Raw genomic sequence first — 72,089 nt, forward strand, 5'->3', positions numbered from 1 at the left:
CTGCTATATTAAAACTTCATGTATCTGGCCACGTATACATATGGGGGAGTAGAAGAAATGCATTGCATGATTGTCATCCTTGAATGCACCACCCAATATCTCACTCACATTTGTAGTTATTTTGTTCACCTAAAACACACAAAAAAAGATATCATAAAGACCTCATTTTCCTTTTTGACTTTTTACAAATTTGCCCTTGTTGATTGTTAAAATTGTTGCCATTACCAGGACAGCTAGAGGCTCTAAAGTTGTTGTTGCATTGGTTCTGTCACTGTCATATACGTCTCGAATTTTGTTGTTATTACATACGTAGATAATCACACCCTTGTGCTTCCTTTGGGAAAAAGACCAACAGTGCATCAGAATTTCATTGTCTTTTACCCAAATTCTATAAAATATTACCTATCATATTTCAGAAGTGCAAATGAGGCACGGTCATATAAAGTATCCTTAATTGTTATAAGAAAGAAAGATGTCAAAAAATCTTGCGTGGATGCAACCAAAAATCTCCACATTCTTTGGTGTGCATAGATTGTTTTGAGCCTACATGATTGGAAAACAAATGATATGTGATATCGTAATTTATAACTAATGTAATCGATTGAAAGTGCATTTGAAGTTATTAATTGACATGATTACCCCTATAAGCATAAGAGCCTCAGTTCGAGCCTCTTTTGTTTGTGGAATATGCATATTCATCTCATCACCATCAAAATGTAACGACCCGTGTCCGGTATGGTAATTCCTTGGTATTTATTTTGTAGTTTTGCAAGAGGGACTCGGCGAGTTCATAGCCTGACTCGCCGAGTAGGGTCGCGACTTCGAGCACGTGTGAGCCGGGGACTCGGCGAGTCCATATCCCTGACTCGGCGAGTCCATCCGACTGGGTGAAACCCTAAATCCCCGGGTTGCCCACTATTTAAGTCACCTTATAGCCCCATTCTCGCCTCCCTCACCCTGAGAACACAGTGAGAAAACCCTAATCCCCTTGAGAGCTTATAAGTGTTTTCGGTGCCATTTTGTGAAGGTGTGAAGAAGGAGAAGAAGAAAGAAGCAAGGAGAAGAGTGGTAGTGCGAAGATCCAAGGGCAAATCTGAGTTATTTGAGGTATTTTCGGAGTTCCCCTCTTGTTATATGCTTTAAACTTCCATTAGGGCTCTCCTAAGAGCTAGTTGATGCTTGTTCCAAGCCTTATGTTTGCATGAATGCCTTAATAAGTCGAAATATCTTTAGATCTGAATGATGGGGCGTTGTAGAGCCCAGATCTACTGCCTTTTTGGAGTTACTTTGCATAATAACCATAGATCTACCCATTTTGTGCATCTTTTAGCCTTATTTCCCTTATTCATGAGGTTGTACACGTAAAGTTGGAAACTTTACGTGGTAAATCAGCTTATTGGACTCAGATCTATCAATTATATGTGATGGATTCAAACAAAATCGAGTAAAAATCAGTTGCATGGCGGCAACTCGGCGAGTCGGGAAGAACGACTCGGCGAGTTGGGTCGCGAGTTCCCGATTCCATCATTTTTATCAGTGTCGAGTGGATCCAGTGAGTTAGAGAGTGGACTCAGCGAGTTGAGAGTAGACTCAGTGATGGAGGGACTCGGCGAGTTGTTCATACAACTCGGCGAGTCCAAGGCAATCTTCTTAAGCTCAAGAACAACTCGTCGAGTTGTTCATAGGGACTCGGCGAGTCGAATGAAGATTGTCTGAGTTCTTGGATCGGGAGAGTACTCGTCGAGTCGATGCCATACTCGACGAGTAGCAACGAGTTGAGTCGAGAAGTGAGGATAGGGACTCGGCGAGTTGGCGGCCCAACTCGGCGAGTCAGGTCAACTATGGGTTGACTTTGACCGAGAGTTGACTTTGACCTGGGGTAAAAGAGTCATTTTACCCAGTGCAATGTTTAGTATTTGATTGAGTATGTTTATGACCTTGTAGCCGGGGAGATACCGGAGCAGCAGCAGTTAGCCCTCAGAGCTATTCACTCAGCAGCCAATTCACGAAGTGAGTTCCTTTCCAATAGGAGTGGGTCTAAGGCCACAATGCCGGCCCGTTTAGCTAGCAGTAGTATTCAGATCTTTATCCGACGCAGTAGTTAGCATGTTTGAAGCCTTCGTGGCTCAGACAGGATTATGTGTGTTCATGATAAGTGATACGTTATGTTATGATCAGTTAGCTTCGGACTCCGGTTCGATGTCAGCTTCGGACTCAGGTTCGATGTAGGGGACGAGGTCCCGGTCAGCTTCGGACTCCGGTTCGATGTCAGCTTCGGACTCAGGTTCGATGTAGGGGACAAGGTCCCGGTCAGCTTCGGACTCCGGTTCGATGTCAGCTTCGGACTCGGTCTGATGTGAGCTTCGGATTGCGGTCCGATGTAGGGGACAAGGTCCCGGTCAGTCAGCTTCGGACTTCGGTCCGATGGAGGGGGGGCAAGGCCCCAGTATGTACTTGATATATATAATATTGTATGGTATGTGGTAATTTGGGGGAGCTCACTAAGCTTCGTGCTTACAGTTTCAGTTTTGGTTTCAGGTACTTCCGCTAGCAGAGGGAGGAGCTCGGGTTGATGGCATTGCACACACCACAGTTTCAGCTTTCATCCTGGGAGTTGATTTAGTTCCTGATTTTTATATGTCATGGATATAATACAGTTTTCCGTACCGTGGTTTATTATATTTTGAGATGCATTATGTATGGTTTCATGATATGACACTCAAGTTATGGTTTTTGGTTATGTTGAAAAACGAAAATTTTGGGTCGTTTCAAAATGGTATCAGAGCCAGGGCACGGGTCGATGTGTTCGATGGGGACGTCGAACCCTATAATGGGGGGTGAAAATGGGTTAGATCTGATCCCACATCGGCTGGGAAGGAGAACTAATCATTCCTTATAAAGGGTGTGGATACCTTCCCTATCATAACGCGTTTTAAAGCCGTGAGGGCAGCAGATCCCATAAGAACTCTGCAGTTAAGCGTGCTCGGGCGGGAGTAGTACCAGGATGGGTAACCCCCTGGGAAGTCCTCGTGCCGAGTGGCCCAAAGCGGACAATATTGTGATACGTGCCAGAGGGGGATGTTACAAATGGTATCAGAGCCCTGGTTTGAGGGATTCGGACACACTTTCGGGTGTATCTGAACTCAAACTAAGGGGGAAATAAAAAGATTTTTTTTTTAAAAAAGGAAAATGTTTTCTAAAAGAATTTGGAAAGCACATAGGAAGAAAGAGATTTTTAAACAAGATAAGGGTGTGGTGCATGCGATCAGCCGAGCTCAAGTAAGTACTCCCAAATTACCCATACAAGTTACTTGTTCAGTTTCAGTTCAATAGAACAACATGCTAGTACAGGACTAAGGATCTAGGAGGATGCCTTATGTGCCTGCTTTATGTGTTGCATCTTTATGAGTATTGCATGCTAGTAATGAGTAGACAGCAGTAGGATAGCCTATTTAGGTGATGCCTGATAGTACGAGCTTAGCACTGTATGCTAGATCAGTTTCTCGTTTTGAGAATAGTTTTGCCTGAGTATGTTTCCTTATTCCGAATGCTGCTTGCTTCGTGCTTTGTGGGAGTTATGAGTGATGGAAGTTAGCCATTAGGTGAACACGTTACACCACATGTGATCAGGGTTGAATAATCCCAGAGTGCTGGAACTGGCCCTATTGCGCAGCTCTTGTTTGAGTCCAACCGTTATAGGGACGGGTCTTTTACTTGAAGAATTATCTGATCTTCGTCACATGTGATGGTGTTCAGGAGATGGTTAATTAGCATTATAAGGAGACCTGCAGCAGCTGAGGACTAGTTGAGTTGAGTTTGAGATTTCCCTGGGGCAAGCCTAGGATGAGAGTAGCAGAGATCAGTAGTAGTAGAAGTGACTTGGTGGAGTCGGGGCAGTTCTTGAAAAAGTACGGATAGATGTGGAAGGTAGTATGGGCCCGTACTACTGGAAGCAGAGGATCCGTACTCGAATCAAGAAAGGCTGAGACAAGACCAGGAAGCTAGTTGTAGTATCGATGATCCCTCGAGATATTTCTGTTTTCTGATGTAGTTGTGATGTGTTTCAGAATGGTGGTTCTGCGCTCGAGACCAGCAGCCGGCAGCGGAGGTGCCGGGGAGGGATCAGGTTCAGGTTCGGGGGATGAGCGCATGGATGAGCAGACCCGAGAGTTTCTTTCTTCGGAGATTACGCGCATCATTATAGAGCAGACTCCTGTGATCTTCGGTTCGATCAAGGAGGGGATTCTAGAGCTGATGGATGAGAGATTGGGCACCTTCCGTGCCGAGGTGGCGGCCATGATGGGGTCGCGCACCCTTACTTTCAGGGAGTTCAGGGCATGTGGAGCTCCGGACTACCATGGGGCGCGGGACCCCATAGCGAGCAGCAGATGGTTGGCGGATGTGGCCAACGCTTTCCGCACTAGCAGATGTCCCGAGGGGGACAAGGTCAGATTGGCGTCCTGTCTTTTGAAGGACAGGGCACGAGATTGGTGGGAGGAGGTCGGGCATGCCATTGGGGATGATGCAGCATTGGACGCCATGACCTGGGCTGATTTCTCTACCAGGTTCAGGGCGGAGTTCGCACCGGTCATTGAGGTGCAACAGCTAGCTAGGGAGTTTCAGGACCTCACCCAGACTACAGAGACAGTGGCGGAGATCACCGCCAAGTTCAGGGAGAGGGCTCTTCTTGTTCCTCAGTATGTAGCTGATGAGGAAATGAAGAAGGCCCGTTACCATGAGATGTTGCGGAGCGATATCCGCCAGTTTGTGAGCCGGTCCAGCTGTAAAACGCTGGAAGATATGATTGCTAGAGCTCGGGAGAGGGAGATTGATCTTGAGATGGAGAAGAAGAGGAAACCGGAGGCGGTTTCGGGTTCAGGCGGTTCGGGCAAAAAGCCCAGGGTTTCAGATCACAGGTCCAGGGGACAGCCGAGCCACGGTCGATGTGGTAGGTGTGGGAAGATGCACGAGGGAGCGTGCAAGGCAGGGAGTTCCGGCTGCTTCAAGTGCGGTCGGATTGGACATTTGAGTAGGGATTGTACGGCTCCTGCTACTGCCGTTGCAGCATCAGATCTGATTTGCTTCCAGTGTAATCAGAGGGGACATAAAAGGTCCCAGTGTCCGGGTTTAGCTGCAGCAGGGAAGGTGGCTGCACCTGCCCCTGCTACTTTGAGGATTACCGATGGCCGGCCGGGCCGAGCTGATGCGCCAGTGGCGAAGAGTAGGGCGTTTCAGATGACAGCAGAGGAGGCGCGAGCGACTCCTGATGTGGTGACGGGTATGTATCTTCCCTTTATCTCTTTATTATTATTATTGATTAAATGTTGCTTATGATTGTATGATTTCTTCAGGGTCGTTCTCTGTGAACGGCATTCCTGCTTTGGTATTATTCGATTCGGGGGCTACCCGATCATTTGTATCGCTTGCGCTTAGCAAGAGATTCAGTAGAGCTCCAGGGGAGCTGGATTGTCCATTAGAGGTTGAGATAGCAGATGATAGAACCGTGAGGGTCGGCAGAGTGCATAGAGGGTGTTCTCTTCAGTTATTTGATGAGCAGTTTTCAGTGGATCTGGTACCTATTCCCCTGCGAGGGAATAAGGTTATTGTGGGTATGGATTGGCTAAGTCCCAATGGGGCGGTGATTGATTGTGAGCTTCAGCTAGTGAGGGTTCGCACTCCCAGTGGGGGAGAGTTGGTGATTCAGGGCGAGAGGCCACAACGAGGACCGACCTTTTGTTCCGCCGCAAGGGCGAGGCGCTATGTTCAGCAGGGTTGCGCCGGTTTTGTAGCTTACGTTTTGGATGCCCGAGAGAAGGGCAAGTCGACAGTTGATGATGTTCCTATTGTTCGAGACTACCCGGATGTGTTTCCTGAGGATTTGCCGGGGGTACCTCCTGAGAGACAGGTTGAGTTCAGGATCGACCTCATCCCTGGTGTGGCTCCGATAGCCAAGGCACCGTATCGACTAGCTCCCCCTGAGATGCAGGAGTTGTCTACACAGCTGCAGGAGCTGTTAGACAAGGGTTTCATTCGGCCGAGCAGTTCGCCTTGGGGAGCGCCGATCCTGTTTGTGAGGAAGAAGGATGGGTCGCATCGTATGTGTATTGATTATCGGGAGTTGAATAAGGTAACGGTGAAGAACCGTTACCCACTCTCGAGGATAGATGATTTGTTTGATCAGCTTCAGGGAGCGTCTTGGTTCTCCAAGATCGATCTACGCTCTGGATATCATCAGATGCGGGTTAGAGATGAGGATGTACCGAAGACTGCTTTCAGGACCAGGTATGGTCACTACGAGTTTGTGGTGATGCCATTTGGGCTCACCAATGCTCCAGCCGCGTTCATGGATCTCATGAACCGCGTGTGTAGGCCGATGCTGGATCGGTCAGTGATAGTGTTCATAGATGACATCTTGGTATATTCCAAGACGCAGGAGCAGCACGAGGAGCACCTGCGGGAGGTGCTGGAGGTTTTGAGGAGGGAGAGACTTTTCGCAAAGTTCTCCAAATGTGAGTTTTGGTTGCGCGAGGTGCAGTTCCTTGGTCACCTCGTCAACCAGAAGGGTATTCTGGTAGATCCGGCCAAGATAGAGGCCGTGATGCAGTGGGAGGTCCCGAAGTCTCCATCTGAGATTCGGAGCTTCCTAGGGTTGGCAGGGTATTATCGGAGATTTATTCAGGATTTCTCCAAGATAGCAGTGCCGCTCACCCGACTGACCAAGAAGTCAGTGGTATTTCGTTGGGGTCCGGAGCAGCAGTCAGCGTTCGAGACCCTCAGGCAGAGATTGTGCGAGGCTCCGATCCTTACCTTGCCAGAGGGAGTAGAGGACTTTGTAGTCTATTATGATGCCTCGATCACAGGTTTGGGAGCAGTTCTGATGCAGCGAGGCCATGTGATAGCTTATGCCTCGAGACAGTTGAAGCCTCACGAGGCTAATTATCCTACCCATGATTTGGAGCTGGGGGCAGTTGTGTTTGCCCTCAAGATTTGGAGGCATTACCTTTATGGGGTCCGTTGTACTATTTACACGGATCACAAGAGTTTGAGATATCTTATGGATCAGCCGAGTTTGAACATGAGGCAGAGGAGGTGGTTGGATGTGCTAAAGGATTACGACTGTGAGATCCTATACCATCCAGGGAAGGCCAATGTGGTGGCTGATGCCCTGAGCCGCAAGGCGTCGGCGGCCCCTATCAGGGATCTATGTTTGAGGATGACGGTGATCACTCCGTTGTTGGAGCGGATCAAGGAGGCTCAGGTAGAGGGTCTCAAGGAGGAGAGACAGAAGTGTGAGAGGATCGTGGGCCGAGTAGCCTCGTTTGATTATGATAGTCGTGGTTTGCTGACGCTTCACGGGAGAGTGTGGGTACCGTACTGGGGTGGAGTACGGCAAGTGTTGATGGATGAGGCTCATAAGTCTCGGTTTTCTATCCACCCAGGGGCGACGAAGATGTACCGAGATCTTCGACCCGATTATTGGTGGCCCTGCATGAAGCGGGACGTCGCCTGGTACGTCGAGAGATGCCTGACCTGCCGGAAGGTCAAGGCGGAGCACCAGAGACCTCACGGCAGGATGCAGCCATTAGACATTCCCGTGTGGAAGTGGGAGGACATTACCATGGATTTTGTCACCAAGCTTCCCCGGACCGCACGTGGAGTGGACTCGATATGGGTAGTAGTGGATCGGTTGACGAAGAGTGCCCATTTTATCCCGATCCAGGAGAGTATATCGGCTGAGAAGTTAGCCGATATCTATGTGCGTGAGATCGTGACACGTCATGGAGTGCCGGTATCAGTGGTGTCTGACCGAGATGTCCGTTTCACATCCAGATTTTGGAAGCGGTTCCACGACGAGATGGGTACTCGTCTCCATTTCAGCACCGCTTTCCACCCTCAGACAGACGGGCAGAGCGAGAGGACGATTCAGACTCTCGAGGACATGCTTAGGGCATGTGTCCTAGATTTCGGTGGCAGTTGGGATACGTACCTTCCGTTAGCGGAATTCTCGTATAACAACAGTTATCATGCGAGCATTGATCGACCTCCCTTTGAGATGCTGTATGGGAGGAAGTGTAGGACCCCGATTTCTTGGGGCGAGGTCGGTCAGCGAGTCATTGGGAGCACAGAGGTGGTGCTCAAGACGACTGAGTTGATCCAGCAGGTCCGTAGTAGACTGCAGACTGCTCAGAGTCGGCAGAAGAGCTACGCTGATAGGAGGCGTTCGGACTTGGAGTTCCAGGTGGGGGATATGGTCCTTCTGAAAGTCTCACCTTGGAAGGGTGTCATCAGGTTCCGAAAGAGGGGCAAGCTGGGCCCCAGATTTATTGGTCCTTTCAGGGTTTTGGCCCGGGTGGGTCGGGTTGCTTATCGGTTAGATCTTCCTGAGGAGCTTAGCCAGATCCACAACACTTTCCATGTGTCTCAGTTGAGAAAGTGTCTGGTGGATGAGTCAGCAGTCGTTCCCCTAGAGGATATTCAGGTTGATAGCAGCCTGAATTATATTGAGAGACCGGTCGCAATTCTGGACCGGAAGACCAAGACCTTGAGGAACAAGGAAATTCAGTTGGTAAAGGTGCAGTGGCAGCACCGGAAGGGGTCTGAGTGGACGTGGGAGGCTGAGGAGGAGATGAGGGAGCACTACCCAGAGTTATTTGCAGATTCAGCCGTAGCAGACTTCGAGGACGAAGTCTGAGATAAGTGGGGGAGAATTGTAACGACCCGTGTCCGGTATGGTAATTCCTTGGTATTTATTTTGTAGTTTTGCAAGAGGGACTCGGCGAGTTCATAGCCTGACTCGCCGAGTAGGGTCGCGACTTCGAGCACGTGTGAGCCGGGGACTCGGCGAGTCCATATCCCTGACTCGGCGAGTCCATCCGACTGGGTGAAACCCTAAATCCCCGGGTTGCCCACTATTTAAGTCACCTTATAGCCCCATTCTCGCCTCCCTCACCCTGAGAACACAGTGAGAAAACCCTAATCCCCTTGAGAGCTTATAAGTGTTTTTGGTGCCATTTTGTGAAGGTGTGAAGAAGGAGAAGAAGAAAGAAGCAAGGAGAAGAGTGGTAGTGCGAAGATCCAAGGGCAAATCTGAGTTATTTGAGGTATTTTCGGAGTTCCCCTCTTGTTATATGCTTTAAACTTCCATTAGGGCTCTCCTAAGAGCTAGTTGATGCTTGTTCCAAGCCTTATGTTTGCATGAATGCCTTAATAAGTCGAAATATCTTTAGATCTGAATGATGGGGCGTTGTAGAGCCCAGATCTACTGCCTTTTTGGAGTTACTTTGCATAATAACCATAGATCTACCCATTTTGTGCATCTTTTAGCCTTATTTCCCTTATTCATGAGGTTGTACACGTAAAGTTGGAAACTTTACGTGGTAAATCAGCTTATTGGACTCAGATCTATCAATTGTATGTGTTGGATTCAAACAAAATCGAGTAAAAATCAGTTGCATGGCGGCAACTCGGCGAGTCGGGAAGAACGACTCGGCGAGTTGGGTCGCGAGTTCCCGATTCCATCATTTTTATCAGTGTCGAGTGGATCCAGTGAGTTAGAGAGTGGACTCAGCGAGTTGAGAGTAGACTCAGTGATGGAGGGACTCGGCGAGTTGTTCATACAACTCGGCGAGTCCAAGGCAATCTTCTTAAGCTCAAGAACAACTCGTCGAGTTGTTCATAGGGACTCGGCGAGTCGAATGAAGATTGTCTGAGTTCTTGGATCGGGAGAGTACTCGTCGAGTCGATGCCATACTCGACGAGTAGCAACGAGTTGAGTCGAGAAGTGAGGATAGGGACTCGGCGAGTTGGCGGCCCAACTCGGCGACTCAGGTCAACTATGGGTTGACTTTGACCGAGAGTTGACTTTGACCTGGGGTAAAAGAGTCATTTTACCCAGTGCAATGTTTAGTATTTGATTGAGTATGTTTATGACCTTGTAGCCGGGGAGATACCGGAGCAACAGCAGTTAGCCCTCAGAGCTATTCACTCAGCAGCCAATTCACAAAGTGAGTTCCTTTCCAATAGGAGTGGGTCTAAGGCCACAATGCCGGCCCGTTTAGCTAGCAGTAGTATTCAGATCTTTATCCGACGCAGTAGTTAGCATGTTTGAAGCCTTCGTGGCTCAGACAGGATTATGTGTGTTCATGATAAGTGATACGTTATGTTATGATCAGTTAGCTTCGGACTCCGGTTCGATGTCAGCTTCGGACTCAGGTTCGATGTAGGGGACGAGGTCCCGGTCAGCTTCGGACTCCGGTTCGATGTCAGCTTCGGACTCAGGTTCGATGTAGGGGACAAGGTCCCGGTCAGCTTCGGACTCCGGTTCGATGTCAGCTTCGGACTCGGTCTGATGTGAGCTTCGGATTGCGGTCCGATGTAGGGGACAAGGTCCCGGTCAGTCAGCTTCGGACTTCGGTCCGATGGAGGGGGGGGGGGCAAGGCCCCAGTATGTACTTGATATATATAATATTGTATGGTATGTGGTAATTTGGGGGAGCTCACTAAGCTTCGTGCTTACAGTTTCAGTTTTGGTTTCAGGTACTTCCGCTAGCAGAGGGAGGAGCTCGGGTTGATGGCATTGCACACACCACAGTTTCAGCTTTCATCCTGGGAGTTGATTTAGTTCCTGATTTTTATATGTCATGGATATAATACAGTTTTCCGTACCGTGGTTTATTATATTTTGAGATGCATTATGTATGGTTTCATGATATGACACTCAAGTTATGGTTTTTGGTTATGTTGAAAAACGAAATTTTTGGGTCGTTTCAAAATGGTATCAGAGCCAGGGCACGGGTCGATGTGTTCGATGGGGACGTCGAACCCTATAATGGGGGGTGAAAGTGGGTTAGATCTGATCCCACATCGGCTGGGAACGAGAACTAATCATTCCTTATAAAGGGTGTGGATACCTTCCCTATCATAACGCGTTTTAAAGCCGTAAGGGCAGCAGATCCCATAAGAACTCTGCAGTTAAGCGTGCTCGGGCGGGAGTAGTACCAGGATGGGTAACCCCCTGGGAAGTCCTCGTGCCGAGTGGCCCAAAGCGGACAATATTGTGATACGTGCCAGAGGGGGATGTTACATAAAATCAACATCTTTTGCCTACAAAAAAATTAAAACAATTTTAAAACAAAAAATAGATTAGAGTTATGATCAAAGAAATGGAATTTCATATAAAATCATACCTATTGTCATGAATAAGGGTAAAACATGAAGGATAGTTTTACTTAGACATTTCACCAAACACCTAACATGCACATGCTCGATTTGTATCAGATCATGCGTGAAATTTGACAGTTATCCCATTGACAACACAATTTGTTTATAGCATCTTTTATAATTAGAATAAAAGGGTAAAATGGATTCAAATTGATGTTACTTGAATAAATATTTTCAGGATCATGCAAGCCATTTGTAATATTTATGAAGATTGAAGCTAATATCACATTATCACATACCCACAAAAGGAATCACATATTGTAAAACTTGGACATATATACAATCTTAAATTTATAATTTTCGATTACATCTTAGTTTTACCCTCAATTGAAAAGGGCCACCCACCTTTCCAAGCAATTGGATGATTGACATATGAGAATAAGGAACAATAACTTTAAGAATTGTGTTTGACGCACCAAAAATCGCCGCAAACCACCCTAACGCCTAAATTTGAAGAGTAAAACGCATATCAATATCCAATTGTATGTGTTTTCTGAATTTATTGATGGATACATAGAATATAATAACGTTTGACCTATGAAGGCACCGACCAAAACACCTCCCTTGCAAGCCCCAAAGACAACAACACCGACAGTCCCCATTGTTTCCTTCACCTTCACAATCATAGTCCATAACCATGACTAACCAAACCTCCACAAAACATCTCTGTCATTCTCTACACATCTCTCTCACTCATGCGTTGTCCAGTTGATGTATTGTGTTGAAGGCGGATACATTCAAACGTGATTTCTTACTTTAAAGCCCTATCAATGCCTGAGTCGGAGTTTGGTCGCCACCCCTTTTCTTCTCCATGTAGAAATCGTAGGCTGCAACGATTAATTCCATCTCTCTTATATGTAACAGAAATTCGATGATTAAATGACCAAAAAAGAATCTGAGTCGACTTGTTAACCGATTGACTGGAAGGCATATGAGAAGAAGCGAGGAGGCGGTCGGGTGGTTTTAGGGAATTTTGATCGGAAGAGAAAATAGATGTGTGCATTTCATATGGAATACCCGTAAAATAGTGTGGCCAAAGTATGAAGTCGAAGAAGTGTACTATTCCTAACTGTAATGGGAATTAATATATGTATATAATAGAGTCATGATCAAGATAATATTTACCGGTGGAGAATGATATCAATACATTGCCTTATGATTAATTAACTCAATATAAGATGGAGAAGATTAGACGATCAATTAGAATAATTATGGTGTTTGATTATGGAGAGTATGAAAAACCATATACGCTCCATACAAACCGGTCGTGTATTTAAAAAGTGCATCTTTCGGAGAAATCCATATTAGCCCCTTATGGCTTCGTTATTACCTTAATCACAACAATTTATATAATATAAGATATAACCATAGGATTTAATTAGTCATTTAGGCAACCCTTTTCATGTAAATAAAACTATACCCTAGGAACTTATTTCATCACATAAATGATCCAAGGACATATGTATTCGAAATACTTTTCCTACGCAATCCTCCAACAAGCAAACTATAAGCAAGAACACCAACATGAACAATAAGGGAATTATGAACAAAACAAAAGATCTTGATTAAAAAAAAGTTATGTATTAAGATTACCTTCAAACCGGCTAAATATGCCGAAAAAGTATGTTTTTGTAAGGAAAAAAAAAAACTTTTTGGTTTAAACCAATAAAGCCTCGACATATTTAAATCTTTAACATGATTAAAACTACATTATTATTTTTGAATCAACATTGTTTATATTAATCCAATATAACCTTACTATAAAGTTATCCTCAAAGTATTCGTTATATGTCTAGATTAATAGTTAATTTAATACACTTTAACCTATTTTAAGTACATGTTAAACGATATTATTATATAAATAGTTATAGATAAATTAATCAGTAAAATATCGATTTTGTCAACATTTAGTCATTGAATATCAAATTGTGCTAAATTATATCACAAAGTTACAAAATTTTCACCATTTAGCCATATATAGGTTCATTTGGTTTTTAGTTGCAACATATCATATTGGTCACATTGATCTGATGTGGCGGCCTAGGTGGTCTATAATACTAGTTTCTTTTGTGGAGGGTGATAATGTTAGTAATTTCTAATATCCAATTATTAATAATATATATATATTATATGTTAATAGTCTATTAAGCGGACATTATATACTTAATAAGTTACAAAATGATATTCAATGTCATAGATTAGAGCTTAATCGGGGCTTTAAAACTTTGTGCAATGGATGGTCCCCAAGATATAAAGACACACAAACCTTTTCTATACAATCTTGATCCCCCTTATCTAAAGTTGGTTGAAGAAATACTAAGAGTCTTTATTGAAGGAGATGATTACATATCGGTTCTATACCGTAATCAAAGTTCAACATCAAGAAGACGACACATCAATGGATTACGGTATGAACTTCACTAAAATCTTGGTGATTCAATAATATGGTTTCAATCTAATGTTTATAAAATATTATGCTAACAAAGGGTATAAGAGCCACCATGTATTGAATCATCATAATAGCAATAGTTTTATAAATATAGACTTAGTCATATACACTTGTGTAGACTGAGTCATATAAATGAGAGTATTGTATATTTCCAGTCAAATAGATATAGCGTAGATACATGAGAGAATATCTCTTCTACAGTTCTCAACTCTTGTATAAAAGTCGATGTACAGTTACATATGAATACAAGTGAAATTACTCCTACCTGTTTTGTCATGTGGTATCAGAGCTACACTAGTTCTTTTATCTTCTTTTTTAATGGCGTTAGGTTCACCAAATCTCCTCAACCTAGCTACCACCACCGTCTCAAAGCTAAATTTTCAAATACCTCCTGTTCCTGTTAAACTTGATCGATCTAACTATCCTCTGTGGCGCACAACAATCATCTCGGCACTTGAAGCCTTTGATTTGGATGATTACATTCTTAACCCTAGACCACCATCTGAAACCATTAACGTACCTGCTGTTGCCGCCGTCCCGGCTACGGCTACATCACCTGCTGTTGCAGTTGTTCCTGCCACCACCACTCCAAATCCAGAATATACAATCTGGAAGAAAAGAGATCGATTTGTACTTCTATGGTTAAAATCCACAATGTCAAATAATGCTCATGCCCTAATTGCTTGCACCAGCTCCTCACAGCAAGCATGGAAAATGATTGAAACTCTTTTTCAATCTCAAACCAGGGCAAATCAAATGCAACTCAAGACTCATTGCAGACTCTTCAAAAAGGAACTATGTCTATGATTGAGTATATTGAAAAGAAGAGATCGATTTCTGACTCTTTGGCCGAAAATCTTCGTCCCGTTGATGATGAAGATCTCATTAACTACATACTCGGTGGCCTTGACTCGTCCTATGGATCGCTTATTACCGCCTTCATGATGAAGACAGAAAATCTCACTGTTGATGATCTTGTAGGTTTTCTATTGCAGGAAGAATCAAGACTTGAACAGGAGCATCTACGTCTTGCTACCACCACCCAATCTGTAGCTGCCCTTACAGTTAACCGATCAAATCCACGCCAGCAGAACACAAACACCGGTTTTGGATCAAACTTCTCCAATGTCTCCCGCAATCAAGACCAAAGGAAGCGACGAATTGTATGTCAAGTGTGTACCAAGGCAGTTCTTGAGGCCATTGACTGCTGGCAAAGAGGGAACCAAACTGATTTTCCATCCAGAAAACCAAATCCCATAAATCATCAACGTCAAGCAAACTTGACTCACAACTCATCCACTGCTATTGATCCCTCCTGGTATTTTGACACTGGAGCAACAGATCATGTGTCTCCACATCACACCAAACTGAACAATGCTGCTCCATATGTGGGTGATGATAAGCTCCAAGTGGGAAATGGTAACCATTTGTTTAGTTCTCATGTTGGCTCATCTTTTTTGCCTAATCTCAAATTGCCTAATGTGCTTTTTGTTCCTGGACTAACCAAAAATCTTCTTAGTGTCTCTAAATTAACAGATGATAATAATGTTTTCATGGAATTTTGGCCTAAAACATGTTCTGTTAAGACATTGCAGGGGCAAACTCTTCTCCGCGGGGATAAACATGAAGGCTTATATCGACTGCCCTCATACAAATCACACCAGTCTCCTATGGTTCTTCAAAGCAGTCATATATCCTTACATGGATGGCACAAGAGATTAGCTCACCCACACAAGCCTATCCTTCGTCGTTTAGTGTCTACATTTAAATTACCTGTTTCTTCCAATAAATTTCCTAATATTTGTGACTCTTGTCAATTAGGAAAAAATCATAAATTCCATCTTCCAGTTTCTCATGTTACCTCTTCAAAACCTTTTGATTTAATATATTCTGATGTTTGGGGGGCATCACCTGTTTATTCTTTGAATGGTCATCGTTACTTCGTGTTATTTATTGATGATTGTACCAAGTTTGTATGGATTTATTTTCTATCCCAAAAGTCTCAAGTTTATCCCATTTTCTTGAACTTTAAAACCATTATAAAAACCCAATTTTCAAGTGATATCAAAAGTGTACAAACTGATTGGGGAGGAGAATATAGAAATGTATCCACTTTCCTTAACACTCATGGTATAATTCATCGAGTTTCATGCCCCCATACCCAAGAACAAAATAGGGCTGTAGAACGCCAAAATCGCATCATAATTGAAAAAGGACTCACTCTTTTGGCTCAATCCTCTCTTCCTCAAATTTTTTGGGAACATGCGTTCAAAACAACAACATACTTACACAACCATACCATTACACCCATTCTCAACTATGAGTCACCATATCAGAGGTTGTATCATAAAATTCCAGATTATAAATTCTTAAAAACTTTTGGCTGTTTGTGTTATCCATATCTTCGACCATACAACTCACACAAAATTGATTTTCATTCTAAACCATGTATTTTCTTAGGCTACAATGCGTCCCATATGGGTTATATTTGTTATCATCAAATCACATCCAAGATATACATCTCCCGTCACGTTGTATTTGATGAAGCTATATTTCCCTATCAACATGTACCCACAGTTGAAAAATCACATAGTTCTTCACAAACTGAAAATACACCATCAGTCCTAGCCAGCATTGATACCCAACAACCCATTTCCACTGAGCCCACTTCGTTTTCTACCCCATCAAACCATCCAATTTCGAGCCCACCTTCCTCGCCCACAAGCCCACCTACTCAAAACCTACATAACACAAATTACTCATCTCCAAGTCCATCGCTTCCGTCTCAAGAATCTACTGTTACTTAATATCCCACCTCTATTTTTCGTCCCTCGGATACATCACAACATCCGATGGTCACAAGGGCTCGTACTAACTCTCTCAAACCAAAATCTTTTCATACGGTTCTTTCTCAATCATCTAATACTGAACCACGTCTCTTCTCTCAAGCTATTAAGCACAAATGTTGGCAAGATGCGATGAAAGCAGAATATGATGCTTTCATGAAAAATAACACATGGTCCCTAGTTGTCTGTCCCACTAACACTAATATTGTTGGTTGTAAGTGGATTTACAGGGTGAAGAAACGAGCTGATGGCACAATTGAAAGGTACAAAGCTCGACTGGTAGCTCAAGGGTTCACTCAAGAAGAAGGAGTTGACTACTTTGATACGTTTAGTCCTGTAATCAAACCAGCCACAATTCGCTTGGTCCTCTCTATTGCTCTCTCAAAAGGTTGGTCTATCCGACAATTAGATATTAATAATGCGTTTCTTAATGGTGATTTGTCGGAGGTAGTTTATATGAAGCAACCAAAAGGGTTTGAAGACAAAACTCGACCTCATTATGTATGTCAACTGCATAAAGCACTGTATGGACTCAAACAGTCTACAAGAGCTTGGTTTACAAAGCTAAAAACATATCTTGTCTCAAATGGTTTTCGTGCTTGCCAATCTGACACTTCATTGTTTGTTCACATTACGTCTACGGTCACTATTTATGTTCTGGTATACGTTGATGATCTAATAGTGACAGGCCCCGATGTAGTTCATCTTCAAAAGTTCATTACTGCATTACATCAGAAATTCTCTCTCAAAGATCTGAGCAATTTAAATTTTTTCCTTGGTCTTCAAATCAAAAGATCTAACACCGGTCTCAAGTTATCACAACAAGCTTACATAACTAACATTCTCAATAGAAGCAATATGTCCCAAGCATCACCCATAACCACTCCAGCAGACCTATATACAAGACTTGTCAAAGATGGTGATCCATTTTCATATCCAAAGTTATATCGCCAAATCGTGGGATCTCTTTAATATGCCACGATTACAAGACCAGACATTGCCTATTCCGTGAACCAGGTGTGTCAATTCATGCACTCACCAACAACTCGTCATTGGCAAGCTGTCAAACGGATTCTGAGGTATCTCAAAGGAGCACTAAATCATGGTCTACACTTCAAACCTACCACAACTAAAGGCTTACATGCCTTTTCGGATTCGGGGTGGAATTCTGATCCTGATGATAGTCGTTCTCAGTATGGATTTGCTATCTTTCATGGATCTAATCTGATTAGCTGGACCTCCCGAAAACAAAAAGTTTTTGCCCGCTCGAGCACCGAAGCTGAGTATCGATCTTTAGCCTACACCACTGCAGAACTTCTGTGGCTTAAACAACTTATCAGCGATCTACAAGCTCCTATCACCGTTTCCCCAATTTTGTTATGTGATAATGTAGGAGCTATATTCATGACAAAAAAATCCGGTAATTAGTACACGTTCCAAGCACATCGCTTTGGATTTCCACTTCATTAGAGAGCAAGTAGAAGTCGGACAACTTCAAATCTGCCATATATCGTCCGTTGACCAAGTGGCCGATATATTCACAAAACCCTTGGGCAAAGATAGAGTTGTGTTTCTGCGTTCCAAGCTTCAAGTTCATCCCGTCCTTGAGCTTGCCGGGGGGGGGGGGGGTAATAGCAATAGTTTTATAAATATAGACTTAGTCTTATACACGTGTGTAGACTTAGTCATATAAATGAGAGTATTGTATATTTCCAGTCAAATAGATATAGCGTAGATACAGGAGAGAATATCTCTTCTACAGTTCTTAACTCTTGTATAAAAGTCAATGTACAGTCACATATGAATACAAGTGAAATTACTCCTACCTGTTTTGTTATACATCAAATTGAAAATTTCATAATTCTTTTACCATATAGCCAGTGGCAGACACGGTTTTATTTTTTTGTATGAAATAAACCCAGTAATCAGTAAATTGGCCCTGCTGTTTTAAGTTCACAACTATATATGTAATATAATTAACAAAATTTAGTGATTATCTAAGAATCTACATAAGAGCATGTTCAACGCATTTCTATTTTCCATTTTTTCTTCAATTTTTTCCCTCATTCCTTTTCAACCCTACCTCATTTATTCCTCCATTTTGAAGGGGATGAATAGTAAAACACCAAATATGGTGTTATACTATTCATTTCTTCCAAAATGAGGATGAACTTTGAATTGTCAGTTTTAGTCTCTCTTTTTATATATTTATATATAATTAGTTTATTTTATATACTAATTATAATTTAAATGTATTATTTAATACTTATAATATTGTATTATATATTAAATTATATAAATTAATTATAAATAATTCATATGAAATTTTATATACATATTGAAGTTTTAAAATACGATATTGTATTTTATAAAAACTTATAATCAGGTGGTATAAATATAATTTTATTTATTTAATAGTATTGTAATGAAAAAAATATAAATTATATATTTGTTAAAACTCATAGCTATGTGGATTCGAGGATATCATAATAGATTTTTTTTATACTACGTAAAGGTAGAAAACTTAAATCCTAAACTGGTTTTGATTTTATTCATAAATTTGGTTTAGTTGTACTATGCTGATCAAGAAGAGCAATGTTTGCTTGTGAAAATCAAGAACCTCAATAAGCCCCCTCCTTATGTTTGGTATTTTCTTTTTGGTGATTAATGCTCATATATATTTAACATTACATATGAATAAGAATATATATGTGCTTTAATTGGAAGGTTGTTTCACTATATTTCATCCTATTTAGTGGACGAATATTAATTTAAATGCCATTTTTTTTTCCGTATACATGCATTTAAGAAACCTAATTGCATGTATATCAGTATATGCTTATACTTATTGTCTGGAGTTATATTAACCGGATAAAAGTATGCATAAATTGTTTTTTCACTTTATAAAACTTATATTGTATGCATATAAATTAGAACTTTCCATTAGATTTGAAACTATTGTATTGGTATGCAGGGAAAAGTTATATAGTGAACAATAATTATTGGTTCTTCAAGAAACCAAATCTTTTTTTCAATTTCTAAAACTTATTCTTTATTGAAAAAAAATCTAAAAATATCTAAATTCATATATTAACGTTGTGAATGTGAAAAATATTTTTCGGATTCACCGTGTGAATCCGGATTCACGTTGTGAATTTTCAAAAATTCACATTGTGAATTTGACGTAAAAAAAATCGAATTTTATATCATTAGAAAAAGGATAAAAAGTTATGAATTTCTGTATTTTTAGTTTTTTTTATGATAAAAAATAAGGTCTAAAAGTTGAAAAAAGATTGGTTCCTATGTTAATTATGGTTCTTTATTGAACCTCACCCTTGGTATGTATATGAAAAGTTGGGTGGCGTATGAGGAATGATGCATGTGTTTATGGGTGCCTATCTAAGATTTAATTACTTTATTAATATTAGGTGTTTAAAGTGATCATTACGTTATTTCAATTTTGGTACGGAATTAAATTGATCATTGATAGTCTGTTTTATTTACTTATAGTTTATTTTAGTATTTTAAGTTTTTGTTATTATTATTGGATTGTACATTTTATTTTTTCTTTATTCTGGATCATATTGGATACTTTCTATTTTGAATAAAATGTTTTGTACGTTTTTGGAGTCTCGTTGTAGTTGTGGATTAACTTGTTGGTGGGCTTGCAAGGAGTTTCTGGGCTTTGTGGATCTATTTTGGAAGAATTGGGATTAATGCATTGAAGATTTGGATGGAGTGAGCTTATGAAGATGATTCATGGACTCTTGTTATTGGACTTGGACTATCCATTTTGAAGCTTGAAGATATTGGTCAAATTTGAATCATGTGAGGTGTGAAAGGGATCAAGAGAATCTTAAGTAGTGGGGTGGAGTAGTGGAGAAAAGAAGCCAATAATATTTCAACATTATTTGTGATGGTGGGATCTCACCCGCACAAGTTTGCACGACCACCCGCGCAACTGAACAATTAGGGGAATTTTTTGTCATTAAGTTCATCATTTTCCTTGGGAGTTAGGTTTGGCATCCAACACTTCGAATTTTCCACCATTGGAGCATATTGAAGGTGTTTTTGGAGATCTAGAGCTATCATCTTCTCATTCTTCTAGTAATTGCTAATTTCTTGATGTTAAAACATTATTATGATTATTGTCTTATTGTCATGAGTGGCTAGTTAGTTTATTTTGGTTGACTTGGGATAAAACCCTTGGATATTTGTGGGTTTGAAAGATTCACGTTTGATTGTCATTTATCTCATGCTATTGATACTTAGTTCATAAATTTTATGCTTGTTTAATACTTTGGTCGTGAACTTGGTATTTGAATGAGTAATTGTTGGTTTATTTCTTTGATTTAGTAATAAGTCACTAAATATACTTAAAACAAGGGCTTTATGATGGTAGAAATCATCTATAGCTTAAGGATCATGACTCTTTTATAGATGTGTAAGCATTGACATCCTCTAGAAATTGAGAATTTCTTCATTCTTATGGCTGATCAATTTTCTTAGGTTCAGTTACTTCAATTGATTCATTGAATTTGATTAAGAATGTGTGTTGTGGGCTTCCCCAACCTCCATACTACCTTTGAGGAATTTTAGCATATCTTGCTTCATGATTGCTATAACCAATTTGTGATGAATGATAAGCTTACACATTGAATCCTAATGATAAACACACAAATGTTCATTGTGATGAATTGCCTTAGTTGACCAACTCTCTCCAATATTTGAGCATCTTAACATCTTCCTTAATTGCAAATATTTTAGTTCTTTAAGTCTTTTAGTTTTCAAACAAACACCCCCCCTATACTTTAATTGTAGTTAGTTTTATCACACTTGTTCTATTGGATTGCATTCAACCATTTCCCCGTGGATCGATTCCATTTATTTGCCAGCAAAAAGGTGTGATTTTCTTGGTGGACTTGACATCCCACCAAGTTTTTGCATCGTTGCCAGGGAAATTGGTTTATTGTTATTTGATTGTTTATTCCTATGTCTACAAGAACAGGTGAACTACTCTGCAATCCCGAGATTGAAAAAGGAAAAAAAAGGTTGAAAAAGTTAGCCAAACAAGCGAAACAACGACTCATTCAAGCTTCTTCTTCTCAATGAGTCTGTAACACTCGTGTCCTAGACTGGTTTAGCTATATAATTATTAGTGACCAAATATGAAGTTTTGGAGGAAACTCTATGCCACAACGTGGTGCAAGGATGCCCACGACATGGCAATGATTTGTAGGATCGCGTGTTTATTTAGACCGCCATGGCATGGCCAAGGGTTGCCACGTCGTGACAACTATTCTAGCCTAAGCCCATGATTCTTTTAGGGTTCCCTTCGTATTTAAACCCCTCTAAGTCATTTCTAGGGTTCATAACCAGCCTCCAACACTCTTATACCTCATAGAAACCCTAGCCCCTCATTTCTCTTGGTGATTTGTGGCCTTTTGGAACAATTGTTAGCTTGGAGAAGAAGAGAAGAAGGAGAAGAAGGTGCTCTACTGGTGGATCTTGCAAGGAAACAACACCATCAACATCTCACATTGCTTTTGTACCTTTATAAGTGTCAAAGGATCAAACTTTATGGTTTGAAGTGGATAGATCTAAGATATTGTCCAATGTTCTTCATGATTAAGCAAGTTTGGAAGGAAGAAACTCATAAAGTTGGCAACTTTATGACTCTCCTGAGTCCCACGAGCAACATATATTATGGATCTAGACTTTGGTTTGAGTTCTTGTCAATTGCATGAGTCTTGGTCATTTTGGGTACTATTTCTAATAATAACAAGGTACTTTTGGGTTGCCCTCAAGACCCAAATTGAGTAGAATAAAGAAAGAAGAAATTTCTTTATTAATTATTATGGTTAATAATTAATTAGAAACTAATTGGAAATATATTTTGGGAATTAATTAAAGGGTTGAATATTCATTAATCGATAGTTGGTTAATCAGGAATATTCGAGAACCCTTATGAAATTAGGGTTGGACGAAAATCACTCCATCCTACATGGCAAATGGAGTGAATTTTGTGGTTAGGCTCCCATCTCACATGGGAAGGAGTACAAAACTTAGGAAGGGATCCAATGCTATAATTAGGTTCTGAGGGATTTCATTCTTCCTTGCACCTTGGCTTGAAGTTTCGCCAACCCTTCTTTCTCCCCCTCTTAGGGACGATTTCTAACCCTCTTATGGTTTGTGAAATTGAACATTCTCCTAGTTATTTTTATTCCACTCTTTGGTGTCATTGGGTGTGATACCATTAGAAGGATTACGGTTTGGGTCCTCTCATCCAAGCAACATCATGGAGGATCAAGATCTCAAGCATGAAGATCAATGTCTACATAAGAGGTATATTTTCTTCTTTGTGCTTTTGTTTTCTAGGGTAAATGTAATTAACATGAAACCATAGATCCATAGGTTACATGTACACTTAGGTATATCATTGTTTTGATTTTTCCGCTACATAGTTTAGAGTGTATTTGATGCGTAAAAAATTCAACAGTGGTATCAGATCTATTGGTTAATGATTACATGTTTTCTGAAAATACTTGTTTGAAATTGAATGAAAGAAGGAAGATTGATAAATTCATAATTGATAAAACCTGCAATCGCAGCTCACGGCATGAGAGCATGCAACTCACGACGTGAGCTAGGTAGATTAGGGTTTCCATAATTTTTTCATTTATCAAATTTGAAGTTTTATCAAATATGGATAAATACCAAATTTAAAATGTTTTAAATCTGGAAAATTGATAAATATTATTTAAATATGTTTATTTGTATTTGAATATTTAATTATTATTTAAATAGTGAATTTAAATATTTAATATTGTTTATAATAGAGATTTATAAATTTGAATACTAACCCCTCATGATTTATTAATTGTTACATTGTGTTGTCGTAGTTAATTAGAATTAATAATAGACAACTAAATTTAAAGAGTTTTAAATTTACCCCTTGTATTTATACATATTAGAATTATACCTGTTATATATATGAGAAAGTTACAACATGTGTCCTCACATGTTTAAATATTGACATTATCTGTCTTACCATGACTAGGCACACCCATCCTGATGTAGAGGTTTAAGTAGGTCTCTATGATTCCTAATGAGGTCGGTTTTTAATATACTTCATGCTTACCACCCTCACCTCCCTGTTGTATTTTGAGAATGGAGTTACTGAAAGGGTTTGATGGTGATAATGGTCAATCTAAAAGTATTCTACATACAAGTATAAAACAAAATCCATTTTATTCATAGAATGTGAGCCTTATGTTATCCATGAAAATTATACATTATCTTTATATTCTGTTGATGGAGCTCGTGTGGTTAACCGACACATCAATCTAGAGTATAGTTGAGAATGATATGGAACTAGTGAATCTCAAGTATAACTTGAGCCGGGGATCATGCAATTTTGTATGGTTAATTCACAATATATTTAATGTGAATCTTATGTTATCCATAAAAGTTGCACATTCTCTTTATAACTTGTTGATGGAGCTCGTGTGGTTAACTGACAAGCGAATCTCAAGCATAACTTAAGTCGGGGACCATGCGATTTTTTATGGTCGATTCACCATCTGTTTAGTGATCCGCGGCGACCCCTTCATTGAATTTGAGACGAAAATAATCCGAGATTAACATGTCATTGATAGTCAATAAATCTCAAAGACCTAGGAATTTTGTGGTGATCGAAATTGGAAAATGGCTTTGCCTACCTAAATAACTTTATGGTGTGTTTATGACATCCCTTCACACATCATGGAGCCAAATATGGATCATAACCTACTCGTTGAGTTGAGGGCTCCCAACTCGTCGAGTAGACTGCTTAAAACCCCGCGTCCAATCCCGTTTCTACTCGATGAGTTTGGGGTTTCCAACTCGTCGAGTAGCTCTACAAAAATGCATAAATTATAATTAAATGCATACCAGGAATCAGACATTACAACATTTGTTAGCTTGGAGAAGAAGTGAAGAATGAGATGAAGGTGCTCTACTAGTGGATATTGCAAGGAAAAAACACCATCAACATCTCACATTACTTATGTACCTTTATAAGTGTCAAACGCTTAAACTTTATGGTTTGAAGTGGCTAGATCTAAGATATTGTCCAATGTTCTTCATTCTTAAGAAAGTTTGGAAGGAAGAAACTCATAAAGTTGGAGACTTTATGACTCTCCTGAGTCCCAAGAGCAACATATATTATGGATTTAGACTTTGGTTGGAATTCTTTTCAATTGTATGAGTCTTGTTTTTTTTAGCTCATTTTGACCCAAAATGGATTCTAGACATGTTTTGGTCATGCATGTCTATAAAGCTTTCACCTTTATGATAGATTTGGAATTGGAAACCCTTATGGAATGGTTGGGTTAAGGACTTTTTCAGATTAAGGGCTCAATTGTTAATGCATTATGGTATTTGGCCTTATTTGGACAAGGGTTCAAGATCTTGATCTCTGTGGGAGTCTTAATGGATAAAGTTGTAGAATTTATCCATTTAGACCATAATATGGATCAAATATGAGCTTTGGAGCTCTTAGAATCAAAGAAAACGGCTTAATCCATTAATTTTTGGAAACCCAACACCCATAGCCTGACCATAGGTATCCACAACATGGTTTCGGATGGCAACGATGTGGAGGTTGACTAAAGTTAACGATTGGCCGTTGACTTTTGGCGTGGATTGACGTTTGGTCAAATTTCTATTTTTGGAAGGTAGACTTAGGTTTGCCATGTGTTGATTGTTAGGAGGTCTTTAGCACCCATCTTTTGGCGGTGAGTGCTATTGGTTGTGGTCGGTGCGACTTTGAGCGATGGTACGTTTTAGTCGGTGTTGTGATTTAGGTGAGTCTCCTCATTGTAATGTGGGTCAAAGGCACCAATGCCGACCCACTGGATTATGTTATGTAGGAAGACCAGATGGTGGCTGTAACACCCGTGTTTCTCGCTAAACATTAATAAGATGATGTAATAGTTACGGTCAACAACTGTAAACTATTTTGAAGTAATAAAGAATAATTATTCGAGTATTACGTGACTTATGTGTACTTATATGTAATACACATGCTTATTATAAATACAATAGAATAGAAATAAAATACGCATCTAAAATAGACTAATAATTAGGTCGTATATCCTTGACTAAAGTTGAAGTAGTCGTGAAAAGGATTTCGGAGATATAAAGAAAGCTTAAATTAGACTTATAACGAAGAAGTTACGATCTGTTGAAGTTTCGCGATTCAAACCAACACGACAACACGAATCGTAAAAAGAATTTTTTTGGTTAGATTACTGTTTAGCCTTAGTGATCTAAACGAAAGTCATAGTAGTTGTCAAACCTAGAGCGTGTATATAGAGAACATCTAAATCTGACTTCATTAAGGAAGTTATGATTTTTCTAAGATTCAGCATAGCAGTATACAACTCAGAAATCGAATTTAAGATTGGTTAATTTTAGCCGAAAAAATCTAAACAAAAATTAAAGATCTTGTTAATTGGAGTTTGTCGATATAAAGACAATCGAGAACGAACGTCAGACAAGAGAGTTATGAACTTTTAACGAACTTTAACAATCTAAGCTTGTAAAAAATACAACTTTAAAAATAAAGCCAAAATCAGCTGACAGAGTCTAAATGAAAGTTGTAGATCTCGTCGCTAGCTACGCATGAACGTCAAAAATGGAGCTCGTATGCAAAAGTTATGAATTTTTGAAGATTGAAGTTTTATTTGCGTCTTTGCTTGCTGCCTACACAAAGCCACAATGTGACAAGATGTGTCACGACGTGAAACACCATGTCTCATGACATGAGAGGCTCCTTAACAAGCTAAAAACAGACAATTTTCCCTCATTTCTTCATTACAAATCACTCATAAACATTTCTCTCTCTATAGATCCCATTTATGAAGTTTTTGGGGTTTTGGAGTATCTTAGTGAGTCTCTGAGGCATCAGAGAGACCGAAAAATAGAAGCTTTCGGGTCGGAGTTCTGGTTGCAAACTTTCCGGTTTTCGCTAAAAATGTTTGTAAGTTAAGCTGCACTTACTTTGCTTTAAGTGTAATTTGTATTTATATTCATAATCGTTATTATGAACATATAAATAATATTTATTAGTGATTCCAAGTCATAATTTTGATTGATCTAATTACGAGAGAGGTGCCTAGAATGGTCACGTTGGCTTGGTTGTTGGATTTCAAAAAGGCTATATGCTGAAATGGTCCTGACCCAATGTAACATCCTATTTTTATCGTTTAATAGGATTCAATATAAATAAATGTTTATAAAATTCGAAGTAGAAATATATTACTCTTTAGCCCAAGAAAAATAGGAAAATAAACCGAATCGTCAGTAAATCATAAAAATGAATGCGCCAAAACATCTATATATTATTATATATCTAGAAAGTAGACGCCATCCCGATCTTGAAAATATAAATTTCGTAGAAATCCAACTCCGTATGAATTAAATATGATTTTTATAAGATATAAAAGTCATCCGCGCATAAGGAATGTGTGACGTAAAAATCTACGATGAGAATGGTTGAATTTGGGTAAAGTCACTAAAAGAAAAATCGTAATACTCTTTAAGGTAGAAATTTTTGTAAAAAGAACACCAAAATCGGAGTCCGTACGAGAGACTTATGATTTTAGCAAAATCTTAAATCATAAAAAAAATAAGGACTAAAAAAATAAAGTCAGAATTAACCAATGGAGCCTAAAGGAAAGTTTTAGTACTCATCGAGGGCTACGCCAAGAAAAAAAGAACATCGAAAATGGAGTCCGTATGAAAAAGTTATGGAATTTACAAAATCTGCGATTTGCCCCCCGCCTAGTACCCGTCGGGTGCGCGACACGTGCTTCTAGAAGGTGAAAACACAGACCACCTAGAGGCCGACACATGGAAGAAAGTTAATGGGGGAGACGTAGCCTTAAAATGGATTACGTACACCCCAAAATGGCCTATGAAAGGACAGCATCCTTCATTCTCTCTCTCTCTCTCTCTCTCTCTCACACACACACACACACATACACACCTCTCCAATCATTATCTCTCGATAAACTCTCGATACTAGCCTATTTTTCCTTCGTTTTTAGCCTGCGACGAAGTCATGAGATACCCCTGAGTACTCATCTGAGTAGTAGCCTTCGAGTAGGAGATCGCGAGTTAGTATTCTCCCCACTTAAATCTCGGTTCTCATCAATAGTACTCTGTAAGTAAGCTACACTTACTCTACCTCTGTATAATTCATAATTATAGTTATAGTCGTTATTATGAACCTATAATTAAGATTTATCAGTAATTCCATTTTATAATATTGATTATCTACTTATAGGAGAGGTTTCTATAATGGTCACGTTGGATTTCAGAAAAGCTATATGCCAAAATGATCCTGCCTCCCAACTGTCCTGTCTGGCTGATCCTTAGTAGTTCTATCAGTATTGATCGGGATTAGTGATAGGTCTAGCCTATGTTACCAGATCGTCATAGAAATTAATAAGTTATAGTATTATAGGTTAATACTTGTTAGGCATGTTACCCATCTGTCGGATCACCAATCGGATCGCCCATATCCTGTCTTTCATCTAAGTAACTATCTAGGTGAGTTCATATCACTATATTATGTATTCCAATATATATCCATGTATGTTAGAATATATGTTGAGAGAAAAACTTTTGAGACACACTTGAACAAACGTTAGTACAAGATTATGGGGTCGGAATAAGTTAATCTCAAAAGATCATAAAAGCTCAACAATAATAAGTTAGATTTGTTAGAAGGTTAGTTGCGGAATTAGAAATTGCTGAAAAGTAAAGGAAATGTAAATGACAACAAGTTATATCAAGTATACACCAAACTGATTCATAACGAGGTTTGCATTCAAACACTAGTTAGTATATGCGATCAGTTTAAGGTGAAGAGGATCTTCAAGGATAATAAGAAGGATAGAGATATGAGAACTAGATCTTAATATTTCAGAGTGAAAGTTCAGAAAGATCGTTTATAGAGATAAGATAATAAGTAGTGGTAAAGAGATGTATTTCATTGATGAAGACGAAAACTCTATTTATAGAGTTCCATAAAGTTACAACTTGAATAAACAATAGTAAACTACTTCGTCTAAGTGACCATGTAAGGTTCACTGGATAATAAAATGCTAACACTCAAATTCAGTTGATGTAACAAGTCATCATTGTGGTAAGCAGATTGCGGTTCAAAACAACACTTCAACTGCGGTAGATAAACATCCGCTGCGGTGGCAAGACAATTTGTGGTGGACAGAGTAGAGATACGGTAGAAAGATGGACTACGAATCATTAAGTTTAAGATGGTCATTTTTTGCTTTAACAATTTCCCCCAAAGTGACCTCTTTTATATGCTAAACTCTTTATCAAAAACTTTTAAACTTATATATTGTCAAAATCATGACTATATAGATATAGTTATATAAATAAGGTTGAAAGGGCTTATGACTGATAACTCGCTTTATTTCCTGTTCCTTGTTTGGTTGTGGACTTAGGGTATCGGTTGTTTTTCCGAGTGTCGTTTTAATCTTAGATATATATTACGTATATGTATGTAGATATAAAAGTTCTTCCATCAGTTCAATACCTTTGGGTAGCAAAGGTGTACAAACATGATCAGTCATTCAAACAACATTACTAGTAAACTATAATATGTATAGTTTAGAGGATTACTACTCAATATTTCTAGAACAATGAAACATATAAGAGTCAGTCCATACATGAGTCGGTTCAAACATACTATAACGAGACACAAAAAGAACATACTATAGCGAGAAACAGAAAGAACATACTGTAACGAGAAACAGAAAGAACATACTATAACGAGAAACAGAAAGAGCATACTATAAAGATAAACAGGGAGGAACATACTATACACAAGAACAGAGAGAACATACTATACAAATACAAAAATACTATAACATTAATGTGAGCCACTACTTCATGACATGGCAATATACTGCTTTGTCACGTTTTGTAACCAGAGTCTCCTGGAGGGAGAGCATGAATTTGTGTTTAGATCTATAGGAGATTGGATTTCCTACACCTTTCTGCTAGCTATAGTGGGACTTGCAGGTCTACAGGTGACGAATGTCATACCATTTCGACGTCTTCAAACGTTGTGTTTTACTAGTCAATCAAGTATGGTTATAATCTCATCACATTTTACCTTAATTAAACAATTGGTTTAAGGTATTTAGTATAATGGTAGTTACTATATACAATACTACAGTACATCTTTATTTTCCCATTACATTTATATTGTGATCCTCTCACATAAACGGTAATGTAAACTATATTTTTGGTAATGATAGTCATACTTGGTAAAAACACTCACTTTTACAAAAGAACAAACATACAGAACAATCATGTCTTGGTAGAAGACTACATTTTAATATAAGTAGAAAATATAGAATTTTCTAGGAGATACAAACATTTACATCAAACAACTTACAAACATTTACATCAAACATTTACAAACACTTTCATCAAACTTATTCAAACATTGACACTAAAATACTTATGAACTCACCAACTTAAATGCTGATCTACTCTTTCAAAATAACTTGTATTCTCAGGTCACCAGTAGACAGGTACACTGGACCAGGTTTTGAGAAGATGGAGCATGTTCAAGACTCGTCTTTTATTTTGATTCATATTTTGGTGTCTTTCAAACTATACACATAACACACTTGTATTAAAATATATTATTAATGCAATGGATGATGTTGTTGCCTGTTTACTATTGTGCATTGTTATGAGACTGTACATGACGTCCTCCGCCCCCGAACGTTTCCGTCGTTCCGGTTTGGGGGTGCGACAATACGGTGCCATCATGTCGGGACCTTCCCCTTCGAACCAGAGGTACTTGAAACCATAAACATAAAATGTAAGCACAAAGCTTAGTGAATACCCCAAAATACAACATGCTCAACATACATAAAACTTGAAGCTAAAACATGCATGCTTTACCCCTAAGTCCCTTTCGAATCCTTTGGTATCTTTCAACCGGTACGTATAACGTCCCAAAAACACAATCTGAAATTTTTGTTTAATTTAATATTAAAAACCATAGTCGATAAACCTCATACAAAAATCATAAGCAATGTATCTCAAAATATTATAACAACTGTCAAGTATATCAGAGTATAAACATCACAGGCTAAACAAATGGTGTGTGCACTGTAATCTTCCTGAGCTCCTCTTTTGAAAACTGCGTACCTGAAACCAAAATTGAAACTGTAAGCACAAAGCTTAGTGAGCTCCCCCAAACTACCACATACCATACAACAACATATAAACACATATTGGGCCTTGCCCACTGCATCAAACCGAAGTCTGGAAAATGCATCGGACCGAAGTTCGGAACTAACTAGGGCCTTGCCCTCTGCATCGGACCGAAGTCTCGAAATTGCATCGGACCGAAGTCCGGAACTAACCAGGGCCTTGCCCTCTGCATCGGACCGAAGTCCGGAAACCGCATCAGACCGAAGTCCGGAACTAACCAGGGCCTTGCCCTCTGCATTGGACCGAAGTCCGGAAACTACATCGGACCGAAGTCCGGAACTAACCAGGGCCTTGCCCTCTGCATCAGACCGAAGTCCGGAAACTGCATCGGACCGAAGTCCAGAAAACTGACTGAACATAGCATAGCATAATCATAAATACTAGCATGAACACATATACTACATACTGCATCGGACCAAAGTCCGGAAGACATAACACAAAGACATGCTTGGATCACAAAGACATCAAGGACACTAAACTACTGCATCGGACCGAAGTATGGGACTACTGCTAACTAGACGGGTCGGCATTGTGGCCGTAGAACCGTTCCTACTGGAAGGAAACTCGACTCACACTGCTGAAGTCCCGTAGACACAATCCCACACTATTGAAGTCCCGCAGACTCAACCCCAACTGCTGGATGACTGATTCCCGAACTGTCAACACCAAAATAACACCTAATTAATAATTGGGTTCCACTACATAACCATGAGTACATACTTTGGATAATTACTACATTACCCCAAACTTGGCTTTATGCAAGCCCATGGCCCAATCCATAGGCCCAAAGTCAACTAGGAAATCAAAGCCCAACATATGGCCTAATTTTCCAAATTGGGCCCAAGCCCATATATGGTCGTATTCTAAGGTCCAACATCATATAATCATTAAGGCCCAAACTATGGCCCATCTATGGCCCAATTTTCCAAATTGGCCCAAACCCCTTACATGGGCCTTACCCTAGGCCCATTAAATTATTATAGTCCTTATGATTATTCTTGGATGGCCCATTAATAATCCAATCAAGGCCCAATTAAAAGGCCTAATAATAAACCCAAGTGAAATTAGGGATTCACATAAAATGATGATTAGGGTTAAGTTTCCTACTTAACCCATTAAGGACTTAATCCATTAAGTCCCACATGGCCTTAGGTTAATTTGCAATGATTATTGATTAATATTTCAAGTTATTACATAATTCCCGAGTGTCCCGATTAATTCCCCAAATTAGGGTTCTATTGGCATTAGGGTTTTTTCCATCCCACATTAGCCCATTAGGCCCATTAGCTAGGTCCTTTGACCAATTAGGGTTTATTGGGCCCATTATGATTCTACTAGGCCCTTTAGGGTTTCACTAAGCCCATTGGTTAGATGCTTGGACTTTTAGGCCCATTAAGCTTCATTGGGCCCATTAGGGCTTACAAGGCCCATTAGGCTTTTAGTCCCTTGACCAAACATCCCAAACTAGCAATCCCAACACAACTAAGCACACCACCACCCGACACGGCGGCCGGTGGTGGTTTGATTTTTTTCCTTTCATTAATCCAATTTGTAATTTACACTTTACAATGCTAAGTCTCAAAATAAACACACACTAAACAAAATAAACACACACAACCACCTTTATGGTGGCCGGTGGTGGTAGATGATGGCAGCCACCACCTCACGGTGGTGGTGGTGGCCTTTTAGGTTTTCTAGCCACGCAAAACACCAACAAAACAAATAACAAAATCAGATTACACACATACATGCGACCCACAAACTGAAAATTCCACTGCAACCTTCCTCACAGCGGTGGCTGTTGGCCGGAGCAACAAGAACTAGCCCTATGGGCGGCGACAGTCGTGACTATGACGCTACACCGGAGAAATGGGGAGGAAGGGTTGAGGCTTCGCTAATGGCAACAACAGAAACAACCGGAGATAGCCCTTTTTCGATCTTCGTTCACGACAACACCAACAGCCAAGAGCCATGGGAATGGCGGCGCTTCGTTGGCAACTGCCGGTGGCAGGTGACGATGAGAATTCGCCATCGTCGGCAGCGGTGTAACAACGATAGCAACGAATGGTGTCAGAAGGCAGAATAAGAAGAGACAGGAGGAGGATGATGATGGAACGAATACTGCTATGGGTCTCGGTGGCTCTCCCAACGATCCACGACGTCCGATAGGAGGGTAACACAGTGGTGGTGTGATAACGACACTGCAGGCGGCGGTTGTTTGGCACATCATCGGCCGAAAACGAGAGGGAAGTGGGTGGCGGCTGGAGGAGCGCACGAGGTGAAGGTGGCTGTTGGAGGTCTTGCGATGATGGCGACAACCTTCATGTTAGGGTTAGGTCACAAATGATTCATCGTAATGCATATATACCCAATCCTTATTGTAACTCTCCTATAATTACATCTCCAGCCCCTCCTTCTCTTATTCCTTTCAATCTAAGTACCTATTTTACCCTTTCAACCCCATCCTCTAAAATTCTTTTCAAATAAACTACAGAATTCACTCATTAGCCCCTTGACCTCTAAAATCTTTATAATAATCCGGAGATTATATATTTTTAACACCCTAAACTTTCAATTATTTATTTTGGGCTACTATTTGTTCATTAATTTATTTAATAAATAAACGGGTTTTACAGTACGTGTCTATTTCACCCTTGAGTCTATTCCCACTCCTTCGGTATCTTTCAACTGGTACAGGTATATTTCACCCTTAAGTCTCTTCCGACTCCTTCAGTATCTTTCAACCGGTACAGGTCTATTTCACCCCTACATTTAAGTATACAGTCATATCAACAAGATTGACAAAGACCACAAGCACATACATGCATATCAATAAGTGTTATAAATATAACTATCATCCTACAAACATAATCTAGTAGGCCAGCATTGGTGCCTTTTACCCATGAGTACAGTGAAGAGACTCGCCTCTCAGACGACAATCAACTGCGACTGCTCTCACTGCCGAATCGCTGGTGCTATACCCTGCCTAGGTGATACAAGGTAAACCTTTAGCCCACTTTTCCAAAACTAAGAGTTGACCAAAAGTCAACTTAGTTCAGAGATTTAATGGTAAACCTTGGCCATGCCGTGGGCACAAAACGACAGAACTGTCGACTAGTCTTAGGTCGCCACACCGTGGCGACCTAGTGCCATGCTATGGGGACCAGTCTGAATGAATTATTCGAGTTAAGCTACCCTTAACTCATTCTCAAGTGCTCAAAAGCCCAAATATACTCTTTCCCAACGTCTTGGTGGATAAAGTTTCCAACTTTATCCATTAAGACAAGAACTCGAATCCTAGGTTCTAAAGGTCATTTAAGAGGTATAACTCATCCATTAAGTCCTTAATCATAAGAGATACAAGCCTACACTTTCCAGAAGCATTTTAGGGGTCCTATTAATCTCTAAAAATGTAAACTTTATGGACATGCATGCCCCACACATGTCCTTCCTCAAATCTAGGTCAAGAAGAAGAAAAGGCCTAAATCTCATGCAAGATTTCCAAATCACAACCATTCTTTAGATATATGAGATATAATGTCCTTGGGGCTCCTAAGAGTCATAAAGCTTCAAACTATATCTATTTTCTTTACTCAAAATCCAATAAAAGAGTTTATCAGGAAAAAAATAACTCTATATCTCTAAAGAGAAGATAAAAGACTAGATCAAGAGCCTTGCAATCGGTCCAATAAGATGTTTTTAGAGGTTAGGAGTGTTGCTTGTTGGTCTTTTGAAAAAATTCTCCTCCACTTCCTTCAAAATCACCAAATACTAGCAAATGAGCTCCAAAAGCTTCAAAGAAGATAAGGGTTATGGTTTTTAGGGGTTTGAGAATGATGGAGGCTGAGGATGAATAAACCCTAGCCTCCTCATTCTTTTTAATAGGTCATAAAGCCCGAAAATCAGGGTTTTTTTAAAATAGGCGGCCACACTGTGGCACATATGGCCATGTCGTGGTAGATCTTTTAAACTCCACGATCAGTGAAAACATTGCCATGTCGTGGTAAGGCTACACCATGTCGTGGCCACCCAAAATGAAGTTTTACTAATATAATGGATTAATTAATACCTGGAACGAATGTTACAAGAGATGTAAAAAGGAGAGCGAGAGAGATAAAGTAAGGGATGAAGAGAGAGATGGAGGGAGACGGAGGTAGATTTGTGGGGCTAGAAAGAGAGATAGAAATAGAGATGCAGAAAAGCAGAGAGAGAAAGAGGGAGAGAGAGAGGGAGAGATAGATAGAGAGAGAGAGAGAGAGAGAAAGAGCGAGAGAGAGAGAGAGAGACAGGTGGAGCTAGTGATGTGGAGTGGGAGAGATATAGAGATAGAGATGTAGAGAATGAGATATAGAGATGGAGCTAGAGATGTGGAGAGGGTGGGAGATGGAGATAAAGATGCAGTGAGGGAGAAAGTGATGGAGCTAGACATGTAGAAAGGGAGAGGGAGATGGAGATAGAGATGCAGATAGCGAAAGAGAGAAATACAGAGAGAAGATATAGGGGTAGAGATATAGAAATAGATAAATAGATAAAGATGTAGAGAGAGATAGAATATGAAATATGAGCCACACACATAGTCACATATAGTAGTGTATATAGAGACATAAAGAGATATAGAGCATAAGTATAGAGATAGTGAAATAGAGAGAGTATGCGTAAATGAGAGAGAGAGAGGGGAGAAGAAAATTAAGAATAAATATAGAGAATGAAAGAATGAGTATCTTATGAAAGTCTAATGACAACTTAAGTAATTGTAAGTCCATTACTATTGTATTTAAAAAAATGTTTAAGTTATGATTATTATATGAACTGAAATAAGGATTACTCACTAAGTTCTTGTCGCTTATCCTTTTTGTGATGTGTGTTTTGCAGGTAAATTTATATTAAGCAAGGAAAAAAAGAAAAGAGATTGTGATACCCAACTCGGATCATTATATTTAATTTTTTTTACCCGATCATTTTGATAACTACGTGTACTGGACTGTTAATGTAAGCATACACCAATATGTTTTATTAAATAAAAATAAAAATTTGGATGGATCTTATGTTAAAAAGTCGAGTGTAACACTAACATACTTTTAATGTCTATTTTAAGATTAAAATAACCTTTTAGACATTATAAATGGATCACTACTATTAGTTTGATCATCAAATTCTAATACAATACAACATCTCAACAAGTATCTAAGAAGAAGAGCAAGAGGTGTTCCTGCACTATCCGAGTAATTATTGTCTCATAGAGTTAATGTTCCAAACGACTAACTGCCATAAGTTATGAGAATGGATTTTCTAATATGTTTCCTAAGGACACATATAAGAAAGATTAATTATAACAAATATTACTATAATTAAATATGAAATGAATTAATTATAACGATTATTATCATATATAAATATAGAATGCATTAATGATCTCCACAATAAATATATTTTATATTATGATCCATATTAAAAATCCCTTATGAGAATAAGCTTCTATAATTGTGACAAAAAACTATAACACATGAGAAACCTCATTTAACGGTTTACATGTTTCAAACCTCTTACATGTTTCAAACCTCTTATGCAACGGGTAATCCAATAATTCTAAATTGAATAAATTACACTAATGGCCCATGTAGTTTATGGTAATTTGTATGTTTGCTCCCTAACCTTTTTTTTTTAAATCGGACAATCTCTTCTATTTACTTTTGTTGCGGGTTTGGTCCCTGCCACCCTTAAAAAGACTATTATGCCCTTAATAATTCTTTTATTTGTATATAATTATTTATATTATTAATTAAAAAATTTGTTTAATAAAATATTTTCCTTATTACCCCACACCCTCAAAATTATTGCCTATTAACAACACTACCTCCACCATCAACCCACTTACCTCCAACCATAACCATCGGTCACTCCTAGTCATTCACCACCGACGACCACCAGACGAAATCTAAAATTCAATCCTCAATCAAAAAGCGACCATGTTTTCTCTCCCCAAAATCAATCTATTTGATCAAATCATATATCAAAATCAGTTATCATGAAACAAAAAAGCAAAATCAAGGGATGTTGGATTGTAGAATCAGCAAAACCTGATTACATTTAGGTACTAGATACGATCTACAGGGGATGAAGTCATTGATCCATCCAAACCAGTCGCATTTGACATAAAGGAAAGTGCAAGCACGCAAGGGAACCCAAATTACAAAGGAAAAATTGATCTGATTAGATACATTTCACTGGAGGAATTAGACACCCAGAACACTAGCTCAACATGATGAAGAAAAGTAGCTCAACAAGATGAATCCATAAATCGGTCTCTTTGTTGGCATGGGAGGAGAGGAGGGAGATCGAAAGTGATGTAGGTAAACCCTGACGAAGTAATGAGAGGGTTCTTGAATCATGTATGAGGAACACCCGTGCTCTATTTTGAAGATTGAAGTTGGCTAGGGTTTGAACTTTGTAGGGAAAGGGGGGAAGGAGGTGGGTGAGGGGTGAAAATGTCGGACGCCAGTGGAACCAGAGGGTGTGATGAACGTCGGCAACGGGTGCGACGAGCTCTAGAGACGAGACGACATAAAGGATGATGAACATAAATTTTTTTGGCTCTTGATGGAGTGCACGTCTACGTCTTTTGTTGAGTTTTAAAGGAGAGAAAATGTAAAGATGGAAGGGATAAAAGGGATGGACCACATATCTAATTTCATATATATATATATATATATATATATATATATATATATATATATATATATATATATATATATATATATATATATTTAATAATAATAGCATTCTTGATAATATAAAGATTAAAAAAATATTAAGGAGGGCAAAATAATCTTTTTAAGGGCGGCATGGACCAAACACGCAATAAAAGTAAACAGTAGAGACAGTCCGAGTTAAAAATAAAAGTTAGGGATCAAACACGTGATTTACCCCTAACCATAAGGACCATTCGTGTAATTTACTCTTCTAAATTTTAAGTATGTGTAACTTTAAAAATTACAAAAATCAAAATGAAATTTGTTTGAATTCAAGTAGAGAATGCATGGACAAAAGATGGGTAGTAGCTGCCAAATTTGAGCGAGTATTATACCAAGACTTGCATTAAATTTTCAAAAATATTTCTATTTATACTATGAAACATTAAAATCTTGTTCGGTGATTAAAAGAAAACCTAACTTTACGTCATTTTTAGCCAACAACTACTGCTATATTTAATGTAATATGTCTTTTAACTAAACTTTGATGTTAGTTTCTTGCCATTCGTGAAATTCTATTTTTTTTATCCGCTTTGTATCCACTCATCCATTTGAAATTGAGATGCTCAATGTTCATTTAGTTTAAGGCGTATTCATTAAAATTAATTAGCAGCTGAAAGCTATAGTTTTTATTTATATATGAGTGTTTGATAAAATTAATTAAAACATTTTAAAACATTTAAAATTAAATAAAATAATTTATCTAGAATATGTTATTGATTTTTTTTAAAAGGTAATTAAATCAATTTCCAAAATTATGAAAGAGCTTTTTGTTAAAGACCACTTGAATTGTTTTTAGATATAGAACTTTTTATTTTAACTAAAAACTAGAAGTTTTTTTTTTCTAAAAAAAACTCTCAAAAACCGTGTAACGGTACATCATGGCTTAAAAAAAATAGGTCTAATAAGACATTCTTTGGACACCTCATTGACCAAAAAAATAGGTCTATGGATATTCCAACTTATAAATTCTCCACATCTTCCACTATTTCAACACAAATATTTTAAAAAATATATATCAAAAGAGAGAAATAAGAATACATTTATTTGACCTCTTTAAAATTAAACAGTTTTCATCCACTCAGAACACCTTTTGTACATGATTTGTTTCCAAAACTCTCACTGTAAGCTCTTGATTCATGTATATTCCAAGTATGTATCGTTTGATTTGATCATTTAGTGGTGTGCTATTTACAAGATTAGCAACACACAATATAAACAGTGTAATGAATGTTAAGGCATACGAATCAATTCATCTTCATGGCATTCCCTAATACCAATTTCCAACGTTTCTTGTCTTGACGTAGGCAAAACATCACAACATTGTCGTCTAGGCGCTTGCAACTGTTACATAAAAATCCAAATAATTAGAGGGGCTGATTTTGATAATATTCAATCTTTTGGACCAAATAAGAAAATGCAGAAATAGTAATTGTTTTAAGGAAAATTACTAGTAGTAAATGATTGCTCCGGTGATCTCCCGATGGCACTACAAATATGCTACCTTCCACAATTTGCAATATGACAAATATCGCTAGGTACTTTTTGAGTTTTTCAATTGAATCATAGAACTTCTTTCTTATTGGCAAATTAACCCAATTAGAAGAAATTGTTTCAAAATGGTCAAAAGTACTCGCTTTTACTACTCATATCTGATAAGTAAGCTAGTGTTACCTGTTTCGAGTTGAGAGCTAACTTTTGAGCATGCACTTTGATCATTTCAATTCTCCTTGGAGATCCCAAATCAGCTGTGCAGTTTTCTTGTTTCATCAATCTGTAAATGCTTGTCGTCTTATCTCCATTTTGGAATATATTGTTCATATGGAACACAACAGGTCTTCGACAAGGATCCTTGTTAAGTTCCCTCATGTCAAAACCAAATAGTGTATGCAACACATTACCCTTTTTCCAAGGTTGGAATGTTGCAGGGATGCGAAGAACGTCAGGCAAGAGCACATGTTTTCCAAAGACTTCGACTGCATATCCCCATGAGACTGAAATTGTCCAAGAAAACCAACGATCATAGCACACTGTCTGTTGTATGATCCTATGAGGGTCTAATTCCGCGGCTTTGTACAAATGACGCATAGCATCTCTACTTGTCATATTTGGAAACATTGGATCCATGTAATCGGTATGGTGAAGAGACACTAATGGCGCCATTGGATGTGCTGCTAATATTCCATATGGATTTCCAGTCATATCCATCTAGTTAAATTTTAAAACCACAAAAATTAATACAAACTCTAAAAATAATTAGGGGCTGGTTCTACAATTTGTCAAAGTTGAGTAGTCAAAATGTCAATCAAGAAATCTTTAGGGTTAGAGAGATTCTTATTATTTTTATTGAATAGGATGTAACGTGTATAGATCGTACGATAAACGCAAACAAATAAAGAAGAGAGCTCGAGAAGCATAGATGATATCAATGGCGATGAGTTAACTTTACCTGATGAAAACCAGCTTCTCTAGTAATACCGACTCCAAGTTCAGCCAAACACGATGAAATTCTTCCATCGCTTCCGTACAGATGCGGGTATCTCTCCAAACACGAATCCAATACCTTCGCCAGTGTTTTCGCCAATGGATAACTGATCGCAAATCCAGCTCCTCCGAACGCCATAGAAAACGAGAAAAATGTATTCTGTACAAAGCTTTCCGAGTTTGATCCGATGAAATACCTCAGATCATGATCGTATTTTGATAGCGTCTTCACCAGATTTTCTGGGAAGAACACCGTATCATCGTCACCAAACACGAACCATCTGGATAGTAACCGATTACTAATCAGATATGATGGTAATTAATTCACAAAAAGAATTCATATGGGTTTCTAATTTACCTGACGTTGGAATGATTTAATGCCACCGTCTCCGACACAACCCGGGCGACACGGATGGCTGACCGGAGACCACCACGCCATGTATAACGAAATCGGGAGGTGTCATCGGAGATACAAACCGGCGGGAGAAGAGAGGCGTCGGATTCGGAAGGGGCGATTTTATTATCAACTGGAACATCGAGAAAAACACAACCTCGCATTTTATCAGGCTTCCACCACATCTTCACGTATTCTTTCCTCTTCGGCCATGATTTCGCATTGGATGCGATCCCAAAAACGATGTGATCGAGTGAAGTAGAAGATGAAAATCGATCACCACCTAGCAACAAGATTCTGGTGCTAGGTAGAAGCGAAAAGGAAGAGAACAAGAGATAAAGTATCAAACCAATAGAAGAGGAGATGAAAATGAGGTTTATGAATCTAGAATTGAATTGGGTTTTGAAGAACAAGTGAGAAACCTTCATGGTGAAATGGGTATTGAGATTGACAGATTTAGAGGTGTGAAATGGAGGAAATGGATGATTTATTTATAAGATGAACTATGGGCGCAAGTTATGGTTGCAGTTGCAGGTGAAGTGTTTGAGCAAATGATAAGTTGAAGTAGATTTGAAGGTTGATCAGAAGAGACTTTGTGGAAAAATTGGAAGAAAAATGCGAGTGAGTTAGGCAACCAAAGGTGTTATTTATTGGATCATTTGGGACAGGTGTTAATGTTGCTGAGCAAGAAAAGTCAACTTCAATGGAGACCGTTGACTAATTATTAACAAAGAAAGAAAGGAAAATCTTTTAATTCATACTTAGTTGCCTTTTTACCTCGGGATTACTATACATTTTTCTAAAAAAATATTGAGAAATTGGTTGATGGTTGTTAAAAATTTCAAAAGATATTATTTTTTCCGGAAAATCTGTAGAAAAATCTTAATTCTTTGGAAAATGTTTCAATTTAGTTTAAAATTTTTTTTAATAGAAAAATTCAATAAACTGTTAATTCTTACAATTTAATCCTTTTTAACCTATTTAGATGTCATCTGCTATTACATGTCGTGGAAAACAAGACAAAAATTCTCTACAATGACACTGTAGACCTATAAAAAATCGGATTTTTTTGGAAACGCACGAAAAAAGAATCAACCTTATGTCTCCACTTTCCCAAAGCAAATTATATACCGACTAAGCCAAAGTCTTTATTTTATTTTAATCCTTCACTCCTATATATATCTCACATGAAACTATTTAGTTATAGACTAAACTGCAAATTTGGTCCCCATGGTTATAAAGGAAATACGGATAGAGTGCAAAATCTTTTCAACTTACAACATTGGTCAAAAATCAAATTCTTTTTGCAGTTTTGGTCCTTATAAAAGTTGAAATAACTTTTTTGCCCTTTTAATTTTATTTTTGAATTTCTTTACTCTTTTTTTAACATTTAAAAAAAGAAAGTGGCCCACCGACACCACCTGTACCCTCTCTCTCCCTCTCTCACCTAATCACAAACCAAAACGCCCTAAAACCAGAACCAACAAGAAAAGTCGAGATTCTAGAACCGACTCGTTTCGTTGTCCCCAAGTCATGTACATGTTGCAAATTAAGGAGGAGTCGGTGGTGTTTTCCAAGGAGCAGATAACCAAGGCGATCGATCGGAAAGAATATGGATTGAATGACGACTGATCTGAGCCCACAACTAGTAGGTACGCAGAGGCCGAAAACAAAGATTGTTTGTACTTTAGGACCTGCATCTCAATCAGTTCCAATGGTTGAGAAGTTGTTGACAAAAAAACCTTATTTTGCTATATTAGGTTTCTTGATTATGTTAATCAGAAGTGGGGCTTGCTTCAACTCTGATCTTCGTCGAAGAAATCTGGTTTATACCAGATTAGGTTTGGTGTCACATCTTCAATTTGGGGATTCCTTAGGAACCAATGCTCTTCAGTTGGTTGGTGTTTGGGTAACCAACAGTGGGAGAGTGAAAGATGGAATAAAGGCGGCAGAGACGGGAATGGGTTCGGGGATGGGGCATAGTTTGTTTACTTCCTCCCTATTTGTCTGATCCATCTCATAATTTTGTTTTTGTGCTTCATATCTCAGAAATCGGTTTCTATCATTTTTCGGCGAGTATATCTAGCTCTGAAAAAGGTTACAAGTGGGTTTTATGACATGAATGGTTTATATTAACCTCCCACCACTCCATGATATTTTGGCGTAGTCATCGGTCATATTAAATGTGTTGTAAGAGGGAGTTTGCAGATCTGAGATAAAGAGAGAGGGGTATATATATATATATATATATATATATATATATATATATATATATAGAGAGAGAGAGAGAGAGAGAGAGAGACAGACAGACAGACAGAGAGAGGGAGGGAGAGAGAGAGAGAGAGAGGGTGGGTTTTGACTAAACTGCAAATTTGGTCTCTGTGATTATCAAAAAAAAAATTATGGATAGAATCTAAAATGTTTTCAATTTGCACTATTGGTCCAAAGTCGGAATTTTTTTTTTGTGGTTTTGGTCTTAGAAAGGTTAAAAATTGACTTTTATCCCTTTTAATTTTATTTTTTAATTTATTTACTCTTTTTTTATCATTTAAAAAAAAGAAAAATAAAAAAATGGCCTACCAACACCACCTGTAACAAAAATTTTACCCACTCAGTAACCCCCACCCCTCTTCTCTTTTTTTTTTTGACTTTCTTCCTCTCTTTGACTATCTCTCCTCCTTCTTATTCCTACCACCGTTATTATTGTCTCTAACCCTTCTTTTTCTCTCTATTAAGCATTTTAACCTGCAAAACTCACATCTGTTCATCATGTTTTCACAACCACTGCGAAATATCAAAACACAAAAAACACTTCATACGTAGATACACATAAATAGTTTCAACACTTGAGATATATATAAGAGCTGATTCCACGTTAATAGGGTTTCCAAGGTGGAGTGCCACATCAATAGGTAACCTTCTAAATAGATTAAAAATGATTAAAGTGTAATAATTAACCGGCTTCTTGGGTTTTTTATACAAAAAAAATGAGACTAAATTGAAACTTTTCCCAAAAGTTTTGGATTTTTCAGGAGATTTCTTATTTTTATCAGGTTTGTGAGTCTTCATTTATTTCAATTATAAGATATAAAACTTTTTATTAACTTTAAAATCTTTTCACTTATTTCTTTTTACCATTTTTAATAAAGTCTTAACTAATATTTAATTACTAATATTTAATTTAATAAGAGTTTTCATGTTCGCATATTTTTCTTATTAAGATATAAATTAAAGGCTTTAAAAAATCAATCTCTGATTTAAAACATGTTGTTAAGCATATTGTTTGGTTAGTAATGAATGATAAAAATAATTTTTTTTATTTTCTTTAAAAACATCAAATTTCATCATAAAGCGGAACCATAAAAAGATTCTAGAAACCCAATCAACCAAACACATAAAACAATTATTCAATTAATCAATTCTCTATTCAAAAATATGATAACATGTTTACGTCCATTATCAAATAACAAACATTCATCATTAGAGAAAGAGGGTGCATATTTTAGTGGCTATCGAAAACGATGGGTATTAGGTTAAATGATAGTTATGTAAAAAAAAATTTCAAGAACCTTCTCAATCTGTCCGAATAAGTGGTTACTGAGCGATGCATATGTATAATGCTCGCATTTATCACTAGGCATAGTTAAGAATTTGTATGTATGTCGTTCGACGATTGAAATCTTCTATGAATAAATAAAACTAAATTTTATATATATATATATATATATATATATATATATATATATATATATATATATATATATATATATATGTGTGTGTGTGTGTGTGTGTGTGTGTTTACATGGATTTTATAAATATAAAATGTATATGATATCTGTGAGAAATCTTACTTAAAAATGTAATAAATAGGGTTAAAATATAAATTAAAAATTAAATATTATTTTGGATAAATAATCTAAACAAAAGTCGTTCGAACCGAAAAAACGAACTTGTGCATATATAGAACGTATAAATCTGACTTCGTGAGAGGAAGTTACAATTTTTTGAAGTTTCAGCGTATCAGTATATGGCTCTAAAACCGAAACTAAATTCAGTTGATTTTTAGGAAAAACAATCTAAACGAGAGTTGAAGATCTCGTCAATACATATATGTCGATATAAAGACAGTCGAAAACGAATATCGTGTGAGAAAGTTATGATTTTTATACGGACTTTAACACTCTTAACCTGTTAAAAATATAGCTTTAAAAATAAACTAAGAAATAGCTGAGAAAGTCTAAACAAAAGTTGTAGTACTTATCGATAGCTAAGTGTGGATATAAAGAACGTTGAAAACGAGGCTCATATGAAGAATAGATGAACTTTCTAATAAATTAAAGTTTTCGCGTGTGAAGACATAGAGCGAGGCGCACACTGACATTCTGACGCAACCCACCCAGAAACTTTCCACATGCAATCACTCAGACGACGCCACAACACCCTCTTCCGACCGTATGTGTGGCGCATCCTCACATTTCATCTATATAAACCTTCAAAATTCAGCATTTTTCTCACCCCCATTCCTTCATATTCTCTCTAGAATTCTCCATATCTCTCGTCCCCTTTATTACCTAGTTTCCGAATGCTTTAGCGAGGCCATGCGGAATCAGAGAGCCAAGGAAAAAAATTCTCGGGTCAGAGTTCGTTTCGCGTGTTTTCTGGGTCTCATAGAAAGCTCTATAAGTTAAGCTACATCTATTCTAATTTAAGTGTAACTTTTATATATATATATATATATATATATATATATATATATATATAGCCTTAGTCGTTATTATGAAACTATAAATAACATTTACTAGTGATTATGTGACGACTACATAATCAGTCTAGGCATTTAAGATATACTACAAGTTTTGTATTAATGAAAAAAATAGGAAAATCAGCCGAATCGTTCGTAAATCATAAAAATAAGTGCGTCAAAACACACACACACAGAGAAACAAACACACACACACACATATAGAGTTAGGTTCAAATGTTTTCACTATCTATTGTGTGCCTGTATGATTGATTCTGGACCAATCATTTTTGTTATTTTAAAAAACTAATTAATGCATATTAAATGCTGAAGATGTAATTAATACCCATTATATCTTCAACATGTAATATGCATTAATTACTTTCTTAAAATAACTAAAATGATTGCTCCAGAATCAATCATACATGCACACAATAGATAGTGAAAACAAAATAACCTAACCCTATATATATATATATATATATATATATATATATATATATATATATATATATATATATATATATATATATATATATTGAAAGTATACATCGACATAATCCCAAAAATATAAATTTCGTAAAAATCAGAGTTTATATGAAGGAGATATGAAATTTATAAGAAATAAAAATCAATCACGAAATAAAAAATTATTAACGTCAAAAGGTACATAGAGAATTGTTGACGTTTGGGTAAAGTCACCAAAATGAAAATCCTCGTACACTTTAAGATATGAATTTTGGTAAAAGGAACACCAAAATCGAAGTCCGTACGAGAGAGATATGATTTTCGCAAAATCATTAAATCATATCAAAATAAAGGTTAAAAATAAATTCAGAATTAGTTGATGGAGCCTAAAGAAAAGTTATACTACTCGTTGACCGCTACACGTGGAAAAAAAGAATGTAAAAAATGGAGTCCGTATGAAGAAGTTATGGAATTTACAACATCTGCATTTTGCGGTGCACGTCAGGTGCGTGTCGGGTGCGCAACATGCGTTTCTAGAAGGTGAAATGTGGACCATGGAGAGCCTGATACGTGACATAAAGTGGTTGGGAAGACGTCACCTTAAAATGCATGAATTGTACCCCTTTTGCATGCCATGCACCCTAAAAATGCCTATAAATAGTCATATTATGTTCATTCATTCCTCCACACCCGTTCTATAACTCTCCCTCGGTTTCTTTCAGTTGTAGCCCATTTTTTTTCTTAGTTTTAACCTTCAGCGAAGCCCTGCGATCCCAGAAGTAGTAGTAGCTAGTGAGTAGAAGCTCTACCAGTGCAAATTCCTAACTTTTGTCAGAAAGAACCTCTGTAAGTTATGCTACACTCTAATCTTTTCAGTATAACTTATATTTTTAGTCATAAGTCGTTATTATAAACCTATATATAAGATTTATAAGTAATGCCATGTCGTTATACTGATTGGTCTAGTTACGGGACAGGTGTCTAGAATGGTCACGTTGGCTTGGTTGTTGGATTTCAGAAAAGCTATTATGCCGAAATGATCCTACCTCCTAACTGTCCTGCCTGACTGATACTTGCTTGATATATCTTGATGTAGACATTTGGATTAATGTGGATCTTGAGTACTATTAGTCACTATGATCATCAGACTAAAACTACGTATTAATATTACTTAGGTCTCAGAAATATCTTAGGTGTTAGGCGAAGCTCTACCCAGATCACCAGTCACCCACCTAAGTCATGTGAGTGCATAGTCCCTTTCATGAACATGATTTAATACAAGTATTAATTAAAATATTAAATATCTGTTGTAAGTCATATGTGAATTATGTGCTTATTGCTTGGATTATATGTTAAGATATATAACATGCTATGTATGAACCAAATATGGTGCTAATTTACGTTAGGATAAACATATAATATTATATAATAATATTCAAAGTAAAATTGTTGAGAAGATAAATGATTAATAACACCTAATACTCTTGTGGAATATATACACTAAGATAGGTTAGTGTTGCCCAAGAATAGAGTTAGTATTAAAAAGTTGGTTTCAGGCACTATAATCTAGTCTAACGATAAACTTGGACTCATGGAAGATACCTAGCTCAATTAAGTTTGGTATTATGTAGTCTCATCAGGAGAATGTGCGTAACCTAGGAACGCAAATTAAAGTTCTGTTCCATGACACTATTAGGTGTCGATGTACGGTAGCTCCGTAAGGGATGACCAGAGATGGTGGATCCCGATCAGGAAACTATTAACGGTATGTGTGGTCAACCCACAGAGTAGAGGACAACACTTGATCATTCTAGACGGTCTTGTGAATTATGTTGCTAGTTTGAGCTCATTACTCACAGACGTAGATGAATTGGAAAACCATATTCATCAAATACTTTGATGACCCATAAGCCTTTATGACTTACACTGACAAAGGAAGCCCCTAGTTGCATAGTCAATCTTTTAACGGTTCATCACGCTATATATTTTCTCCACGATAATCTTGGATTAGGATATGTGAGGATCTGTAGGAATGTAAGCCTATAAGGGTATTGTATGGTAATGGTTGGTGTTGTAAGTCTGATAATTAGGGAATATTATAATATCAATATTGTGGGATTGAAATCCCTATGTATCTCACCAGCTTTCTCCAACCTAACCCACTCATTTATATGCATCACATATATCAAGACTTAAGCTAGTGGAACTTGATTGGGATGTTGAGTGATTAAGATACAACTTTCCATAGTATTCAGGACCAATAGGTCTTTACGTTGTAACTTAGGTATCTGTATTAATTATGACATCCTTAGGGTTTTAACATTTTGAAAACAAATATTTGAAATCAAAATAATCATTAGTAGTGGGATTTTTCGGCAAATATAAATAAATGATTTTAAAAGCATAAAGAAAAAGTTTTAATTGGTTTAGAAAATTAGAGGATGTCGTAGTTGGTATTAGAGCATTAGTTTAAGTGAACTAGGAATTTATAGGATTTTTAGACTTAAATTTAGAGATTAAGCAATGATGGTGAGATGTGTATATAGGATATTTTAGATCGTAAACCTGAATAAACACAACTACTATGATATTTTAGGGTATCGGTGTTAGATAATATTAAGTGCTAAATAAAAATAAAATTAATATATATAGCATAACGTAGGTTAAATACCCTATTTGCTATATTATGCACTAGCATACTTTAGAAATTCCTTATATGTGCTAAATGATATGTATAGCATGCCATAGGTTTTTACCTAGATTGCTAAGTACTGAAAAAGTTAAGGTCTGTTGCCGACCTAGTATTAGGAAATTTTATGTGTTCAGATTTCTACACGTTTAATTACGGTATTGGAACTAGCAGATAACTTTTCATAGTAATAAGGAGGATTTATCGTCTAAACTGTCACAACTAGGAATTCTATGCCATGTAACCACGACAATGATAACATTCGTGAACCAAAAATGTGAAAGCATGTATGATGCTTATTCAATAACAACAAGTTTTCCATCAAACACTCTATGCAAGTACTTCAAACAGTCAACAAAGAATTGGAAACCCTAGAAATCCCGATTTAAACCCATTATGGACTAGGATTTCCTTATTGGGCCTAATGGGCCAATAAGCCTCCAATTTGACTATTTTAGGCTTAGAACTCTTAAATGGGCTCTAATTGGACCCATTATCATTTATTTTAACATTTTGGGCCATATTGGGCCTAGAATGAAATAAAATACCCTAATGGACCTTATTGGGCCATAACAAATCTAATTAGCCCTAATGGACCATAAAACTCATTCTTTGATTTATTTTGGGCCGTGAACCATCTCTAAAGACCAATTGGGCTGAAAAATCATCAATGGGCCATAATGTGGATTTAAGCACAAAAAGGCCCCAAATTCTTTCTTTCCTCTACCTCTCTCGGCCCAACTACAAAACTTAGGGAGAAAGAGTTGACTTTTATATGCCACCTCCCAATTATACTTGGGATATCCATGCAACTATCTCATACTTCCAAGCATCTATCACTTCACTTTATCTCTCTTCTCCCCTCTCTTTTCTTCTTCGGCCGAGAACACAAAGGAAAAACACACACACCTCACAAATTCTCTCTAAACACTCTCAAAGAACACTCTTCACTTCTCCTTCAAAGTTTTTGATATTAAGAGCTTTTCAAGGAGGTTATTGCACAAAAATCATCATTCTAGGTAAGTTAATGCTTGGATCCATGGTTTAGCTTCTTGAGATTGTTATAATCCCCTTCTAACTCATGAAAGTTCATGATCATGCTTCTTAGAACCCATCTAAGCCAAATTCTTATCAAGAAGCTTTTTAAGGCCGAGAATAGCATCAAACTTCTTCCATTTCTTCTTCAAATCGAAAAAAAAGCAAAGGTGAGTTCATACCCCTTTATTTTCGCTTTTCATATGTTTTATGGGGGAGAATACAAGTAAAATGTGTAGATCTATGTGTATGTGTGTGCTATGTGTGATTTCATGTGTATATGTGGTAAATATGTGCAAAAAAATGAAAGATATTTTGAGATCTATAGTTCATAAGGGAAAAATATGTGAACTAGGGTGTATTACACATAACTAGTCAAGAAAATCCACCATATAAGGGTTAAAATAAACATGTTACAACATAAGACTCATTATTGGATTATTTTGTCAAATAAGCAAAAGTTTGGGGAAAGATTGTCAATCACGGTTTCTTAAGGACCAAAAGAGTCATATCAGTAAAGATAAATGTTTTTATGGATATCATACTCTTTTAAGGGCTAGAAGTGCAAATTGTAGCTTAATGGGCCAAATTTTGGGCTTTTCGGCCCATTAAGCCATAACTTGCGAAAATTTCAACTTCCAAGGGAGTGAAATGATAAACTTCTCAAAACAGGGGGAAAAACAGTAAACAAAATTATTTCAGGGGTTAAAATGATGTATTTTCCAAATAAGGATAAAAAAATGTAAACTTTTTGGATTTTGGGCTAAAATTGTAAAAGTTGCAAAAGTTTTGGCTTTTACCAAAAAATACTTTTCTGGAAGGGCTGAAACTGCCAAAGAATAAGTTTTGTGCTAAAAACATCACTTGGTCAAGTCTTTGGGTCAAAAGTGTCAAGAAAATGGTTTAAGGGCTTAAAATGTCTTTTTTTTTATATAAAGGACTAAAACTGTCAATTTTACCAAAGAAGGGTAAAAAGGGGTTCAAACCTCAAGTATTTTATTTTTAAGATATTTGAGTTAAAATGAAAATACCAAACTACCATTCATGAAAATGGAAAGATGAAAATACGTATAATTCCAAACATTGTTAAAAATAACCGAGCGGCCTTGTTCCGGTGCGAATTTAACAATCACCCAATCAAACTTCCCAACAATTAAACTACACCTAAAACAAGTAAACATTTAAATCTTTGGGCTTGAAAGTTCCAATCATGCTTGTTGGGCCTTTGTGACCCATTAACATGATTTTCGGGCCCAAGGGATAATAAATAATGTTATTGGGCCTTCTATGACCCAATTTCATATTTAAGGGACCCTCAATGGCTTTTAAGTGCTATTAGGCCTTAGTGGCCCATTAGCATTGCTAGATGCTCTAAATTTCGGCTACCAAGCTCTAGGGTTTCAAGTGGCCGATTTCATCAAGGGTAATGGCCTTTATATAGTGAGGTGACTTAGAGCCAAAGCTAGGGTTATGATAAGGAAACCCTAATTGCTTTGCTTAAGGACCAAGCAAGCCTTAAACCTTCCATAACCAAGCCTATGGCTGAAAATTCTAGAGCTCCTCTAGAAGATTTTCATACAATCCTCTTAGGAGGGTTGTAGGGCTTCTTCGTCAACTATCAATAAATTTCCAAACAACCCCTGCACTTTTAGTTAATACAATTAATCCCAAAATTAATTCCAAATTAATTTCAGATTAACTATCAATAAATAATATGATTTCTAATTAAGATATTATTTCCATAATATATTAATAAATCATTTATTTCAATTTATTAATCAAATTAATAAATTCCTCCTCTTTCTCAATTAATAATCCTGTCTAGTTGCTAGTGTGAATGCAACCCAAAAGGACTATGCTACCATTAATTCAAGTATATACCAAATATAGTTATGGGCTTAGACACCTAATCCAACAGTCTCCTACTTGGATAAGTCTAATAATTTTAGTTGCAAGTATAACTTCAAAATTGACTAGAAAATTGTAGCTCTCAAAGCCTTTGTCGAACTCTGATCTAGTGAGATATGTGTCCTTAGATAAGTGATCATATAACCCTCATTTTTGCAAGATATCATGTAGACAAATGACATGGAATAGGAATATAGGATCATTCTCATTGTCTAACTATTTGTTTTTCAATTTCTGATTTTTAATGACAAAGAATTTCATCGAACACAACAACTCAGTCCTGACCGGGCCCGACACATAAGTCAACACCAAATCATTGAGGGCCCCAAGATATCGCTATTCCCGTTAGGGAAAAAGGATCAGATAAACTTTGACTTATATGCTTGTACTATTTACTCATCAAATCACCCATAACAATACATTTTATAACATCAAGTTACTGACGTGTTTACGCATTATCAATGCACAATCAACTCGTAAACAATAACTCATATATCTCCGTTTAAAGATTACACAATATTATTGTCTCATAATTACTCGTGATGAATTCCATGAAGTAATTTACTGAGCGTGGGTTAATCCAATACTTAAATTCTCCATTTCAAAAAGTACTCATGAATACTACAACAAACCATTGTTATGCTAACCCCTTAGACAATCTACAATCTGATTCATGACAATCTTAACTTACTACTTACTTCCAAAGTATGATCGAATGTGGATACTTTAAATAATCTAATTATTCGGGAAGTAAAACATGCAAATGAAACACAATGATAAACAATTGACTAAAGATAGTAAACAATACTCATAAATAAATCTTCATTATTTAATCATGAAATGTCAATTACATTTATTTATTATAAGTTTCTAAACATCTATCTAATCACTAAAACTAATATCATCATTCAAACCAATGCTCCTCACATGTTGAACGTGTTTGACCCTACTCAGACCCTTTGTGGGGGGATCGACAAGATTCATTTATGATGATACCCTCTTCATGATGAGGTGTCCTTCTTCTACCCTATGTCTGATGAAATGGTACTTTATGTCGATATGTCTCGATCTACCATGATCTCTTGGTTCCTTGGTTAAGGAAACCACTCCTTCATTATTGTAGAAAATCTTCATAGGTTCCTTTATGGCTAGTACTACTCCAAGGTCTCTGATGAAGTTCTTCAACCATATAGCCTCATTTGAGGTCTCTGATGAAGTTCTTCAACCTACTTGGAACTTTTCCAGGTTACAACTCCCCCATTAAGGGTAAACACCCAGCCAGACTGAGAACGAAAGTTGTCTCTGTCTGTCTGAAAACTAGCGTCAATATACCTAGTAACTCTTAAGTCATCACTGCCACCAAGCACAAGGACCCAGTCCTTAGTCCTTCACAGATACTTAAGAATGTTCTTGACTGCTATCCTATGAGCTATACCCGTATTTCCTTGATATCGACTAACCATGCTTAAAGAAAAACCCACGTCAGGGTGAGTACATGTCATAGCATACATGATTGATCCAACGGTGGAAACATATGGAACTTGACTCATTTATGCTATCTCAACATCAGTACCTGGACTCTGAGTCTTACTCAGTTTGGTATTACTCTGGATTGGCAACTCTCCTTTATTGGAATTCTCCATGCTAAAACATTTTAACTGTAACATCCCAACTCCCAGGTATAAAATTTAAAGCTTTATATCCATATTTTTAGACCTACTTGACGAGTTGGATGCCCCAACTCATCGTGTAGAAGCTAATCAGGCCGCGTGAACTTTAGGACCTACTCGACGAGTTGGAGGACCCAACTCGACGAGTTGAGGTTGTGCTTGAAAACCCTAACTTTTAAGGTTTGCACCCTATTTAAAGGACCTTAAAGTCCTCCCTCTAGCCTCCCTTACCACCTTCACGTCCAGAAACAAACCCTAATCGAGATAAGCTTCTATTTTGAGTGTGTGTGTAAGGCTAAAAAGTGTGTGTTTGGTGCATTTCTTGAAGTGAATTGAAGATTGAGAAGCTTGGAATGAGAAGGAGCTTGTAGATCCAATATCTACTACGTTTTGGCTTTCATTTGAAGGTAAAAGTCATTACGGGACCAATACTACCTTTTGCACTTATCTGTACCCCCTAAAGGATCACCTCAAATCCTCTAAGTCACTTCCCTTCTATCCAGATACTTACTTGCACTACAGAGCACCCTATGTGCTAAAACATCTCGTAGACTTCCTAGAGTTCCCTTCCCACCACTCTCTGCCATCAGCTGCATAAGAGACTCCTTCTAATAGCTTCTAACTACCTCGTGAATACAGTTACATGTCACCGACACTAAATAGTTCTTCGACAGCTAGATCTCACTCTAGGATGGTTGACCTCAAACAAGATTTGTGCAATAGAGTTGTACCTAACAATCTAAAATTACCTAGTTCCCACAACATGTAACTTAACGTATTCACTTAATAGGTCACTGACATCATTGGGGTCTCTAAATGCACGAAGCAAGCAACATTCAAGCATCGAGTAATCCAATCTAGTACCTCAGCAAATCACGTCATCCTATCCAACATCTGAAATCCATACCAGCATGCAGTTCTACAAGATCAGACAATCAGACATATAAAGGCGTATCTCCTAGCATTCTATCATGTAATCCTGAGTAGATCCTTAGCCCTAATCTAGCATGCAATTCTTATATACTCATATCAAAACAATATCATAATACAAGTATGGGTATTTTGGAAAATACTTACTTGAGCTTGGCCGATTGCACGCATCACACCCTTTTTTTGTAAGAATTTTTCTTAGAAAAGTTGTGTCCTTTAATTTTTTTTACCAATTCCTTAGTTTGAGTTCAGACACATGCGAAAGCGCGCCCAAATCCCTTAAACCACGACTATGATACCAACTTGGAACGTCCCAAAAATACTAAGTAAAATTTTTTCTTAAATCCACCAAAAACAACCAATCGTTCATTTCAAATACTCAAATCAAGTGATAGGAAAAGTATCAAAAATCATTAGAGTACAAAAAAAAATCAAAAGATGTGGAGCACTGGTGGATGTTGTACGATCATGTCGGGTCCTTCCCTTTCGAACTAGAGGTACTTGAAAACATAAAACCACAAAACCATAAGCATAAATATTAGTGAGTTCCCCAAAATACCACATGCATATAAACGGGCCCCGCCCGAATTGTATACTAGCCCCGTCCACAGCATAACAAGCCCACCCAAATTGCATACGGCCCTGCCCACAGCATAACGGGCCCCGCCTAAATTGTATAAGGGGTCCGCCCATAGCATAATGAGCCTCGCCCAAGTTGCATACGGGCCCTGCCTATAGCAAAAAAGCCCCACCCACAATGATATATATAAAACAAACATACACATACAAGAGTCACAAAGACAATAGGCACATACATACATATCTGCAAGTGTCACAAAGACCGTTATCATCCTTCAAACATAATCCAATGGGCCAGCATTGGTGCCTTCGACCTACAAGTACAGTAAAGAGACTCGCCTCAATGAATCAACAAATAGATCACACACACAATCTGTTGGTGTTGAAGTCTCTCCCACTGAACATAGCCAAAACCAAACCCTAATTAGCTATTAAGGTAATTATCCCAACATAGGAAGTCCAGAATACGATGACAAATCTGTATTTAGGAAAAATATCATTTTCCCTTCCATGTCCTAAACCCTCACAGTTTACCAAAAGTCAAACTAGTTAAAAATTCATCAATGAACCTTGTTGATCTACACGCTGCATACTCAAGCTCTACGTTGGGCGTAGAGTCTTACTCCAAAAAATGGGTGGTAAACAGGCTACGCGCTGCATAATCATGTTGTTTGCCAACTTTCACTTTTAGGTCTTAATAACTTAAGAACAAACGTTAATTCTCATATTTTGACCTAATGGACGTCTTAACTGATAAAGTTATAGACTTTATGCCTTTGCATGGATCTAGAGGTTATAAAACCTAACCCGAAGTCCAAATGCCACTCAAAAGCTTAGGATGTCTTGCATGGATGGATGAGAATGCCTAAGTTCCCATTTTTAGGACTTCCCAAACTCAAACACAACAGAATATGGTGCTCATAATATATGGAGTAGCTCATACTCCATAAAACAAAATCTTAGGGACCAAAAGCATAACAAACCATGAACTAACTCAAGATCTAACAAAATGAAACATAAAGGCTCAAGCTTTATTCATCCCGGAGGTGAGTGATGAAGCACAAAGTCTGGATCTTCAAGCTTGAGGATTTCCAATGCTTCTCTAAAGAACTCCCTTCTTCACAAAACACACAAAAATCACACTAAGGCCTTAAACTCTCACAAATGGGGCTAGGGTTTTGAGAAGACTAGTGAAGAGAGTGAAGGCTAAGATTAGATAGTGCCTCAAGGAAGTTAAGGCCTTGAAATAGGGTCTCAACCAAGAAATTTAGGGTTTTAAATCAGCGCACCTACGTGTTGCGTACACAAGGGTACGCCTCGCGTAGGGCTCTAAATGTATGTTTCCATATTTCCCTTCTACGCCTTTCGTAGTACACCACCTACGCACCGCGTAGGACCAATTTTGCAAGAAATTTACATTTTTAGCCTTAATTGAAAAGTACCTGAGAAGCAGGTGTTACATGAGGATTGAAGAAAACCTAATCTTGAACACCTGAGAGCTTCTTAGACCATCAAAATCTCATAGGATACAAACACAAGGTTATGGGGCTAGGATTTCGAGTTGGGAGGATGGAAGCTGAAGGAAATGACCCAACCTTGGAGCTCAAGCCTTTAAATATGGAAGAAACCTTAATATTTATAGGCTTGGGCTGTAGTGCTCACCATGACATGGTAAACAATCCACCACACTACAGCGGGCCTAAACCAACAAGCCCAAAATCCGGATAAGCCCAACTACTTTTGGCTAAAGTCTGGCACTCATCGTCCAAGAACATCATTCCCTTAAGGTTAAACTTAATCCTTTAAGGCCCAATACCTCCATCTTATCAAATTACGTCACAACCATGTACATAAGAGTTATCTCGAAATAGGATGTTACAACATTAATGAGGGAGAAGTTGGAATTGGTGGGTGGAGGAGGTGGGAGAGGAAGACCATTGATACCTAACATCTAAAAAGAGAGAGAGAGAGTTCAGTTAGTTGATTTTAATTCTTAAATAATTACCCAATTAATTTTAAGCCTAGGATCTATATTTTCGATTCGTTTTATGAAGAGAGGTACCATAATCATATCATAAATTTATTTTAGGTGGGTAGTGTACTTTAATAATTTCGATCTTTATGAAATTTCTAGATCTTTTGAGATTCATTGAAACCATTCAATGACATGTTAATTTCAGATTTGCACATCCTCTGTTTGTTACTGGGATACCAAGGTCTCACAAATTAGATACTGAACCAACCATGCAAAAACGTCTGACCCCTTGACTATGCCATGGTTCTCAACTGACGTGTCGGTTAACCACATACGCTCCGCGAACAAACCACAACCACAAGTGTCACATCATCTTCTTCTTACGTCTTAAATTTATTTGTCGGTTAACCACACATGCTCCATAAATAGACAACAAAGAATAATGTGTGTATTTCATGGGTTAGCAACTATTCATATTCTCCTAAACTAAAACGAGAATTTTTGTTTTCATACTTTTATATGCTATACTTTTAACGAGACATCGTCTTATCAAACCATTCGGCTAACAATAATCAACCGCACAAAGAAGTGTTTAGTGAAAAAGGACCCTCATTCAACGGTTATTTTATAGGTTGTTTCCTTATACATCTCTTATAACATGGTCTCATGAATGATGCTTACTCTTGATTCAACTAACAATCATAATTAATCTTTTAGTTTTACATATACTATATAATATACATATAAACTATCATAATTATGTGTAAGGTATATTTTAAACAATTTAAGAATACATGATTTAAACATATTATCTTTAATTAACTTTTATTTAATTAATTTTAAATCAATTATCTATAAGTTAAAATTACTTAGGCATATTTATCCTCTTAGTTTAATTATTCGGGTTTAACAGAATAAAACAATATTTAAATCTAAAGATAAATTGAATCCCCTACTCAAAATCCTACCGGAATGAAGAAAGAGAAATTGAATCTCCTACCATAAATCAAAGCATTACCCCTCACTTCTTTCAGAAAATCAACTGATATCCGGGAAATTATTCATCTGGAGCCTTGAAATCATTCATTTGAATAAGAAAATTGGTGATAATTTAGATCTCAAACTTGATTTTCAGAAAGAAAGAGCAAGAGATGATGTTAGAAAATCGTTTTCTGTTGATGGAGATTTTTACATCTAGGATTTCAGGTTTATAGTAGCATATGGAGGTGGCTAGTGGTCGAGATGGCTAGTGGCTGAATGTGGTTGCTGATCGGAGGTGAATAGGTGGAGTGATTTATCCTTATCACATTTCCATCCAAGTTCGTCGATATGTTCTTCTTTATATCCAGGTTCGCCGGAGGCGATAGAGAAAGAGAGGCGTATTGGAGTTGTCGAATTATGTGAGTGATCGGAGATGTCTTGGAGTCGCTGAATTACCGGAGTACTTAGTGATGATGTGGTGGTGATGTAGGCGGATGGTGTCTATGGTCATGGTGTAGAGATTGCCTGAAGAAGATGAAGAAGAAGAAGAAGAAGAAGAAGAAGAAGAAGAAGACAAGTTATGCACGTGCTTAAGGTTTAGGCCAATTTTCTTTTTTTAAAGGCAATTGATAACTAGTTTTAGATAATAAATAAATTATTAATTAATTAATAATAAATAAATTCAAATTCAATGAAAAAGAAGAGGAAAATGGCAAGATAGTCATTTTACATCTGCAATGGACGAAACGTGCACCTTTTAATAATATGAGGGACAATCCGAGTTAATTTTTGAAAATATGGACTAAACGTGCATTTTGACACACATATGAGGGATGATTTGTGTACTTTACTTAAATTAATTTTAACTAGTTTCTAATTAATTTATTAACCTTTAATAAATTAATAAAATATTTTCCTTACTCTCCAAAATCAGTTTATAGCTATTTTAGTTTTTGAGGGCAAACCTAAAAGAACTTTCTTATTATTCCAAAAATTATATTAATTAATTAAGACATTAGACACCTATTTCCAACAATTTCCACCAAGCGTCATTATATCTTCGTTCTAAAAGCAAGGAAATCCAAAGCATGATGTATTGTCGATCAACACATGTATACAATATAGTAAGTAATATAGCTAATTGTTTAATGTGTACTGATAACATGGACATAAAACTTACATCACACTCTAATCGGTCATCCTCAATGTCCCTCTATAAACGCATCAAAAACTCCATTAACGACTTACAAATGTGAAATCGTTGAACAAACAATAACGAAACATCCTGGTTCAGATATAAATTGTTATTATTATCTTTCAGGCCATCATCAACGGTGGTAGACATATGTGTGTGTTGTTTTTCCTTTTCATATGTGCAATCGTCTAACATATTCCAAGTTTATCGAGTCACATGAAACAATCATAGGAAACACACATAATTGAAATTCGTAACCTAAATCATAGGCGGCGAAAAAATTATCAATCTAGAAGCTGGTAACAAGGTAGAATTCATTCCTCCCAAGTCCCAAATGTCAACTCGAAGTCCATGGCCTCAAAAAAAAATCCTCCACATTACTAGCATTTGTGACAACTTCTTTGCGGAAAATATAATGCAAAAGCAAAGGGTTCCTTTTTATCCCTTTTATTCTACATAAAAGAAGCTAATAGTTTTATTCTAAAAAAAACTAATTTTAAAAAACATTAAAAAAGAAAATAATAAAAAAAATTAAGAAAGTATTGCAAGCGATGTCTACAAAGTTCGTAAAAAATTACACACATTAAAAAAGATACAACTGAAATTGAAAATATTATTAATAGAAACGGTAAAAAAAATTAAAAAAAATCAAGTAAAAAAATCGTGGAAACTATAAAAATAAATTGTATCACATCCATAAATAAAAATTTAAGAAAATCAAAGTTTAAAAAAAAGTTAAAAAAATAAGTTATACAAAAATTCTTAAAAAAACACTGGGAAAATATGAAAGCTGAAGAGGTTAGAAGAGGTAAGTCAAGTGCTGCGCCACGCAACACAAGCGCAGAGGTTTTGTAATCTGAAGTCTTCCAAAAAACAAACTGCTGCGAGAAGGAAAGTGCTGCGCTTGTGCTGCGCCGCACATCAATAAATGGTTTGAAGATGTTTTTATAAAAAAACAAACAGCACCAAAGTGATTATAATGTAGTTTATGCGTAGAAACCCTCACATGTTAATTGCCTTCTTGGGTATAGAAGGAAGCAAAAATTATTAATATAAATATTGTGAAGTAGAAGTTACATTATAAAATTACATTCAAAAGGAAACACACTTTACACGAAAAGTCGTACATTATGCACCTTTGTGTGTACCTAAAATTATTCCACCTTAAAAATATATATATTAAATATATCTATAACGTAAGTTTTAGTGAAAAAACCAGTAATCATCATCCATAAATAACTACTTATGTTAAAAAGCTTTAAGTTCAACGGTATTAGGCCTTGTTTTTTCTCTTTAAGTCCATCTCTAATATAGATGGAGTTATGAATAATTTAAAAATATACTAGATTTTCCAATTGAAAAAAAATAATTACAATGTGATATGACAATTTCATAACAGTTTAAATATGATGCATACAATGATCATCACTATAATAGTATAATACATAATAGACCAATGGTTACACCGGCGTTTGATACCATATTAACAAATAAAAATATATACCTTTTGCACCAAATAGATAAAAAAAAACCTAATAAACTTATGACACTCTAATCTCTATGTTTTAAAGTATGATTTTGTATTCTTTTATCCGTCATCAATATAGATTTTTTTACGATGACAATTAGACCGGTTGTTATACCAGGAGATGTGTATACCAACATCACACCATATGATTGTGCCAAGGTAGCACCACGGTGAGTGCTTTAATATTCTACCATCAGGTTTGTTGCCTACGGTGACCACCATCGTATGACTCAAGGTCAATACACCCATGTCTCTCTTCAACGATGATATAAACAAGTCAAAAGTCACCAAGGTATAAGGTCTATAATAGATGAATACAAGTAAATGAAGTTGTCCTAAAACAATCCATCAACAAACAAGTAATTTTCAAGCCAAAAAATTGTATAATCTTAATACAAGAAGTGTAAGGAAACATTGACCATTATCTCATTAGATAAGCAAAGCATGACACATTGGTTCATCACCCTTGCATGACCATCGCTTTTACTTTTATATTATTAGAAATAAACTATAAATTTATATACTTATTAAATTGAAGTTTTATAATTTTATTTAAAAAAAATGAAAAAAAGTGAAAGATTGAGAGATGATCATTTATTAGGTTAGAGTGGAGTGAGAGTAGAGTTGGGATAAATTGAAACATCCCAAAATTTAAGACCAAAATTTTATTTTATATTAATAAAACCATCATCCAAAACATGTTTGTAAAACCTTAAAAGAAAATCAGAGTATGCCAATAATCATCCAAATATATCAAATAAACAAAATGCGGAACAACATGGTGTGTGCGATGCAATCATCCCGAGCCTTTTCCCTTCGATCCAGAAGTACCTGAAACATTAACTGAAAACCATAAGCACAAAGGTTAGTGAGTTCCCCAAAATCCCACATGCCATACATTTTAAACAGAAAATGGGCCATGCCAAACAACCATCGGGCCCCGCCCGACATCGAGCCTCGCTCGGAACAGATCTGTCTAAACATTAGATGGGCCCCGCCCATCACATTCATTACACCCCGTCTGGCATCGAGCTCAACCTGATATTCATACAGATACATAAACACATGCAAAAATCACTAAAATAAATAGCATACTATACACCCATCACGCCTCGCCTGGCATCGGACCTCGTCTAGTATACATATCACTTACTACATATGCAAGAGTCACACACACAACTAGCATCCTAGACATAATAAATCATGGGCCGACATTGGTGCCTTCAACTCGACAAGCATAGTGAGGAGACTCACTTCAATCCGAAGATAGCAAATCTCACACCCAAACCTACTGCACAATGGCTCCCCACACTGAACACAACCAATACCAACCCTAGTTACATTCTTAAGGTCAAACCCATAAATCATGAGGCCCAACAATGGCCCAAGCCCAAACTAGGCCTAATAATGGCACAAACCCAATTAGAGGGTCCTAAGGCCCAATACAAGCCCAATTCAGAAAAGTCCACAACCGTAGAGTCCAAAAAGGTGGCCCAAAATCAAAAGGGCCCAAGAAGCGTACGTCCTGTGTACCAGCTTATACGCCCTGCGTACGGGTCATCTATGCACATGGTAAAACTTGTCAAAGTAGAAGAAATTGGGGCACCTCGGGAGTACGTCCCGCATATCAGAAGAGTACGCATCGCGTACTCACCACCAACGCACTATGTACAAGACGTTGATGCATAAACCATGCATTACGCTGAGCGTACTCCTATGTACGCCCAACGTACTCAGCAGAGGGCCAAAATCCCTAATAAACTCTTAATGGTTAAGTCAAGAATGTCTAAACACATATCTGACCCTTAAGGGGTGTCTTAAGTCATAAAGTTCATGACTTTATGACTTTTCATGGCTTAATGGAGTCCAAACCATAATCTAAGCTTCCTAATCTCCATAAAAGGCCACTAATACTTACATAAACGAGTAAAACCGCACAAGATGACACTTTTATGACTTAATAACCTCAATAAAGACCAAATATGAGGCTCAAAGGTCCTGGAGTAGCTTCTACTCACAAGAACCACAATCTTGGGACCAAACATGCTTATAACAATTCCCATAACTAGATCTACCCTAAAGAACCATAAAGTTTGAAGCTTTTTTACCTCTAGAAGATAGATCAAGATGCACAAATTCTAAATCCACAAGCTTCAAGCAATCCAACACTCCTTGAAGAAGCTCATTCTTTTTAAATGAGCATCAAAACAAATGAAATCACCCCAAGAACTCAAGAATCACACCAATGGAGACTAGGGTTTTGTATCCAGGGTTAAGGTTGATGGAGGCTAAAGATAATAGGGTTTGAACATGAGTTAAGGCCTTTAAATAGGGTTTAAGACCCTAAATTACGGTTTGCACCTAATTGGAGTACGCCCTGTGTACTCTTAGTATGCCTAACGTACTCAAGGGGGAATCCGCGATCCATCTGCCTAGTACGCCCATCGTACTCCTATGTACGCCCAACGTACTAGGCTTAGCCCTAATACGACCAAACTTTCGAAGGCCATAACTTCTTCATTCTAAGTCCGATTTCAACAATCTTTATATCCCTGGAAAGGTGACGAGAAGCTCTACACTTTTATCAAATCTCTATTGCCTTAAAGCTTTCCGAACTTAAATAAAAATTCATAAAAGGCCTGAACTAACATTTTACGGTTATTCCCTTGGGCTCCAAAATGCAAAACCGAACTCCCGGATCACCCAATATACATTATCCCCACCCAAAGGGCCTAAATATCTCTTTCCCCAAGGCCCAAAGCCCTATGATAACTAATCTTCAGGTGTCGACCCCAAATTAGGAAACGATTCGGAACAGGGTGTTACAACTCTCCCCTACTTAAATTAGATTTTGTCCTCGACATCACATCATTACCATCCTTCTGGAACCCAACGCTCCGACCCGCACATCTTAATTCTCTGAATCGCCATAAAGGTTGTCTCATACTCTTAGCGACCCTCCAAGGCTACCATCAAAACACAACCTTGTCAGAACTCATAAAAAATCATTGATCCCTTAACCATCGATCCAGCACCTCACTTCTATATTTCCATCCCCCCCCCCCCAATCTTTGCATGGAATACACACAAGTACGACCATCCTGAAACATAACCACTAGGACCCCACACTATAATCTGAGCTAAAAACATCCTTTTGGACCTGTACTATCCAACCGGTACCTTTGACAAACAAATTCCTTAACCAATAATCGATGATAAAATGATCTTTCAACTCTTAACACGAGCCCCGCCCATTTTCCAACACGATACACGACCTATATTCGGAAATCCAAAAATTTACACTTGCATTATATATGAAATATTCTGATTCCACGACGACCTTTCACTAAACGGGAATATAAAATCCCAAATCTACCGCTGAAACTGACAACCTCAAACCTGTTCCAATCACTTGGGTCCTACTGAGAGTCTAACTGATAGAGGCTACCCTGGCCAACACATCATACGAATACCAATCGCTGACCATAGAGTCGTCCCACTCCAAATGTAATCCAACACCTTTCCCCAACCAATATCCACAGGGTGTCACTCGTACTATCATAACCATACGGGCATTGCCCACAAGTCTCACCCAGACTGCACAATTGAACGGGCCTTGCCCAAGGGTCCTACCCAATCGAGTGTTGTGCAGGCGTAACCTCGCCTCGGTTCCAACGATCCTCATACCAACTAAGAGTAATCTTCTGAAAATATTGTCTGCCTCGACTCGGGTATGAATTGATCATTCCTTAGTTCCAAGACCACTCCCACAATGGCCTACCTCATTCTGGTGAATGCTACGATCCCATTGCAGACGTACAGCACTTCCCTGATATCCTATCATCTTTATACATGCTACGACTACCCCCATAGTATTACAACATTCCCACATCAGTCTACCAAATGTGTGAATGTTATGGCTGCCCTGTAGTCTTACAACACTTCAATATTGTCATGGACCCAACCCATGGTTTTACAGTCCATCTCCCATACCGACCATGACCATCGTAAGTTGAACCCACATCCAATTATAAACCAATCAGGTGTTTGGTTTATGCTTCGAATCCCTGAAGCCTTAGTCCGACATGAACATGGAAAGAGAGGATCTAACACAACCATCAACCTGGATCCATCCACATACCCACCATGCGTCACTACTGACGTGCAAAGAAACTTGAATATCCATTCTTGTGCAACCCTTATACCAAATGATTCTCCCCCACTTGGATTCCACTGTGCTCTTCCAGTCCACAAAGAATTTGATGGATTCCCAATCCATCCCATCAATTAACAATTCCAACTATTAACAACCAGGGTTTACAAGAACTAGCATTCCATTACTAGCCAACCTTTGTGATCATACATATTCCAAAACTAGATGAATACTTCCTGAATTCTCAATAATCCCAAGTACTTGATGGGTTTTGAGCATTCTAACACTTCCTAAGTGTACATGCAACCCTAATAACCTTGGATCTATGTTTGTCTAATAATCATGCAAAGTTGAATTCCAAGGTTATATTCCTATCTAGCATACATGGGAAACAATTTTTAACTTGAATGAAAGATAGAATAACTTACCTTGTTGTTGCTTATGATCCTTGAAACCTTGTGAGCCTAGCACCCCAAGTTTGATGCCTCAAATGCTTCACACAACACCAAATGCTTTTGGAATGACTTTAGAGAGAATACACACTTCTAAAATCGGCCTAGCCCTCTTGTTTCTTATGTGTAGCCGATTTTGATGGAGAATATGTTCTTTATATAGTGTTGACACATCTAGGGTTACACCATGTAAACCCTAATGTGTCATGACTCTTCATTTCCATGACCCATGGGTTTGTAACTCCCATGGAGCATCCTATGGGTGGAACCCAACTTGATAATCCATGAAGCCTCTTAGCCCACTATACAAGTTATGGATGATTTACATAATCAACCCATATATTTAATTAGTTATCTTTTGATCACTTAATTAATTTTAAATTAATTCTTGATCAAAATAATTAAATAATATTATTAATATATTAGAACTTATAATATATTAATAATCCCCAAGTGTTATTTCTCTCATTTAGTCTATCCAATTGCATGGTGCCATGCAACCTAAATGGACCATGCTGGGTTGGGTCAAGTACATACCAGAAATAGTTATGGACTTAGACACCTTATCCAACAGTCTCCCACTTGGATAAGTCTAATAACTATAACTGTAATACTTCAGGAACCGAACAGCAATCGTAGCTCTTTCAAGGTCTCTCGGAACTGAGAAGATGATGATACGCCATTTAAGATAAGCGATCATATAATCCTCTGTTCTAGATATCAGCCGGACAAATACATGGAACAATGTCTTACTTATTGTCCAACAGTTTGTTTCCCGGTTTTCGATTTGTTTGACAAAGAACTTAATTGAACACATCAACTTAGTTCTGACCGGGCCCCATAGACAGGGCAAAACAAAATCATAGAGGGGCCCAAATATCAACTTCTAATCCAAGAAGGAACAGATAAACTTCGACTCATATGTTTTTTCTACTACTCATTGAATTATACACAAAAGCACGTTTTATAACATCGAGTTACCAATGCGTTTACGTACAATCAATGCATAACCAACTCATAAGTAACAAATCATATCTCTAGGTTTGAAGACTTATATGATATTACCGTCTCACGATCACTCGAGATATATTCCATGAAGTGATTGAGTCCAATGCTCAGAACTTATGAGCACTCATGATTGTTGTAGCCATGTCCAACAACTTAGACCTCTGCAACCAATCATGACAGTCTTGATTCATACCTACTTCTGACATATGACCGAATGTGGAGGTTTGAATAATATGATATACCAAACATAATTATTATGGAAGTCAAAACATGCAAAAGAAATATAGTAAACGATCGACAAGAGATAGCAACACTTTACTCATAAATAAAACACCTTTTATTCATCATCTAATGTCAATTACACTTTACAAATTTCGAGGTTATCTAACTACTAAATCTAATATCATCCTTCATCCCTATGCTCCGGGCATGCTGGAGATGCTTAACCCGAGTCAGTCCCTTTGTGAGGGGATCTGCTGGATTCTCATCCGATGATACCCTCTTCACCACAAGGAGTCCTTCTTCTATTCGATGTATGATGAAATGGTATTTTCTGTCGATGTGTATGGATCTCCCGTGAGCCTTTGTTTCCTTGGCTAAGGCAACTGCACTTTCACTATCACATAAAATTTCCATTGGCTCCTTAATAGCTGGTACACCTCCAAGGTCTCCAATGAAGTTCTTCAGCCATATCGCCTCCTTTGCTGCCTCGCTATCTGCAATATACTCTGATTCGCAAGTTGAATTAGCCACTGTCTCTTGCTTGGAACTCTTCCAAGAAATTCCTCCTCCCTTTAAGGTAAAGACCCAGCCTGACTGAGAGCGGAAATTATCCCTATCAGTCTGAAAGATAGCATCACTATACCCTACAACTCTCAAGTCATCACTCCCACCAAGGTTAAGGACCCAGTCCTTAGTCCTCTGTAGGTACTTGAGGATATTCTTTACCGCAGTCCAGTGTGCCTTGCCAGGGTTCCCCTGATACCTGCTAACCATGCTCAAGGCAAAGGCTACATCAGGTCGAGTACACGTCATAGCATACATGATCGATCCTACAGCCGAAGCATAAGGTATTCGACTCATTTCTGCTATCTCAGCCTCAGTACTAGGGCTTTGTGTCTTACTCAATTTGGTGTTACTCTGGATGGGTAACTCTCCTTTCTTGGAGTCCTGCATGCTGAATCTCTTCAGCACCTTATCCAAGTAGGTACTTTGACTAAGTCCAATTAGTCTTTTACTCTGATCTCTTAAGATCCTTATCCCTAGAATATAGGCAGTTTCTCCTAGGTCCTTCATAGAGAAACACTTCCCAAGCCAGGACTTAACTTCCTGCAGAGTTGGGATGTCATTTCCTATGAGTAGTATGTCATCCACATACAATACCAAAAAGCTAACTATACTCCCACTAGCCTTGACATATACACAAGATTCATCTTCACTCCTAGAAAAGACAAATTCCTTTACTTTCTCATTAAAGCAAAGATTCCATCTGCGAGGTGCTTTCTTTAACCCATAAATGGATTTCTCAAGCTTACACACTCTATTAGGGTACTCTGTATTGACAAAACCCTCTGGCTGACTCATGTAAACATCCTCAGCCAACTTTCCATTAAGGAAAGCGGTTTTGACATCCATTTGCCATATTTCATAGTCATGAAATGAGGCTATGGCTAACAGAACCCTAATAGACTTAATCTTGGCCACTAGAAAAAAGTTCTCATCATAAACAACTCCTGGAGTTTGTGAGAAACCCTTTGCAACCAGTCGTGCCTTATAAGTGTGTACATTACCATCCACGTTGGTCTTCTTCTTGAAGATCCATTTGCACCCTACAATCTTACGACCTGGTACATTCTCAACCAAGTTCCAAACTTGATTGTCATACATGGACTGTATCTTGATGTCCATTGCCTCTTTCCACTTGGCTGACTCAGGGCCTGCCATGGATTCCGCGTAACTGTTAGGTTCATCCAGACCTATCAGTGTCTCATCACTGATAAGTGTATCACCTTCCGCAGTAATATGGAATCCATAGTAATGCTCGGGTGCATTCCTAACCCTTGTGGAATGCCTCAGAGGTACAGACTTGTCAATTGGCTCAACAAGAGTTTCCTCCTCAAGTTGAGTGCTAGTGTTTGAAGTTCCTTCACCGCTTGACTCTTGAATTTCTTCAAGGTCAACTTGCCTCCCACTCTTTCCTTGGCTTATGAACTCGCTCTCTCTCTCTCTCTCTCTCTCTCTCTCTTTCTCTCCCTCCCTCCCTCCCCCTCTCTCTCTCTCAAGACAACCCTCCTTGCTACAAATACCACATTTTCACTAGGTTTGTAGAAGAGGTAACCAAAGGATTGTTGTGGGTAGCCGATGAAAATACACCTCTCGCTTCGAGGTTCGAGCTTATCATGAGTCTTGCATCTCACGAAAGCCTCGCAACCCCAAATCTTGATGTGGTCTAGTTTGGGTACTTTACCAGTCCACATCTCATGAGGAGTTTTGGCAACTTTCTTTGTAGGGACTAGATTAAGGATATGGGTGGCAGTCTCTAAGGCATACCCCCAAAATGAGATTGGTAGCAAAGCTCGACTCATCATGGAACGAACCATATCCAACAAGGTTCGATTACGCCTCTCAGCTACACCATTCAACTATAGTATCATGGGAGGTGTCAATTGTGAGACAATCCCACATTCCCTAAGATAGTCGAGGAACTCTGAACTAAGATACTCACCACCTCGATCGGATCGAAGCATCTTAATGTTCCTGCCCAATTGATTCTTGACTTCCAGTTTAAATTCTTTAAATCTTTTAAAAGTCTCTGACTTATGCTTGATTAAGTAGACATATCCATATCTACTATAATAATCAGTAAAAGTCAAATAATAACGATTAGCATCCCTTGTGGCATGTTTGAAGGGTCCATACACATCCGTGTGTACAAGATCCAACAAACCTTCACTCCTCTCACAAGAACCTGTGAAGGGTGACTTTGTCATTTTTCCAAGTAAACATGATTCGCAACTATCATCTGACTTTAGGTCAAATGACTCCAATACTCCATCCTTTTGGAGTTGGCCTATACGTTTCTTGCTTATATGTCCAAGACGACAATTCCATAATGATGCTTTATCCAAGTTATTATTATTAACATAATCAATACACAATACATTATTTCCTAAGTTATCAACCACGGATACAGTTTCATACACGCCATCACAAGGTAATGCTTTAAAATAAAGAACATTATTAAAAAAAGCATTAATCGAACCAACTTCATTATCAAATGAAAAGGTGAAACCTTGTTTATACATTGCATGAAAGGAAATAATGTTTCTTGCCATTTCTGGCGAATAACAACACTTATTCAAATCTAAACTAAACCCACTACTTAGCGATAAAGTATAAACTCCAATCTTGGTGACAGGTAAAGCTTTCCTATTCCCCATGATTAAGTTTATTCTTCCATGCTCCACATTCTCACTTCTTCTTAGTGCCTACAAATCAGAACATATATGAATACCACAACCGGTATCAAGGACTCAAGAATTAGAATGGGCTAAGTTATTAGATAAGACAGTGTAAATACCTACATGTTGGGTTTAACTTTCCCATCCTTCACATCTTGCTGGTATTTTGGGTAGTTCCGCTTCCAATGTGACTTTTCATGGAAATAGAAGCATTCAGCCTCTTTTGGGTTAGAAGAAGGAGTGACGAAACCTTTATTGGTTCCACTTGAAGAAGAGCCATCAAAGGTCTTAGCCTTGGTACCCTTCGAAGAGCTCTTCCTCTTCTTCCCTTGACTTTTCCCGATTGCCAAAATCGGGACGGAGTTTGGAGTAGGAGTGTTAACAACCGACTTCCCCTCAAGACATGTTTCTGCAGTCTTGAGAAGTCCCTGAAGTTTGATGAGTGTGACCACTTCCTTATTCATGTGATATGTCATGCGGAATTGATCATAGAAAGATGGTAAGGAGTGCAAAATGATATCTATTGCAAGCTCCTCAGGGAAGTTCACATTAAGCTTCAGCAACTGATCCACATACCTTTGCATTTTCTGCATGTGGCTCGTGATGGATTCCCCATCCTTCATCATGGTTGTTATCATGGAGCAAATGATTTCATACCTCTCTTGTCGTGCACTTTGATGGTATCTTTCCATCAGATCTTGGTGCATTTCAAAAGGGTAGAAGTCCTTATAGGACTTTTGGAGTTCTGCTGTCATCGTGGCCAACATGATGCATGCCACTTTGGTAGCATCCCTTTCATGTGCCTAGAAGTCAGCGATCTCCTGGGGAGTTGCAGTGGTCTCATCAATCTCCTTAAGCTCCTTGTCGAGGACATATTCTTTTTCCTCGTAGCGGGTAATCATTCTGATGTGTCTGATCCATTCATTGAAGTTGGATCCATCAAAAGTGACTTTCCCACACAAGTTCAGATGGGTAAAGGAGCCATTAGTATTAGAGCTAGAAGCAACATTGTTTGAAGACATCTGAAAGAAGAGGACAAGATTAGTTTAGATATTAACAGAGTTCTTAATAAAACACCCAAATGTAATATTAAGGCTAGGATCCAATCACAATATATTATAACTTAGAAGAGGTATGCCGTAATCCAAGCTATAACATATTTGAAAGGTAGGTGAATGACGATTGACCAATTTCCACCATGAAAAACGAAATATTAAATATTAGGTTTTTGATTGGTTCTTAGAAATTCCTAGATTCTTTTGAGATTCATTGAACTTTTCAAAGGCATGTTTCAATCTCGAGTGTACCCTCCAAGTTTTGTGACTGGGATACCGAGGATCACAAAACGAGGTGTGAAGTAACCATGCAAATCACTTGGTACCCTTAAATTTTATCACTCAATCGATGTACCAGTAAACCACACACACTCCACCGATACTATGATAAACCTTAAGTCACCCTTTACCTACCTTGTTAAGTCCAAGTTAGTGTGCCGGTTAACCACACACACTCCACCAACGACTTAAACAAAGTGTAAAGTGTAATTTCATGGATTAGCACCTTATTCACACTTTTCCTAAAGTAACTAAGATTGGGAATTTAATAAAAGCATTTAGTTACTTTATAATATTCATCATACTTTTAATGAGAATTTATAAGTCCTTGTCTTACCTGTTCGGCTAACATCCCTCTACCGATCAAGGAAGCGGTGGGTGAGATTAGACACCCATTAAGTTGCCATTTTATAGGCAACAACCTTATACCCCTCTTATAGACCGACTTCGTGAATGAGGCGTACTAGCGGTAAGACGACTTGATCTTATACATATATATTATTATTATTATTATTATTATTATTATTATTATTATTATTATTATTATTATTATTATTATTATTATTATTATTATTATTATTATTATTATTATTATTAACTTATAATATTATAAAGTATAAGGTTTGAATTTTAACTTTTAAAAATCTAAGGGTCGGGACTAAAGTTTTAATCAAGACTTTACTTGTTCCAAAACTTAAGGGCAAGTTTTGTAAACTTTCAAAGCTTTTCATTTCTTATAACTTATTAGTTAACTGAGTAATAAAATGAAGACTCTTCATTTTTATAACTCTTGTGTTCTTTTAATGGCTTTAATAAAAGTGTGACTTTTGATTTTCCATAACTTGAGGACAAGTTATGGACTCCATTAAAACACATTATGATCTAGAATTAAACTACCAAGTAGGTTACAAATAATTCCTATGATCATCTAATCTTCATAAGTTCAAGAACATGAATATGAACACTTTCAAGAATAAAAAATTACACTTAAAAACTTTGTAATTTTGATAATTGCCATTGCAAATGGATTAGCATAAAAATTACACCATCTAAAAGAAGTTTTCAAGTACCAAAACAGTTTAGGGTAATGTTTCTAGTCCATTTCCAGCAACAAAAGTCAACTTTATGAAAACTACAGCCTCTACTCGTCGAGTGCAAGAACAGACTCGACGAGTAGCTTGCATTTTTTCATGGACTCGTCGAGTCCCCCCATGGAATCGACGAGTTCATACAAGCAGAAAACAGAAAAAAGATTTTTTTCAACAGTTTGCACAAAAAAAATCAACAAACAAGCCTAGGCTCTAATACCACTGATGGGTTTTGAGCATTCTAACACTTCCTAAGTGTACATGCAACCCTAATAACCTTGGATCTATGTTTGTCTAATAATCATGCAAAGTTGAATTCCAAGGTTATATTCCTATCTAGCATACATGGGAAACAATTTTTAACTTGAATGAAAGATAGAATAACTTACCTTGTTGTTGCTTATGATCCTTGAAACCTTGTGAGCCTAGCACCCCAAGTGTG

At 37.8% G+C, this 72,089-nt stretch overlaps 2 protein-coding genes across 2 annotated transcripts; one reads left to right on the plus strand and one right to left on the minus strand.

Annotated features, from left to right (window-relative positions):
- Positions 1–13,987: 13,987 nt before the first annotated feature.
- Positions 13,988–17,487, plus strand: LOC145095303 (uncharacterized). The gene is made up of 3 exons (XM_079033211.1): positions 13,988–14,299; positions 14,416–15,638; positions 16,746–17,487. Exons 1-3 carry the CDS (start codon positions 13,988–13,990, stop codon positions 17,485–17,487), a joined length of 2,277 nt encoding a protein of 758 aa, XP_078889337.1.
- A 21,075-nt stretch (positions 17,488–38,562) lies between these two features.
- Positions 38,563–41,078, minus strand: LOC145092379 (ERV-F (C)1 provirus ancestral Env polyprotein, putative (DUF604)). Its single transcript, XM_079030308.1, has 4 exons — positions 40,417–41,078; positions 40,024–40,339; positions 39,249–39,782; positions 38,563–38,918 (listed from the first exon to the last, which is right to left on the minus strand). Exons 1-4 carry the CDS (start codon positions 40,878–40,880, stop codon positions 38,808–38,810), a joined length of 1,425 nt encoding a protein of 474 aa, XP_078886434.1. The 5' UTR covers positions 40,881–41,078; the 3' UTR covers positions 38,563–38,807.
- Between the last annotated feature and the right edge of the window lie 31,011 nt (positions 41,079–72,089).

Source organism: Lactuca serriola, chromosome 3 (genome assembly GCF_051521515.1).
Source record: "Lactuca serriola cultivar US96UC23 chromosome 3, Lser_US96UC23_V15, whole genome shotgun sequence".
In the NCBI taxonomy this organism is placed as follows: Eukaryota; Viridiplantae; Streptophyta; class Magnoliopsida; order Asterales; family Asteraceae; genus Lactuca; species Lactuca serriola.

Coding starts and splice junctions, on each gene's coding strand:
- LOC145095303 (XM_079033211.1), top strand. CDS start 13,988: ATGGCGTTAGGTTCACCAAATCTCCTCAACCTAGCTACCACCACCGTC. Junction 14,300..14,415: donor GGAAGAAAAGAGATCGATTT/GTACTTCTATGG, acceptor ATCTCAAACCAG/GGCAAATCAAATGCAACTCA. Junction 15,639..16,745: donor TTTATTGATGATTGTACCAA/GTTTGTATGGAT, acceptor GTGGATTTACAG/GGTGAAGAAACGAGCTGATG.
- LOC145092379 (XM_079030308.1), bottom strand. CDS start 40,880: ATGAAGGTTTCTCACTTGTTCTTCAAAACCCAATTCAATTCTAGATTC. Junction 40,340..40,416: donor TTAAATCATTCCAACGTCAG/GTAAATTAGAAA, acceptor GTTACTATCCAG/ATGGTTCGTGTTTGGTGACG. Junction 39,783..40,023: donor GAGAAGCTGGTTTTCATCAG/GTAAAGTTAACT, acceptor AAATTTAACTAG/ATGGATATGACTGGAAATCC.